Source organism: Lampetra planeri, chromosome 43 (genome assembly GCF_965212315.1).
Source record: "Lampetra planeri chromosome 43, kcLamPlan1.2.h2, whole genome shotgun sequence".
NCBI classification, from domain to species: domain Eukaryota; kingdom Metazoa; phylum Chordata; class Hyperoartia; order Petromyzontiformes; family Petromyzontidae; genus Lampetra; species Lampetra planeri.
In genome coordinates this window covers 2,949,713-3,021,801 of record NC_136149.1, presented here as the reverse complement: position 1 = coordinate 3,021,801, position 72,089 = coordinate 2,949,713, and the positions used below count along the sequence as shown (strand labels likewise).

The 72,089-nt window shown below is 48.9% G+C and overlaps 1 protein-coding gene across 5 annotated transcripts; it reads left to right on the top strand.

Moving 5' to 3' along the window:
• The first annotated feature begins 20,654 nt into the window (after positions 1-20,654).
• EMSY (EMSY transcriptional repressor, BRCA2 interacting) lies at positions 20,655-56,429 on the top strand. Of its 5 annotated transcripts, none has more exons than XM_078614052.1 (20): positions 20,656-20,972; positions 22,055-22,149; positions 23,507-23,681; positions 24,805-24,980; positions 26,178-26,456; positions 27,520-27,953; positions 28,369-28,618; positions 29,110-29,274; positions 30,525-30,665; positions 30,845-30,976; positions 31,769-31,926; positions 37,053-37,241; positions 40,615-40,789; positions 42,124-42,294; positions 44,469-44,599; positions 45,463-45,693; positions 48,247-48,366; positions 51,430-51,680; positions 52,701-52,803; positions 54,363-56,429. In XM_078614052.1, the coding sequence occupies exons 2-20, from the start codon at positions 22,080-22,082 to the stop codon at positions 54,735-54,737; spliced, it is 3,726 nt and encodes a 1,241-aa protein (XP_078470178.1). In that variant the 5' UTR covers positions 20,656-20,972; positions 22,055-22,079; the 3' UTR covers positions 54,738-56,429. The 5 variants fall into 5 exon arrangements, with proteins under 5 accessions (XP_078470181.1, XP_078470178.1, XP_078470179.1 ...); XM_078614053.1 differs by having other exon boundaries at positions 30,522-30,665; positions 30,848-30,976; XM_078614054.1 differs by having other exon boundaries at positions 30,522-30,665; positions 42,124-42,231.
• The last annotated feature ends 15,660 nt before the right edge of the window (positions 56,430-72,089 follow it).

Genomic DNA, 72,089 nt, shown 5'->3' with positions numbered 1-72,089 from the left:
CAGACAAAGACGCAGACACACACAGACACACAGACAAAGACAGACGCACACAAAGCTACAAACAGACAAAGACACAGACACACACAGATAGACGCACAGACACACAGAGCTACACACAGACAAGACGTAGACACACACAGACACACAGACAGACACAGACAGACAAAGACAGACGTACAGACACAGACAGAGCTAGACACACACAAATCCGCAGACAAATACATAAAGACACACACACAAACGCACATACACAGAGACGCACACACACACAGAGCCACACACGGACATAGACAACAAAACAAAAACACCCGCGCGGGTGCGAAACGAGAAACGCATCTTAATTAAAATCCAAAATAATAATTAGAAAAAGAAAACACAAATGTAAATGTGGTATAAATGTATATACATTTCGCTGGGAGGGGGGGGGGGGTGTGAGTGGTGGGGGGTTAGTGGGGGAGTTAGTGGAGGGGGGAGTGGGGAGGTTAGTGGGGGGGGGTGGTTAGTGGAGGGGGGTTAGTGTGGGGGGGTGTGAGTGGTGGGGGGTTAGTGGGGGGAGTTCGTGGGGGGGAGTGGGGAGGTTAGTGGGGAGGTGGTTAGTGGGGGGGGGGGGGGTGAGTGGGGGGGTGAGTGGGGGGGGGGTGTTAGTGGGGGCGGTGAGTGGGGGGGGGTTAGTGCGTGGGAGTGGGGTGGTGTTAGTGGGTGGTGATAATGGGGGGGGGGTTAGTGGGAGGGGGGTGAGTGGGGTGGTGTTAGTGGGTGGTGTTCGTGGGGGGGGGGGGTGAGTGGGGGGGGTGAGTGGGGGGGGGTTAGTGAGGGGGTTAGTGGGGGGGTGAGTGGGGGCGGGGGTTAGTGGGGGGGGGTGAGTGAGGTGGGTGTGTAAGGCGTTAATCATCTCCTCCGCGCCCTTGTACCACGAGGAGGGGGGGGGGGGTGGAGGGATCGCGTTTGATATTTCAGGGCGCTCTATGTAATAATATCGCGAATGAACAAAAAATGTAACCGATGATTGTGGCGGTGATTTGGACAAAGCGTGCGTTTAACGCGGGCGGGGTGACGGCCGCGCGACTGGAGATTGGCTTGGCAAATCTTCTCCGGCGTTTGAACATAATCCGTCTGAGTTTTTTTTATTTCCTTTGCCGAGCGCCGGGGAAAAAAAGAGAGACTGAGAAATACATGTCCCGCTGATCATAACACCGATTCCCTCGAGGCTAAAGGCTTCAAAACCACATGGCTCTCATATTCCCTTCGAAAATAAAAAAAAGACTCCTTTGATAACGACCGCTCCTCCTGATATTCTCGATATTGAATTCCCACGATTTATACCCCACCACGCGAGATTATGCGTGTTGCTGTTGCTGCTTAAGTCCTGGCAACAACAAACGAACCGCACGTCGTTTGGACGTGATCGTCAGCCAGGAAGTCAGCCAGCCAAACCTTTTTTTTCTAACGCTCTATAGAAATAAATATAAATAAATAATCAACCCTTGCCGTGTTCGTCATTAACGTTAGCTTATAAATTTCACTTGTTGTTCTTTTTTTACTCTGAACACATTCCTCAATAACACTGCGTGTGGCCTTAAAATTTAAAAATATATATAACAGGCGACGTTTCGGACAATGGTTCTGCTTCATTGCACACAAGTAATGGCCCCTTCATACGCTGTGAAGAAAGGTAATTGATCGTCTTGGTTCTTTCGGTAAAGTAACGTAGAAGGGAAATAATAAAATAATAAAAATGAAACATAATAAAATAATTCTCACGACGTTTCGGCCACAACACAAGCAGCCATCCTCAGGTGAAGAACAGGTCTGTCGGAAAAGCTGTCTTGTGTTGTGGCCGAAACGTCGTGAGAATTGTATTTTATTATGTTTTATTTTAATTATTTTATTTTTTCCCTTCTACGTGACTTTACCGAAAGATCCAATAAGATGAATCCCTGCAGTCACGAAAGCTTTAAATCGAAATTTAAAGGTAATTTATTTTTTATAACGCGTTGAGTGTTGACTGTTGTTGACTCTGCTTGTGCACTACTACCAAACGCGGCACCAACAACGTCACCACGACATAGGCAGACGTTCCAGGCAATGCCCCTATTTCAGGAGTTTACATTAGAACAAAAAAAACTCATCAGGACGCTTGCAACCCTGTACGCATACAAACCACCTGTTCATAGTTTGTGCAGTACACAAAGTTTACAATTACGAATAGCACCCCAAGTCATGTCGAATGTGCAAGTCGGTTTGACCATGCTTCACCACGCCAGTCAGTTTGCGTCGGTGGCGTGGCGGCAAGGGTCAGTGAAGAAGTCACTCGCCACTGATGTTATGTCAGGAGCCCAGGGAATTGAACTTATCTTAATTTGGAGCTTTCGTGACTGCAGGAATTATTCTTTGATTCTTTCGGTCAAGTCACGTATGAAGATAAAATAATAGTATGCTATTATTGAATTTATTATTTTATCTTTATACGTGACTTTACCGAAACAACCAAAGAGTAATTGAACTTATGTTTCCACGTTCATTGAGCAGTGCGCTACCACTCCCACAAAACGTTTAACAATTCTTAAATCATCATCATCATAATCAGCCGTGATATATCCACTGCTGGAAGACGCCCGGACAAAGGCATCGCCAATTTCTCACTGCCTCGCGATGCAATAATCGAACCAGCGCCTGCACACGAGCTGATATTATCGCTCCGTCTCCGTGATGGTGCCCTTCCCGGCGTGTCCCTTCAATTGGCTGCGACTCCCTCATTAGTCGTGACCAGCGGTCATCATCCTCCCGCACCTCGGATTAGCAAGGTTGGCTACGTACGGTGTGACAGAAGTTCAACATCCTGCAGAACCCCTGTTCACGACCACCCCTGTTAATGACTAATCGCTTAACGACGGGCTTCCATAGAGCCCAATGTGTAGTGTATAGTGTAGTGTATAGTAGTGTATAGTAGTGTATAGTGTAGTGTATAGTAGTGTATAGTGTAGTGTGTAGTGTATAGTAGTGTAGTGTATAGTGTAGTGTATAGTAGTGTGTAGTGTAGTGTGTAGTATATAGTAGTGTAGTGTATAGTGTAGTGTATAGTAGTTTAGTGTATTGTATAGTGTATAGTAGTGTAGTGTATAGTGTAGTGTATAGTAGTGTAGTGTATAGTGTAGTGTATAGTAGTGTAATGTATAGTGTAGTGTATAGTGTAGTGTATAATAGTGGAGTGTATACTCATGTACAGTAGTGTATAGTAGTGTAGTGTATAGTAGTGTATAGTAGTGCATAGTAGTGTCGTATATAGTAGTGTAGTGTATAGTAGTGTATTGTATAGTAGTGTAGTGTATGGTACTGTCTAGTGTAGTGTATAGTGTAGTGTATACGAGTGTATAGTAGTGTAAAGTAGTGTAGTGTATAGTGTAATGTATAGTAGTGCAGTGCCTCCATAGAGCCCAATGTGTTCACTTACCGACAATTCCCCTGTTAACTCCGGCAGTAAATATCAATGCATTGATTAACCATATTCATTTTAATATTGTGTTTAATAATGTTGTTAGTTTATTTTTGTATTATTATCCATTGCTTAAATATTATAAAGTAAATTTTGATTTAAAGCTTTCGTGACTGCAGGGATTCATCTTCTTGGTTCTTTCGGTAAAGACACGTAGAATGGAAAAAAAATGAAATAATATAACAAAATTATATAATATAATAATTATTTCATTATGTTTTTTTATATTTTTTATTGTATTACTTCCATTCTACGTGACTTTACCGAAAGAACCAAGAAGAACGAATTAGGCCTTAAACACATCTCAAATACTCGCTAAACGACCAAATCACTGAACGACCGTTTTCGTGTAAGCAATTAGCGTCGTTAGGAGGGTCTTCTCCTGGACACACATCGACTTCAACGATCGACGTGATGCCCCTAACTTCGACTGTGATCACGAAGAGCTCGGAGTTTCCACTCAGAGTGCCCCACGTGGATCAGAGGAGAGAATGGCTACAGACAGAACTGGATGAGTGGCTTTCACCGTCACGTGCGTGCCTGCTGGATGACATCACACGAGGTCAAGATGGCATCACGCCTCGCCATCGCGATCTGAAATTCAAGTCCTTATCGGGCGGATGAAAATGCGCAAGCTGTTGTGTTGGTTACCGTGTAGTTTTTCTTTTGCCTTTCTCGCTTTTCGCATTTTTTTTAAATCATCACTGCGCCATCGGTGTTACGCAATTAGATGAAGAATCCACACGGTTGTCTTGCTTTAGTGTGAGGAATTGGCCAGCGGAAGTGGATACCACAGAACAATTCTAGATTTGATGCTTTCGTGACTGCAAGGATTCATATTCTTAGGTTTTTCGGTAAAGTCACGTAGGTAAAAAATTAAAATTAATACAAGTAAAAATAAAATAAAAATCACGACGTTTCGGAGGCAACACAAGCTTCCGTCTTCCGTCTTCAGGTGGAACCTACGTGACTTTACCGAAAAAACCTAAGAATATGGACCACAGAACAACTTCGAAGATCATGTCACGTGACCTCTGTTACACTCAGTCTGGGGCGGAGGGGGGGCAGCACTTGTCAACCCACCCCTGCCACACAGAATAATGTCCTCCACATGACAGTCAAACCGATACTCTTAACTTTCAGAGCTCCGACATTAAAAGAGGAACCAAAAATGCTTCATTTTTATTGTGCAGTCATTGGTGACTGGGCTGAGGCTATGAAATCGCTACAACTGAGTGCTCCGCTAAATCTTAGAACACTGCCGACATGTGTTTCTGTTTCACAGCATTAAAAAAAAAAACGAAATGTACCTGCAAATATTTTACATGACGTTACTATTTAACAAACATCACTACAAACCACAACAAATGGAACATGAAATTTTGATTTAGAGCTTTCGTGACTGCAGGGATTCATATTATTGGTTCTTTCGGTAAAGTCACGTAGAAGGGAAGTAATAAAATAATGAAAATATTAAACAATAAAATTTTCACGACGTTTCGACTGCAACACAAGCAATCATCATCAGGTAATGAAATCCACAACAAGAACATTTTCAAATTTTCACGTAAACGGAACGTGGCCAATTCGTCACTAGTACAGCACACTGGTGTGTTGAAGAGCCAATGGACAGAAAGGATAAGATCATAGGGCTCGCATAATGCACATTAACAATGTACTTTGACTCATTAATCCTCCCCCCCTCCACTTTGCGCAAGAGCGCAGAAGCGTGGTCACCACATCTACGCCTCCACATAAGGAACGAAACGGGTGGACTTCTCCACAAATCTGGCTGTCGCCTGATGAAGCTAGTTGTAATTACTGGCGAAACGTCGTACTCAGATTGTTAATGTTGTGGCTTTGCTCTTGAAATGTGATGTTTCTCAGGGGAACTCTGTTACCATTTGCGCTTTAATGCCTTATTTGCGAGATGTTCTTTAATCATAATCCTCACTTTAGTTAAATATTAAAAAATATTATTTCGTAATATACTCTACATTGTGTGATTTACACTATGAGACCTCCTTTACCAGTGGCAAAATATAGTGATAGGTTTTTACCCTTTCAACTGGTTGTGTTGTGGTTATTGAAAACATGATGTCTTGTATAAAGGTGTCAGTTTTTCTACCAGTTGAAAGGGTAAAAACCTATCACTGTATTGTGTGATTTGTGGCCATTAGTCCCCCTTCACTATGTATTTATTTGTATTATTCTTGCGATACGTTCAGTACGTTATGTTTGCCAGGGAACCCGACGTTTTTGTTGATGAAACCCGATTCAAGAGCTGCTTTGTTCACGGAGTACTTCAAAATAAACTGAAACTAAGACTGAAAGTGACATCAGGATCGATATTGGAATGTGAGTCAGACAATAAGATGTGTTCTCACCAAAGACCCTCACAGTGAAACGAAAACACGTTTTCTGGACGGTGGATAATGTAGAAAATTGAGAATAATCTTTGGACGAAATGTATATTGACAAGCTGAGATTTAAGTGCTTGTGGGTGGAGTGGTGGCGCAACGGTTGGCGCTCTGTGCTATGAACCCATCGGCCAAAGTTTTATTCCCAGCCACGGTGACCATCAGTGACGTCTTAACCGGACGTAGACATCCATCTTCAGCATCCGGCACTGACCAGCGTGGTGAAGTATGGTCAAACAACCCGCACAACCACCATGCTATCATCCAACAAGCTGATTGATAAAGTGCTATTACTGCAATAATATAGACTAAACTATTATTAATTTTACCAGGTCAGGCACCACTGAGCTGTATAGCTCTTTTTCAGAAGCGACTTGGCCACAAATGATAGCTCAACGAAGTGGCTGATCACGTGGACATTTTCAGCAGTCAATACTCTCAACGAGTGATGTTGATTCTAAATGTGGAGGGAGAAACCGGAGGACCCGGAGAAAAACCCACGCGACCACGGGGAGAGAGAGACACGCAAACTCCAAATATACAGCAGCAGCAGGCGGCAGGGTCGGGATCGAACCCACGGCCTCCTGCGTACCAGGCGAGGGAGTTAACATCTCCTAGCCACCGTGATCATGATGAGAGAGAGACACGCAAACTCCAAATATACTGCAGGCGTCAGGGTCGAGATCGAACCCAAGACCTCCTGTAGACCAGGCGAGGTCATTAACATCTCCTAGCCACCGTGATCATGATGAGAGAGAGACACGCAAACTCCAAATATACAGCATGCGTCGTCAGGGTCGGGATCGAACCCACGACCTCCTGTGTACCAGGCGAGGTAGTTAACATCTCCTAGCCACCGTGATCATGATGAGAGAGAGACACGCAAACTCCAAATATACAGCATGCGTCGTCAGGGTCGGGATCGAACCCACGACCTCCTGTGTACCAGGCGAGGTAGTTAACATCTCCTAGCCACCGTGATGATGATGATGAGAGAGACACGCAAACCCCAAATATACAGCAGCAGGCGTCAGGGTCGGGATCGAACCCACGACCTCCTGTGTACCAGGCGAGGGAGTTAACATCTCCTAGCCACCGTGATCATGATGAGAGAGAGACACGCAAACTCCAAATATACAGCATGCGTCGTCAGGGTCGGGATCGAACCCACGACCTCCTGTGTACCAGGCGAGGTAGTTAACATCTCCTAGCCACCGTGATCATGATGAGAGAGAGACACGCAAACTCCAAATATACAGCATGCGTCGTCAGGGTCGGGATCGAACCCACGACCTCCTGTGTACCAGGCGAGGTAGTTAACATCTCCTAGCCACCGTGATGATGATGATGAGAGAGACACGCAAACCCCAAATATACAGCAGCAGGCGTCAGGGTCGGGATCGAACCCACGACCTCCTGTGTACCAGGCGAGGGAGTTAACATCTCCTAGCCACCGTGATGATGATGAGAGAGACACGCAAACCCCAAATATATAGCAGCAGGCGTCAGGGTCGGGATCGAACCCACGACCTCCTGTGTACCAGGCGAGGTAGTTAACATCTCCTAGCCACCGTGATCATGATGAGAGAGAAACACGCAAACTCCAAATATACAGCATGCGTCGTCAGGGTCGGGATCGAACCCACGACCTCCTGTGTACCAGGCGAGGTAGTTAACATCTCCTAGCCACCGTGATGATGATGAGAAAGAGAGAGACACGTAAACTCCAAATACAGAGCAGGCGTCAGGGTCGGGATGGAACCCACGACCTCCTGTGTACCAGGCGAGGTAGTCAACATCTCCTAGCCACCATGATGATGATGATGAAAGACACACAAACTCCAAATATACAGCAGCAGGCGTCAGGGTCGGGATCGAACCCACGACCTCCTGTGTACCAGGCGAGGTAGTTAACATCTCCTAGCCACCGTGATGATGATGAGAAAGAGAGAGACACGCAAACTCCAAATACAGAGCAGGCGTCAGGGTCGGGATCGAACCCACGACCTCCTGTGTACCAGGCGAGGGAGTTAACATCTCCTAGCCACCGTGATGATGATGAGAAAGAGAGAGACACGCAAACTCCAAATACAGAGCAGGCGTCAGGGTCGGGATCGAACCCACGACCTCCTGTGTACCAGGCGAGGTAGTTAACATCTCCTAGCCACCGTGATGATGATGAGAGAGAGACACGCAGACTCCAAATATACAGCATGCGTCGTCAGGGTCGGGATCGAACCCACGACCTCCTGTGTACCAGGCGAGGTAGTTAACATTTCCTAGCCACCGTGATCATGATGAGAGAGAGACACGCAAACTCCAAATATACAGCATGCGTCGTCAGGGTCGGGATCGAACCCACGACCTCCTGTGTACCAGGCGAGGTAGTTAACATCTCCTAGCCACCGTGATCATGATGAGAGAGAGACACGCAAACTTCAAATATACAGCATGCGTCGTCAGGGTCGGGATCGAACCCACGACCTCCTGTGTACCAGGCGAGGTAGTTAACATCTCCTAGCCACCGTGATCATGATGAGAGAGAGACACGCAAACTCCAAATATACAGCATGCGTCGTCAGGGTCGGGATCGAACCGACGACCTCCTGTGTACCAGGCGAGGTAGTTAACATCTCCTAGCCACCGTGATGATGATGAGAGAGAGAGACACCGCAAACCCCAAATATACAGCAGCAGGCGTCAGGGTTGGGATCGAACCCACGACCTCCTGTGTACCAGGCGAGGTAGTCAACATCTCCTAGCCACCGCCAAAGGGAATTAACTGCGAGCAATCGTTGAAGAGCTTAATGAAGACGGCTGCAAAGTTGGGCTCAAGATAAAGACGAGTACTGCAAAGGTCGCGTTCTTATATCCAACTCGCGGATTACGTGGAACAAAGATTGGCGCACGGCATGATCATTTTTACCCTAAGCCGGATTAGGGAATGTATTTCATGGAGTTTATCAGCACAGACAAACAAAGACGAACATACCCCGTGTCGCCGATAACATGCTGTTAAGGCAAGTGCTGTTAGCGAGCACCTATGAAGGCCGGCACGGCACACGAGGGGGTGGGTGGACAAAACCACGCCCGGCCGCCTTTGTCTCCCCGGTGGCGATGTTTACTACACACCGCACCAGATACTCATTTGAGGCTGAGTCGACCTAGGGGAGGCCCAGGACCGGTTCAGATAATCGTCACTGGGTGTTGGCCGTGAGCGGGAATCGAACCCGGGTCGCCGGGTTTGCAGCGCAGCGTGACGCTAACCGCTGCGCCACCGCTCCCCACGGACAAACACGCCCCCCCCATGTCACACGGCCTAAGATTAATCTCTGCAAGCGTGGCATGTTCTGCACAACTTGAAAAGTTGTTTTGCCGAGACGGATAGAGGCAATGCACCTCAAACACCAAAACAATCGCCAAGTTCAAACATCTGAATTCGGGGAGCGGTAGTGTAGCGGTAAGCGCGCTGCACCACGATCTGAACCGGGTGCCTGTACGTCCTCCCCGTAGGTCGACTCAGCCTCAAATGAGTAACCTCATGGCGCGGTGATGTCATCATCGCCACCGTATCTCTTCAGTGATACGTCACGAGGTGAGGGGGTCCTCAATGATAACTGCTGCTCGAAGCCACCCAGATGTCGTCAAGGAGCCGTAGACCATCATCACGCGAACTGCGGTCATCGCAGCAGCAGCAGCAGCAGCGGATGTTGGCTGCTGGGCCATCGAACAAAGGCGGTTGTCACCGCATCATCGCACGGCGCTTGCAGATTGCGCTTCTGCGGCCGTCTGGAACGCTCTTCCTTCCGACATTAGGAAAGCCACTGAAGCTATGGACTTTTAAATCATCATCATCGAGATTGACAAACATATTTATTTCAAACTGCTTTTTGTGTTCAGTTTGTTGTCCTTCCCTCCGCACATCAGATTACCATGCTTGCCTACGTACGGTGCGAAAGAGGTTCAACATACACACACGGCACGGTTGGCTACGTACGGTGTGAAAAAAGTTCAACACGCAACGCACCCAGCGGAGTCGGCGGTGTTTCAAGCACGCCGGCGAACAGCTGACGCCAACAAAGTCGAGCGAGTCACTTTCATTGGGAAAGTGGTGAAAGGGGAAGGGGGTGGTGCAGGCAGGCGGCTCGACAATGACAGCTCTCTGACACGGGATTCTTTTCAACACCTCCAGTGAACTCACCTCTACGTCTCTGCAGTCAAGTGGGGGAGGGAGGGGGAGGGGGGGCGGCAATTGCCGCTTTTTGTTGTGGCAACTTTGGGGAGGTTATGGAACGCACGCGAACTCCAAGCCCGACTTTGCTGACTGCCCCCGAGGCAGGCGTAGCAAAGACAAAGCTCCCCCGTGTAGCCCAGACGGACCGTTGGGGCAAGTTGCTGTCGCACCTATGAAGGCCGGCACGGCACACGAGGGGTAGTGACGTGTCGATCAAGACGCCCGACCGCCTTTGTCTCTCCCCACTAATGGCGATGTTTACACAGCGCTCCAGGTACACATTTGAGGCTGAGTCGACCTAGGGCAGGCCCAGGACCGGTTCAAATTAACGTCACACTGCTTTTGGCAGTGAACGGGAATCGAACTCGGTCCGCCGGGTTTGTAGCTAAGCTACACTTCTGCACTCCCCCCCACACACACACACAGGTACACACAGGTACACACGCACACCCACAAGGTATGGATAGAGTGGTATTTCTTTTTTATTAAATCCTTTATATTAAGTTCGCTTGCTTGCTTAGGACCGTGCAAATCTTTCGGTCGTTTTTTAACCCACTTCCCGTGATCCAATCGAGCTGACATTTTGCACACAGACTCGTTGTGCGTGACAATGCATTTTCGTGAAAAAATTTTCCAAAATTTTACACTGTTTAGGGAATTTTTTTATAAATATTTAATTACCAATTGTTTAATGCTGCCAGACAATTATCTGACCCATAGGTGGCAGCCATCTCAAGCCAGAGGACGAGAGGACTCTAGCCGCCCAGATGCCACGCATATAAAGGATTTATAGTGAAACACTTTGTTTTTACGGGATATTTTTTTATCTCTATGGGTATCTATGTCTCTATGTATTGGGCAATATGTTCAGGAGCTAAATTGGCAAAGTCGAGGTCTCCTGCTGGCCACAACAAGAGAGCTTCAGCAAAGAGAGAGAGAGAGAGAGAGTTCGTGTCGTGTCGCTGTTCCTCCTCCTCATCATCATCGCTTGAAGGAGCGCAAACCACCGTGGGTTTACTGCGTCGTCCAATTTTACGAATAATGCAACATTCAATGCGGTGATACACTCGCTATGTTGATCGTGGACGTCACGGTGGCGAGATGTTAACTACCTCGCCTGGTATACAGAAGGTCGTGGGTCCGATCTCCACCCTGACGCTTGTTGAATATTTGGAGCTTGCGTGTCTCTCTCTCTCACATTATTCATCGTGGTGGCTAGGAGATGTTGACTACCTCGCCTGCTATGCAGGAGGTCGTGGGTCCGATCCCCCACCCTGACGCCTGCTGAAAATTTGGAGTTTGCGTGTCTCTCTCTCTCTCCCAGTGGTCGCGTGGATTTTTCTCCGGTGTTTCCACCTCCACGTTTAGAATCAACATCACGCGTTTAAAGTAATTGCCTGCAATAAATGTCCACGCGATTATCCACTTCTTTGAGCTCTCGTTTGTGGCGGACAAGTCAGCAGGGGGCCTTACCTGGTGGAAAAAAAAACACCATAGCTGTTAGAGTTCATCTTATAATGTCACATTGGCAGATGGTGGCAGTCGAGAGGAATGGAACGCGTCCGAGGCGGAATCGATTGGCGGAGACGGAGCAGGGAAAATCATCTCGCTGCGCTGCAACTACGATAGACTCGGTCATCCGAACAAAATCACCGATCAAAGATTTCCCTCCCCCCCCCCATATATGATGTGGATCGCTCACCGATATTAATTGTATCGATCCCGCTCCAGTCCATCGGTCATCAAACATACCGTGGTTCACCGTCATTTGCGGGTTAATCGCCGCGTCCATTTATTGCCAATGGATCCACAGTTCGTGTTGCGACGTGACCCCCCCTCCCCCCCTTTCATTTGATTGGCTAATATCAGCGAGATCGCTGATTCCGTCACGGTTCGCTTTTATTGCTACCGCATCGCCCAGGTGGAAGTGTAACGTCCCAGGGCCGCAGTGGTTGACCGCGTGGTCCGACAGATCCTGATAATGCCACGTAAAATTTTCGATTTAAAGCTTTCGTGACTGCAGGGATTCATCTTCTTGGTTCTTTCGGTAAAGTCACGTAGAAGGGAAATAATAAAATAATAAAAATTCAACATAATAAAAATAAAACATAATAAAATACATTTTTATTTATATTTATAAAAATGTTTTTTATTATGTTTTATTTTTATTATTTTATTATTTCCCATCTACGTGACTTATTTTATTATGTTTTATTTTTATTATTTTATTATTTCCCTTCTACGTGACTTTACCGAAAGAACCAAGAAGATGAATGCCACGTTCACTGCAGCAATGCAATCGCCTTCTTGTCAGACCATTTCGCTGTTTGTTCAAGTACACGTGTTAAACTGAAGGATGGCGATTTGATGGTGGTGGCGGCCTTGAGGAAGGGGAGGCCGTCATCCAGCAGTGGAATCTAAAATCGCTTCAAATTTCTGTCCCCCCCTCCCCCCCCCCTCTATCTACGCCAAAAACGAGCGTCGTTGATTGCCCTGCAGAGAGCGTTGCAAGTGGCTGTCGATCACACTCGGCAGTTTGAAGCTTCGCGGGTAGGGGGTTTTGACGCCAAGTGATGGAAACAACATCAAACAAAACACAAGACGGAATTCAAGACGATGCTTTTTGGGCGTGAATTTTCACCCTCCAAATTTTGAAACACGCCTTCAGACTATTTGGATTATTCTGCTGCGATGTAAATGTACAAACGATAAGCCACTTTGTTGAGCTATCATTTGTGGCCGGGTCGCTTCTAAAAAAGAGCTACATAGCTCAGTGGGCCTTACCTAGTAAAATAAAACACATCACGCGTTTAGAGCATTTGGCTGCTATACATGTCCACGTGATAAGCCACTTATTTTAGCTATCATTTGTGGCCAGGTCGCTTCTGAAAAGAGATATATATATATTACCTGGTAAAAGAAAAAAAATTTCTAGCTAGTTTCTTAGTGAACGATGATGACCAAACTGAGTCCATCAGCTTTCCGCACTTGAGAAACTCGGTTGCACTACGGATTCTTGAAACCCGGATTCGAACCGAGGCCATCGGCAATGCAGGCTCAGTGTGTTTGACTCATGACCCACGTGCCCATGCACCCCAGAAAGATGACCAATGGGTAAAGAAATTACAGCGCTTGATTGTAATCACAATTTTAAAAAAATGTATTCATTCACTCGCCGCATAATACAGATCCCCAAGGATAGATGTATGGAGTCTCGGGAAAAGTGCTGTTAGCGAGCACCTATTAATGCCAGAACAACGCCCGGTCACCTTTGTCTCCCCAGTGCCAATGTTACACACCGCACCGGGTACTCATTTATGGTCGAGTCGACCTAGGGGAGGCGCCAAGGCCGGCTAAGATATTAGACACTGATGTTAGTCATGACTGGCAATCAAACCCACGTCGCCGGGTTCATAGCAAAGCGCGCTAACCACCACTTCACGTCTTCTTCTTTCCTGTGGCTGATGTAGATGCAGAGCAGCAACGACGACAATTTCACATTCGGGTGGCCAAGCTCAGATAACCGCATCAGCAGGAACAGCGGAGTGTGTCGCTGCATGTGACGATGTCTCCTTCGTATTTGTGGATCGGGCCTTGCGTCCTTGCACGTTGCACTGTCTGTTCTGGATGAACGCAGTCTCGCACACAACTGGACAGTTTTCATATTTTTCATAAATTTTCAACGAAAAAAAACTTCTCCAGTGTGCGACTTGTGCTCATTCAGAACACTTCCCATACTTCCTGCCCACGCATAAAAAACAGACAAAGACCCCCCGTGTAGCCTTCACAGACTGTTGAGGCAAGTGCTGTTAGCGAGCAACTATGAAGACCAGCACGGCACACGAGGGGGGTGGGTGGCCAACACCACGCCCAGCCGCCTTTGTCTCCCTAGTAGCGATGTTTACACACTGCACCAAGTACTAATATTAGGTTGAGTCGACCTACGGGAGCTACAGGATCGGTTCAAAAAATCGTCACTGGTGTTGGCCGTGAGCGGGAATTGATCCCGGGTCGCCAGGTTCGTAGCGCAGCGCGCTAACCGCTAGACCACCGCTCCCCCACACACACGCACGCACGCACATTCTCACACATTGTATCTATCCACACATACGCACGGTGTAAGTCTATCCATCTATCTATGGACGATGTGGGTTGATGGTGGCAGGTCCAAACTTAGCGGGTGCTGGGATGGGTTCCCCTTTGAAGTGCTGGGGTCTCTTTTCATGTCACTTCAAGGTGGGAATTCCTGTCGTGATAAAGTGTGACATGTTCTCCACTCCCAACCCCCAAACACCCCCGGGGCTGAGTCAGATTGTGCCCCTTTAACTCACCACTCTAGCCTGAGTGAGGATGAGTGTGTGCGCGTGTGCGTGTGTGTGTCTTTGCAGGTGGGGAGCGGTGGTGTAGCGGTTAGCGCGCTACACTGCGTTACGAACCTGGCGACCCGAGTTCGATTCCCGCTCACGGACAAAATCAGTGACGATTATTTGAACCGGGCCTGGGCCTCATCTCGGTCGATTCAGCCTCAAATGAGTACCTGGTACGGCCGGGCGTGGTGTTGGCCACCCAACCCCACTCGTGTGCCGTGCCGGCCTTTATAGGTGCTCGCTAACAGCACTTGCCCCTACAGTCTGTTAAGGCTACACGGGGGATCTTTGTGTTTCTCTTTGCAGGTTAGATCGGTCGGGCGTGGTGTTGGCCACTCACCCCCTCGTGTGCCGTGCCGGCCTTCGTGGGTGCTCGCTAACAGCACTTGCCACAACAGTCTGTTAAAGCTACACGGGGGGGTCTTTGTCTTTGTGCAGGTTAGATCTCCTGCCAGAGAGCCTTCGGCACCGCACGTGGCCTCAAAGTGCACTTGCCTGTCACGAGCGCTGCGGTGCCAACACCGCCAATTTATCTATCTGTCGCTAATGCAGGTCCGGGTGCACTTGGCCAAACCCTCATTGAATGAGGAAGAGCAGCACACACACCAATGCGCCTACTAAAGAAGGCAGTGCTTCTCTCTCTCTCTCTGTTCCAAAAACGCGAGACACCGCCGCACACGGCAAATGGAACAGAGGCTGCAAAGTGTGAGAAGTGTGACGCGCGGCGAGGCGCGTGCTTGGAATGGAACTCAGGAGAGCAATGGATCGGAGAATATACGAAGAACATACGAAGAACATACGAAGAACATACGCAAGTTGGAGACGTCACGTTGTTTTTTTTTGGCGGGGGGGGGGTATTAAGTAGGCTTGGACAGGACACGCCACGAGAGGGCATGCTGGCAGGTGGTGCGCATTGGCTAGCTGCGTCTTCCTTAGTAAGTTCGGGTTTGTTGACCTGCTCCCGCACCTCCAATGAGCACGGTTGGCTACGTACGGTGCGAAAGAAGCTCAACGCACGTACGTACATACATGAAGGATAAATTCTAGATTTGAAGCTTTCGTGACTGCAAGGATTCATATTCTTAGGTTTTGTCGGTAAAGTCACGTAGGTAAAAAATTAAAATTAATAAAAGTAAAATAAAAAATAAATAAAAAAATAACGACGTTTCGGAGACAACACAAGCTTCCATCTTCAGGTGGAACCGTCACAGCACGATGAGCTGTATCAAGTGACTTCACCGAAAAAATTTAAGAATATGAAGGGTAAAGGCTAATGAGGGAGGCGATCCCCAGCGGAGATGGGGCCGAATATTTATTTTCTTGGTTCTTTTGGTAAAGTCACGTAGATAGAATAGTTGAAGAGTTCAACGTGTGTGCCATGCATGCAAGCGCTAGATGTATGGCCGTGAGAGGTGGACCTTTATCCTGCAGTGGATATACCATGGCTGACGATGACGAACCGCACGCGAACACAGCAGTGTTTTCATTTCTCAGCCTCTACTGTTTATTAAACAAAATCCCGGGGCCGTAACCGAGGGGTGAGATTCTGCAGATCTGAGTGACTGCAAGCATCTCTCGCCCCAAGCAAGCACGTTCGGCATGACGCGTATCGAATCACTGCCTCGAGACGGTTTTTTTTCAGTTTCATTCATTAGGTATAGCCCTGTGAGCCATTCGGCTCTTGAATCGGATGCAACCGCAAGAAACAAAAAACAAAAACATGAACAAGAAAACATCTTAAAGTGACTATGTGACTATGTGCAAACAAAAAATCCAAGAAAAGACAGCAATAGATTGCAGAAAAAGCACCGTACACCAACGCTGTGTGCAAAAATCCCAGTGGGATGCAAGTCAAACAACAACAACAACCACAAGACAACTTAGATTAAGACTATCAGTCTCACTCCGTACTACAACAAACAAACATGGCCAAACAAAAAAAAACATTTTCGAAATCACCAAAATAAATCCATAAAAGCAATGTAACAGTGATCATAGGAACTGTGACCGAATTTTCACAATGTGAGCACTTGCTGTGGAAACTTGCAGAGCACCAGGCGCTTCAGCTCAGCCGTGCTGCACTTTCAAAGTGCCACTGGCTCTGCTTCCCAAAACCACAATCCAGGAGCTCACTGCACCATTTTCTGGCTTGTGATGAAGTCGACAATAATAATGACGTATGTATGTTTGACTTGTTTCGCACCGCACGTAGCCAACCGTGCTAATCGGAGGTGCGGTGGAAAGACAACAAACTAAACACAAAAAGCAGTTCTACAGAAATGAGTTTGTCAATCTAAGTGATGATTTAAAAGTGCATAGCTCCAGTGGCTTCCTAATATCGGAAGGAAGAGCGTTCCAGACGACCGCAGAATCGCATCTGAAAGTGCTGCGCGATGCAAGTGACCGTCTTTGTTCGATGGCGAGCAACGACCATCCATTTAAATTTCGATTTAAAGCTTTCGTGACTGCAGGGATTCATCGTCTTGGTTCTTTCGGTAAAGTCACGTAGAAGGGAAGTAATAAAATAATAAAAATAAAACATAATAAAATAATTCTCACGACGTTTCGGCCACAACGCAAGCAGCCGTCATCAGGTGAAGACCAGGTCTGTCGGGGAGACAGCGTCTTCACCTGAGGACGGCTGCTTGCGTTGTGGCCGAAACGTCGTGAGAATTATTTTATTATGTTTTATTTTTATTATTTTATTACTTCCCTTCTACGTGACTTTACCGAAAGAACCAAGAAGAAGACCATCCATTTGTCAATCCACTGCTGGATGATGGGCACAGCCGGGCGGAAGTGACGCACACGCACCTGTATTCCAGCAGTGTCGGTGGGCGTAGCGAGGGTTGGTGGGTCACCGCAACAGACGCCGTGAAACTCCCTTCCCGTGGGCTTCGAGGAGGGGCCACGAGAAGTCGCGACATGAATAATGTGGACTTCCACCTGTTCCCTTTGTGTGGGATAGAGTGTTGCACCCTCGCACTTGTGGGTTTTCGCCAGGTGCTCCGGTGTCTTTCCACATGTGAGAATACTCATTCATATGTCGATAACACCTTCATATGTTGAGGACCGCAGAGCTTTGGAGGGGGGAAATCTAGCGCAGGCTCACTGCCTCGCTGCCGTTCCCCACTCGTCTGCGGTTCCTCCTCGCCCCTCTGCGTCGTCATCTCCCGTGTACATCACACGGTGCACAAATAACAAGAGCGCTCAGACACATTCGTCATCAACAACGTGGCCTTAAAAAGGAACGAGTATATCGTTAGCCACGTTCCGGGCATTGGCCACGTTCTTCACAGCACACACAGAGGCCAGGGAGGTGGAGTGGCCTCTCAACGTGCTGCGGTAAAGGGGCATTGCCCGAAACGTCTTTTTCAGGCAGTGTGAGTGACGAATGTGTCGAGGTTGTTTCGGCATAGAGCAGTGGTTTCTTAACCTGGGGTGTTCGCTGTACTCCCTAGGGGTGCGAGATGACCTCCTGGGGGCGCGAGATGACCTTTCTGGGGGGGGTGCGAGACATTGCCAGATTTTATTAGAAGGTAAATCATCGAAACACAAATTAAACACGGGCACGTAAGTAAAACTACTTTATATTCGTGGTTCTTTCGGTAAAGTCACGTAGAAGGGAAATAATAAAATAATACAAATATAAAGCATTAAAAATTCTCACGACGTTTCGACTGCAACACAGGCAATCATCAAATGCTGTGGATTTCACACCTGATGATGATTGCTTGTGTTGCAGTCGAAACGTCGTGAGAATTTTATTGTTTGATATCTATATTATTTTATTATTTCCCTTCTACGTGACTTTACCGAAAGAACCAAGAATATGAATCCCTGCAGTCACGAAAGAAGCTTTAAATAAAAAAAATAAAACTACTTTGTTTCATCAAATCCCTACGTATTTATTAACATTATACATAAAAAAAAAATTACGATTGACAATCAAAGGGGTGCAAGGCTGCAAGTAAAGGTTAAAAACTATACTCTTTGGTTCTGTTGGTAAAGTCACGTAGGTATAAAATAAAATAAATCACGACGTTTCGGGCGCAACACAAGCGTCCGTCATCAGGTGGGAAAGCATGGTCTGCTGCTAAGGCAGACTGTTTTAAAAGGTTTGAAATGGGTGTAGCCCATTTCCTCTACAATAGTTCAATCAATAGTTCAATAGTCTACAATAGTTCAATCAACTATTGTAGAGGAATCAAAAGTGTACGTGGAACTCGCTCGCCATCTGCTGGCCACATGGAGGCTTTGCAAGTTTAGAATTTTTGGCAAGGAAAATTGCACAAGATCCTGTGCAGAGCCATCGTGACCCCACCAATCCCAGGGGGGGCCTTTTCGGGCGGTCAATTCCACAAAAGATTGCGCAGCGAAGTTGCATGATCTCTTCTAGGCCTCACACGTTTTGCCAACGCCTTGGCAACTTGTGTGTTTTGTGCATTTGTGGTTTAACACCGAGGAGGCTTTCGCGACCCATATCATTTCGTAATACAGTTTTTTTTTGGGGGGGGGGGGGGTGGGGTGAGATCGCGTAAATTTAGAAATGTGTCGTTAACCCTGCCACCATGCGACACGGCCAATTAGTAAGGTTTGTCACGTAAACAAAACGCGACAATTCGTTACTAGTACACCACCACCGGTGTGTTGGAGAGAAAATCCACAGCATTCACATTTGTCAATTATTGTTTGCTAAATGCAGACGTGCTAGAAAGGATTGTGCTGAACACTCCACTTGTCACTAAAACCTTATTACGTGTTTCTTCTCAGGATGTTAAACTCCACAAGAGAGCACGAACCTAAGAATTCACGCTCATGTGCCGTGCTCTGTAAAGCAAAATGCCAAGGTTTTGAATGTGCTGCACGTACGTTCCTATGTCAGGGACCGAGCCTACCCAGAGGACAACCACTGTTGCATTCTAGCAAAGTGGTCCTTGTTTTGTATGTACGTATGTTGAACTTCTTTCGCACCGTAAGTAGCTAACCGTGCTAATCGGAGGTGCAGGGGAAGGACAACATTCTAAACACAAAAAGCAGTACTAAAGAAATTAGTTTTCAAACTAGATGATTTAAAAGTGCATAGCTTCAGTGGCTTCCTAATATCGGAAGAGCGTTCCAGACGGCCGCAGAAGCGCAATGCTGTGATCGTTTTTGTTCGATGGCCCAGCCATTGTGGGTTCATTTGTGGCAAAGCAACTTCGTGTGTAACGAGTTTGACCTTTTCATGTAATCGTGTGGCAACCGGAGGCCAATAAAATCTAAGAAGAGGTGCGGGGAAAGGTCAACAAATTAAACTTAACAAATCAGTTCTAAAAAAATGAGTTTTCAATTTAGTTTGACGAGTGTGATGAACTTGCGTGTTGATCAAGAGACGAGGGGTTAAATTCCACAAGGCATGCAGACTGATTCACGAGGTCACATGTCCAAATAGGCTCGTGTGGCAAAAAGTTAACAGTGCATTGTATTCGTGTAGTCCTTTGTTACATTTTCGCGAGATGCATTGTGATCCTTGTCACGTGTGTGATTAAATTCCATACAGCACCACCTACGAACGTACAAGTCCTACAAAGCAATGGGTTATGTTATACTGTACTGTTATGGAGCTTCACGATTCCCTGTGGTCCTTGTATATTGTGGAATTACATCGCAAACGGCGTCACCAAATCAAAAGTACAGGTCCTACAAGGCACAGCGGTGTAAGGTTTCGAGATGCCATGTGGTCCTTGTACCTTGTGTGATTACATTCTACAAATGACCACAACTAAAAGGACAGGTCCTACAAAGCACAGCAGTGTATTCTTTCGAGATCCCTTGTGGCCCTTGTACCGTTTGTGATTAAATCCCACACGGCACCACCACCAAATCAAAAGTACAGGTCCTACAAAGCACAGCGCTGTAAAGTCCCCAGATTCCTTGTCGTCCTTGTACCTTGTGTGATTACATTCCACAAATTACCACAACTAAAATGACAGGTCCTCGTGGTCCTTGTACCTTGTGTGATTACATTCCACAAATCACCACAACTAATAGTACAGGTCCTCGTGTTCGTTGTACCTTGTGTGATTACATTCCACAATCACCCCATCTAATAGTACAGGTCCTACAAAGCACAACGCTGAATCCTCTCTTGCCCTAAGGGACTCCCTTTGACTCCATCCGGGTCCTGTTTGGAGGGTGCCACTAACGGCGGCCTTTGCCTCGTTCGCAGTGTTTGTTGTTTGTTGTTGTTGTCGTACACGCAATTAAGGAGCGTGTAAACCCGGGCTTGGATCAAGCTTCGCCTCCACTTCGTCTGCCTGTAGAGACCGCGGCGTCTCGGTTAAGAAGCTGACGCGCTCGGGATGTAACCGGGAACGTTGCACTGGAAAAGCCCGACTCCCGCCGCGGAGCCTCGGCCTGGCCTAGACCGCCTACCGAGTTTGGTGCGAGGAAGGCGGCGGGCCGCGCGGGCAGAGGTGAGCGGTTTGGCTTATCACCCACCACCTCGTGCCACCATGACCCGTGGTTTATCCTCGACCGTATCAGGGATATTGTTGTACTGTAGTGCTATGTGTGCGTGAAGGGGGTGGGGGAGACATACGTGGTGGAGAGACACGGGAGAGTTCTGTACAGAGAGACGCAGAGAAGGATTTAGACATCGAGAGAGAGACAAAGGTGTCTTTGGCGTGTGGACGGAGGGAGAAGAAGAGAGTTTGATGTAAACACGGGAAGTTGCACCCGAGAGAGATGGAGACGTGTGTGTTGACCAGGGTGGTGAAGCATAGTCAGACAGGCCGCCACCACTCGGCCATGGAGATACGGGGACATGCCCCGGGGAAGACGAGGGGCTCACGGTCGGAGATTGACAGATGCGGAGACGAGACAACCACATTACGACATCTACAGAAGCCAACATCGTCAGACAGAGACACAGAACCACAGTGGGACACACACAGAACCACAGTGGGACACACACAGAAGCCAACATCGGCAGACAGAGAGACAGAACCACAGTGGGACACACACAGAACCACAGTGGGACATCTACAGAAGCAAACATCGGCAGACAGAGACACAGAAACACAGTGGGACATCTACAGAAACCAACATCGTCAGACAGAGACACAGAACCACAGTGGGACATCTACAGAAGCCAACATCGGCAGACAGAGACACAGAACCACAGTGGGACATCCACAGAAGCCAACATCGCCAGACACAGAGACACAGAACCACAGTGGGACATCTACAGAAGCCAACATCGGCAGACAGAGACACAGAACCACAGTGGGGCATCCACAGAAGCCAACATCGCCAGACACAGAGACACAGAACCACAGTGGGACATCTACAGAAGCAAACATCGTCAGACACAGAGACACAGAACCACAGTGGGACACACACACACACACAGCACCAGTGGAACATGTAAACACTTGCCGTATAAATGGAATGACAGCTGGGAATGAATGTTGTCTGTTAACCAAACGCAACCGATTTGCCCTGTTTTGACCTTACACGCAACGTGCACTCCGATTGCGTTGTGTGTGCGGGTTAGGTTCGTGCAGCACTGTGATGCCAAGATGCCGACGGTATGGCCCACCTTGCTCGACCTGGCCCGCGAGGAGTGCCTGGGCATACTTCGCAAGCTGGGTGAGCGGGGCTGGTGGGAATTGGTGGGAAGTCACTTTGGGAGATGCCGGGAACGATGGGGAGATGTTACGGTTGGAGATATTTTTTTTGTAGATTTACAGTGGAAAAATTTCGATTTAAAGCTTTCGGTAAAGTCACGTAGAAGGGAAATAATAAAATAATAAAAATAAACCAATTAAATACAATTCTCACGACGTTTCGGCCACAACGCAAGTAGCCGTCCTCAGGTGAAGAACAGGTCTGTCGGAAAGACAGCGTCTGAATGAACACCACCAAGCTTGGCAGCGTATATTTAAGCTGGGTTAGAGGGGGAAGAGCGCCTTGACGAAGGAATTTGCATATCAACAGAGGAATTTAGCATATTTATGGAAAATGCAGATATGGACAGTGGAAACACAAGCCTTCAAATTTTGACTTAAGAACAATCTGCACCCACATTCAGTGGCGTAAGTTTAAACTGGCAGCTGTGCAGAGGGTGGATGCGGCAATTGGTTCAGGTGCCAAAGCCAAACGTTGACTGCTCTAATTAAATTAAAATAAAACGTGGAATGTAAATGCGAATGGCGTTTTTGTTCTTTTACTCTGTTGAAAACATTGTGGTTGTCAAAGGGGCCCCATCTAAACTAAACTTTTTAAAATTTTACCCAGGCATTCTTCTCACTCCTACCTATAGGATTTTCCTCTGGGTCCTCCGGTTTTTCTCTCCACATTTAGAATTAACATGCGCTTAGAGTATTTGGCTGCTATACCTTTCCATATGATAAGCCACCTCATTGGGCTATAATTTGTGACCAGGTCACTTCTGAACAAAACAAAGCTATATAGCTAAGTGGGCCTTACGTGGCAAAATAAAATTAGTTTAAACACGTTCCTTCGGAGTGGGCAGGTAGGAACTTGGTTGGACAGCGCATTCGTGCACGACAGACAGACAAATAATCCCTGGTGGGCAGTGTGGAACCTGTTGTTCCTACCTGTATGTATAAAAGATAACTTGACTTTAGGTAGCCAGGCAGACAGCCCCCTTAACTATCGCCCCCCCCCTCCCTTAGGCCCCTCCCCTGACCCCCCTTCCCTTAGGCTCCTCCGCTGACCCCCCCCCCCTCAGGCCCCTCTCCTGACTCCCCCCTTCCTTAGGCCCCTCCCCTGACCCTCCTCCCTTAGGCACCTCCCCTCTCCGTACCCGGCAGTAGGTCTCCACCAATCAAAGAGCTGTTTATGTTATATATTTATTTATGCACGACAGACAGTCAGACAGACAGACAATAAATCCCTGGTGGGCAGTGTGGAACATTGTTCCTACCTGTAAAAGTAGCCCTCACCGCGCCGCTGTCTGCGTCGTCGTGGTTTTTGTGCCCAGAGCTGGAGGCGTACGCGGCGGCTGTGAGCGCCTTGCGCGCTCAGGGCGACCTCACCGTAGAGAAGCGCGATCTGCTCAGCGAGCTCGGAAAGGTGTTCAGCATTTCCACGGAACGGCACCGCGCGGAGGTGCGCAGGGCTTACAACGATGAAAGGCTTTCCACCATCGCTTTCCAGTGAGTACGCTCGCAAGATGGGTAACTATGCCCCATTGTTAGTTGCCTTGCCACGACTTGGTGTGCTCGGGACTTCACGAAAGTAATTTATTGAGGAGGCCAAGTGGCTCCGTTTGTTTTTCCTATTGTGGTAAAGATGGGAATTGCAGTGACCTAAAAAGTAGTTCTGTGAAGTCTTCTTCTTCAACCAATTCTCGAACACGTGGTGTTACACCGCTCGCCGTGACAGTCCATAAAAATAATTCCTCTGTCGCGTGTCATGACGCTGATAGCAGCACAGTTGGATTATAATTGGGCAAAACATTATTTTCTGTCTTTTATTTTTCACCTTTGCCATAGACCAGAGCTGCATGTCTTCCCTTCGTTACAGTTAATGTGGATTTCGTATAGAGGAGGTTACGTGGTTGGCAGCAAAGGGCAGTGCAGCCAACTCCATTGTGGTAATTCTAGATTTGAAGCTTTCGTGACTGCAAGGATTCATATTCTTAGGTTTTGTTTTTTTTCGGTAAAGTCACGTAGGTAAAAAATTAAAATTAATTAAAGTAAAATAAAATAAAAATAACGACGTTTCGATTGCAACACAAGCAATCATCATCAGGTATAAATGAAATATTGTGGTAAATGCCTATCTACACTGTCTACTTTTTACGAGCCAAGCTGAACAGCTTGGCGAAGTACGGTCAAACACCCCCCACAACCCACATGGCATGGGGAGGCTCTTATCCAGCCGTGGCTTGACAGAGAGGCTGTACATGTTACATAGAGGGGCACTGACTTGCCCTACCCCTTTCAGATGCGCCCTCTGCGGCCATGTGGAATGCTCTTCTGATATTAGCAAGCCACTATAGCCTTGCACTTTTAAATCTAGATTGAAAACTCGTTTCTTTAGAACTGCTTTTTGCGTTTAGTTTGTTGTCCTTCTCCCTGCACCTCCCATTAGCGCGGTTGGCTACGTACGGTGCGAAATAAGTTCAACATACTGTACATACAAACAACTCTCATGACCCACATGGCATGGAGAGGCCCTCATATGGCCGTGGCTTGACAGAGAGGCCCTACATGTTACATAGAAGAGGACTGACTTGCCCCTTCCTCCTCTCCATCGCTCCACCCTCCACCGCAGCGTGTCGGGGCCCAACAGTGGCACGGAGTGGTCCATAGAGGGGCGCCGGCTCGTCCCGCTGCTGCCCCGGCTGCTGCCCCAGACGGTGCTGACGCGCTCGGCCAACTCGGCTGCCCTCGCCATGTCCGCCCACAACGCCACGCTTCCGTCGCCGGGACTCACGGGCAACAAGGAAGGTGAGGGTGCCTGTTCCAGATTTTTGAGTTTTGAATTCCAGATACTGGATGCCCAATTCGGGATTCTGCATTCCAGATTTTGGAAACGGGGTTTTATATGCCGAATGCCGGGTACCAGATTATATATCCAGATTCTAGTTTCCGGATTCTGGATACTGGCAGGCTCGGTGAATCTTAATCAGCTCCACTCGTTAAGTTGATGGGTAAATAGACACTGACTGTATGCTAAAGTGTTCCAGATAGGCTGAGTACTGGGCATTTCACTCATACAATTCAAACCTAGTGCATAATAATACTCATTGGGGTGTAGCATTGAGAACATTTCCCTGCCAACGTTTACGTCAGCGGTTAATGATATCTCATACCATTCCTTGGCGACTCCACTTTACCAGCCCGCACGAGCTAGCATAGTGAAGTATGGTCAGACCGACACAGCGTGGGGAAGGTTTATTGAGAAGGTCTGCAACTATATTGCTTTTATTATTACACGCAGAAATTTGCAGCGCAGCAAATTGCTACATGGTTAGATCCCCGGGGCCCGTGGGTGGCCATTTGGTAATGTGCACCGCTAAACTTCGGAGTATGAAGTTTTTTTTGGACTAAATTCATACAATACTTAATGAATAAAATGATTTTGAAAGTTTCTCGTTTGGAAACTCTCTCGGGTCTGTGAGACCAAGGGTTTCGTGCAGTCGTACCACATTGCTGTACAAGAGTTCAAAGTGCCGTTTGCAGTTCAAATGTTTAATATGTACCCCGTAAGTTAGCATTCGCGATTGTACAGTAATTATCAAAATTACTCGTGGCTTCAAGGTAATGTCACATGCTGCGAGGTCGGTATATGTCTTTTTGGGTTGTTTGATGTTGAGCTTGTATGCACAAGTGACAATGATTATCAATTACGCACGCCTACCTACATGCAACCCTTACGCCGGGCACCAGCAGCGGCCAAAAAAACGTTCATCAATCCACGGAGAACACGCGCTGGCTGCTGCTACATTCGGTGCCTGAAGAAGCTCCTCGGCTCGTGGCGCGAAACGTCGGACATCGTGTCGAATTAAACATGCGGCACGACCCGAAAACACATCGGGGGGGTCTAGCGAACGCCGTGCGTGACCACGGCGGCACTCGCCTTCTCTAACCGATGCGGATGTATTCACTCGAAACCAATAAAGCGGTGGACGTTTGTCATTGCAGTGGTGGTGAGCTACAGCTATGCCAGCCCGTCCCCAATCTCCCCGACCGTGTGCACCTCACCACTGGGTGGCGCCAGCAGCAGCAGCAGCAGCAACAACAGCAACAACAACAACAGCAGCGGTGGTGGCGGCGGCAGCGTTGGGGCGGGTGGAAACGTTGGGGCGGGCATTGGGGCGGCAGCAGCAGCAGCAGCAGTGGTACCCACCAAGTCTCCGCGTCCGGCCAGTCCGGCATCGAGTGTTGTCGTGCTGCCCAGTGGGAACACCGTCTACGTGAAAAGTACGATCGCCGCAATACTATTTTTGTCACGATCCGACGTGACGTAATTCTGCACGGTGTAGATTATAAAACGCGTTTTTTTTCTGTATTTTAAAGCAAAAAGCTGGGCTTTAAGAAGCTTTCTGCGTACAATTATGACTTGCATCTGTATCGTTAACGATCTATTGTCGGGTGTCACACTTTGGACACGTATGTATGTTGAAATACTTTCGCACCGTACGTAGCCAACCTTGCTAATCAGAGGTGCGGGGGAAGGACAACACATTAATCACAAAACAGCATCTAGAGAACACATTGGTCCTCCTGGAAGGCGTGGTTTATTCAAGTTGTTGAGATCTTTTCCGGAAGATGGTTCTCGATAGCAAAATATATTACCACCCAAAAGAAGGCCAGTACCAGCTGATCACATAGCTGATCAGATAGCGTTAATATTCATCTTCAGGAGATGACTTTCCGTACTCGTACATTATCTTCAAAGAGAGAATCTGTGATTCTCACAGGATTGTCCAATCCAGGAGAGCCTGGATTGACAGTCTTAGCAAGGCTGTCCTGGGTATAATCATGATTTTATATACAGCGTCATGCTAATTGCATCCCACAGCGCTGTACATTAATTATATACGAGGGCCCAAATCCTATTTACAGCCACACTACCAAGCAAATGAAAATCCTCCGAAAATAAAAATGAATAAATAAATGGCACCAAAACAAAAAAGGGCACGCACATCACAACAGAGAAAAAATTAGAGCCCATTGAGTCGCCACATCCAGACCACAATCTCAACATCTCAAATGTCCAAAATGTGGTTTCCTATTTATCAGCATACGCCCGGATGAATGAAATGGCCTTCAGTTCGGAATTGAATAATGTGCAATGGAGCAATTTGGCGAATATCGACATTTCGTTCATTTTGTGTTTAGTTTGTTGTCCTTCCAGTGCACCTCCGATGAGCACGGTTGGCTACGTACGGTGCAAAAGCAGCTCAACTTGCGTACATACACGGGACACACTTAGTCCTGGTAACAAGACATCACCCATTCCACCGGCTGCGCCCTTTTTCAGGCGTCAGCTGCTCCGAGGACGACGAAAAACCCCGCAAGAGGCGTCGCACCGACTCGTCGAGCTCCCCGTCGCTCGCTCTGAGCGATGGCACCCTCCGGCTCGCCACGTCGCCCTCGCCCCAGCCGCCGCCGGCGCCGCTGCCGCCTCCGCAACCACCGCCGCCGTCTCCCGCCACCGCTACCGCCACGCTCACCAGCCCCACCGCCGTGTCCGCGGGCCACCCAGCCTTGTCAGGGCCGAAGGTCGGCGTCTCCGTTACGGCCGGGTCGCTGTTTTCTGGTGGCAGCGGTGGCGGCGGTGGTCAAACGCAGCAGCAACAACAGCAGCAGCACATGTTGAAGCAGCAGCAGCAGCAGCACACGCACCACATGTCGCCCGTGAAGATTACGTTCACGCGGCCCGTCACGCCCACCACGGCGAGCTCCACGCAGAAGGTGCGCGACGTCACCGTTTGCTCATGGTGTCTCGGGGAAGAACGCGGTGTGTGCGTGCGTGTGTCTGTGCCGTTGTCTGGAGGGCCTTTGAGGCGGATGCCTGTGATCTGGCTTTGTGGAGCCAATGGTTGGTGGATTGCGTTTAGATTTGTGGAACTGACAAATGCGCTCTTAGGTCCGCTAGGCGGGCATTAGATGGCAGTACATGGAACGGCCGTACATGCACCCAGTATATAACGTTTTTATTTTGTTTTCACAAATTTTTCTCTAGACGCTCCGGCAACAAAACAAGTTTAACCTTTTAAACTCTCACCAATTTCTCCCGGTGCCACCAACCAACTTCCCTCTCTCCTCCGCTAAGCCCCCTCCGCTCTTTCTCTCCCTCGTGTCTCTCCCGTCGCCACGTCGACTCTAGGTGATAATCGTGAGCACCACCGCGGGCCCCACCTTTCTGCCGGGCATCCTGTCCAAGCCTCACGGCCTCGTGCAGCCGGGCGGTGGCGCCGCCGCTCCCCAGCACCGCGCGCCGCCCGTGCTCATCGCATCCAGCTCGGGCGGACACGGCGGCCAGCCTCTGCTGCTGGGGGCACCCATCGCCGTGGCAACCGGGTCCTCGGCCGCCACCGTTTCCGTGGCGACGAGCTCGCACGCCGCCCTGCACCAAGGTGACCAAGGTGACGGGGGCTTGAGCGGTTGGCGCCGCCGAGCTACGAGCCCCCGGCCAGCCGAGTTCGATTCCTGCTCACGGCCAACACCGGTGACGATTATCTGAACCGGTCATGGATCCTCCCTTAGGTCGACTCAGCCTTAAGTGAGCACCTGGTGCGATACGTAAACATCGCCGCTAAAGGGAGGCACAGGCGGCCGGGCGTGGTGCTGGCCACCTACCCCCTCATGTGTCGTGCCGGCCTTCATAGGTGTTCGGTAACAGCACTTGCCCCAACAGTCTATTAAGGCTATACGGGGGATATTTGGTGGAGCAATGGTGTAGTGGTTGGCACAGCTGCACTAATATTGGGAGGGGGATGGGGGGAAAACAAGTAATGTAATTCTAGGTGCGACATCATTCCGCGCGTTTGAACAGCTTGGAATGAAACGTCGAAACGTCGGGAGCCGAAGTTGAATGTGACGGACGCGCGGGTTGCGGCCGTGGCAGGTCTGAGCGTGGTGGCGGGCGGCAAGGTGGGGCCACCCACCAAGGCGCCCGTCATGGGCCCCGCGCGAGCCGTGGCAACCAACCTGCCACAGCAGATGGGCACGGGCAGCGGAGGCGGACAGAGTGCCGCTCAAAAACCCACCATCCAGATCAAGCAGGAGTCGGGTATCGTCCGCCTTCACTCACTCGTTCTGCTCGCACTTTCATTCACTCATGCACTGGCACTTTCGGAAATTCATTGTATCACTAATGTTTATATTTCCTCTCAATATCACTCAAATCACTGACACTTTCAGTCATTCACCTCATTTGTTTATGTGTAGTGGTGGTGTTGACGCGCGCCGACAGTGATAGATCACGGGGCGGCGCGGGGTGCGTGGTTGTGCGCGCTGACACAAGGTGGGAAATAGGATCGTGGGCAGCGCGCAGTGATTGGTCAACTGGGGTGGGTGCTCTCAGCGACGTCCGCATGAAAGACTATAAAGGGGGACGCGCGGGAGCACTCGGGGAGTTGATAACCAGTTGAAGATCGAAGACGGAGTTGAAGAGGTAGGGCCCTGAGACCCCTAGTCCCGCTGTCCTTGTAAGGGCCGGGACCCTGTGTGGCTCGGAGGCGAGACTGTGGGACCCGTGGTCTGACGTCCATGTGGGACGAGGCTGTGGGACCCAGAGTCGAGACAGACACCCCAGCCGGGTGGGTTCCAAGAAGCTACGGGGCGTAAGAGCCCGTGTGGGTGTAGCCAGGGGAACCCCGTGGGTTAGGCTGCAGTTAGCCACCCGTGTAATATAAGTTGGTGTTAATAAAGAGTGTGCTACCCGTAAAGTCGTCTCCCGCCAAGTTACTACATTACATATGCACGCTCTCATTATTCCTTTAGTCTACTCATTCGTTCAACATTTCATTCGTTATGCAGCGATTCACTACCTCGTTCGTAATTGCATTCGCTCCTTCTTTGACTCATTAATTAATATTCTTGCGCTTGAATTCACCTGCTGCTTCATTCAAACACGAATTCTCTCGTCTCTTCACGTGTTCATTATTGCCTATTGTCACTCGTGATTGGGTTGTGCGTATTTTTATTGTCATGCTTTTCCTGAGTACAACAACATGCGACGACAAGCAGAGTGAAGGTTTATCGAACGACCCACACGGCCGACGCGCCACGGGGGCCTTCATCCAGCAGTGGATTGATTGACTAAGGGCGGCTCTAAATTAATATTTTCACTTGCGCTTTCGGTATTGTCACACAAGACAAAATGCGCATCAATTCGGAGCTCTCCACACTGTGTCCACCGGTGAAGCCCCTGGAAGGTGCCGTGAAAGAACTACTTCTCAAGTCTCTTTGCTTGTTTGTCGTCGCCCACACCGTCAGCGTTTAACGCGAGTGCACGCATGCACTCCCACACTCAAGCAGGCGTGAAGATCATCACGCAGCAGCTGCCGCAGAGCAAAATCCTACCGAAGCCGGCCGGCGTGGCAACCACCGCGGCGCCTATCATGGTGGTGAGCAACCCGGCTGCCGTAGTGACCACCCGCCTCGTCACCGCGCCAACGGGTACGCACCCCCCCTCCACCCCCATCACGCTGCCCCGGCCTCGCGCTACTCACGCGCGTCTCGAGACGGTTCAATTCTCCCGTGGAAAGAAAGCGCACGTTGGAAAGCGTTGTGGAATTTACAAGCGAAAGGCGACGTCCGTCCGCGCGTCCGTCCGTTCGTGCGTCCGTCTCGTGCAGCAGTCAGCTCCCGTGTGGCGTCGCCGGGTCCCACCTACCTGAAAACGACCAGCGGCAACATCATCACGGTGGTGCCCAAGTCGCTGGCGTCATCGCTGGGCGGAAAACTTCTGAGTTCCACCGTCATGTCCGGTGAGATTCGCACAACCTGAGATGCGAGGCGATGCTTCGCCCGTCGGATGCACATGCAGATGCGCGCCCTCCTCGGTTGCGTGTCCTCCCGCTGTGTGAGTGGAAAAACGAACGAAGCGAAAAGCGATTTCCCCCCAGAAATAATGACACACCAAAACTTGGTGAGATACGATGCACGCACACCGCGCACGGTAAGGTGGCAGGACGAATAAGTTCAGGGTATGCCGACGTGTGACTGTATCACTCCGCGTACTGTATCGTACGGCTCGGCCTCGCAGTTGGAGAAAGCAGTTCGTAGTCGGTACCGCTCGGGATCTGCGTTATAACGGTGCGCGCTCCGCATTGTGTGAGAACCACGTGAAAGCGAGAACGCGTTGTGTGGACAGCGACGAGTCAAACGGGGACTTAACCTTCGATTTAAAGCTTTCGTGACTGCAGGGATTCATCTTCTTGGTTCTTTCGGTAAAGTCACGTAGAATGGAAATAATAAAATAAAAATAAAACATAATAAAATAATTCTCACGACGTTTCGGCCACAACGCAAGCAGCCGTCCTCAGGTGAAGAAGAGAGTCTGACTCTGTCTTCTCGACAGACCTGTTCTTCACCTGAGGACGGCTGCTTGCGTTGTGGCCGAAACGTTGTGAGAATGATTTTATTATGTTTTATTTTTATTATATTATTATTTCCATTTTACATGACTTTACCGAAAGAACCATGAAGAGGGGACTTAACCGTACACGTTTGGCGTTGGCCGTCTTGTTTATTATTTTCGTCGTCGTTCAACAATGCAGGCACAACAACGAAGATCACGACCATTCCGGTGTCGATGGCCTCCAAGTCGAACGTGATCGTGGTGCAGAAAGCTCCCGGCAAGGGAGCCTCCATCCAGGGTCTCGCGGGGAAGAGCGTCGTCACAACGCTGCTGGGAGCGGCCGGCATGGGAGGAGCGGTGAGTCTCCGCTCGCGTGTGATGCCCAACTCCCTCCCACCCCCTCTCTCAGTTTCATTTTCATTTCATTTACTTGGTGTAGCCCTGTGAGCCATTCGGCTCTTGAATTGGGTGCAACATGAACAAGAAACATCTTAAAGCGACTATGCGCAAATAGAAAAATCTAGGTAAAAACAGCAATCTTCCAGAAAAAGCACCGTATATCAATGCTGTGTGCAAAAATCCCAGTGGGATGTAAGTCAAACAATAACAACCATAAGACAATTTACATTAAAGTTAGCAGGCTAACTCTGTACTACAACAAACAAATATGGCTAAACCAAAACGTTTTCGAAATCACCAAAATAAAGCTATAAAAGCAATGTAACGGTGATCATAGGAACTGTGATTGAAATTTGACAATAAACAATATACATAACATGTACTACCAAACTTTTCAGCCATAAATTTCGATTTAAAGCTTTCGTGACTGCAGGGATTCATCTTCTTGGTTTTTTCGGTAAAGTCACGTAGAAGGGAAGTAATAAAATAATAAAAATAAAACATAATAAAATAATTATCACGACGTTTCGGCCACAACGCAAGCAGCCGTCCTTATGCAGCCATAGCTGGTTGCATGAGTCACTCCGTAACATCTCTCTCCATACATCGTAGCATACACAACAAGCCGGGCAAGGCAGCCCCAGTTCAATAACGGAGCCTCCAGCATGGACATTAAGAAGCGCACGCAACTTTTATCGTTCATTCATTCACCGCGCATAGTCAGCGAAGGACCCTTGCCGCGCCAAACGTGTGAACTCTTGCGGCAGCATTCGCTTAAACTGCTCTTGGCTGCCATCCATACACCGGCGTTTCAAGTGATTTGTTTGATACACGGATCACGGGGTGGGGGGGGAAGGGGTTGGCGCCATTCCTTTGAAGGTCGCGGTCCATTTCAAAGCGTGCAATTTGCTTGAGTTTGCGCAATGTTATGAATACATTCGTAACTCTTACGGGGCAATGCGTCGGCCCTGTGGTAGAGAACGGCCCATCGAAGCGGTTATTTTAAAGCCGCCTCTTGAGATCGAGAGGTTTTTGGTTCACGCACTAGGGGGCAGCACCTCGTCACCCACCCTGCTGCTGGCTTTCAAAATTCATACTTGACATTCTCAGAGCCGGGAATTGACCACATTTTAAGTGCAAAATCATATTTAATGTGATGGGTATCAATATATATATTTTCATTTAAAGCTTTTGTGACTGCAGGGATTCATCTTCTTGGTTCTTTCGGTAAAGTCACGTAGAAGGGAAGTAATAAAATAATAAAAATAAAACATAATAAAATAATTCTCACGACGTTTCGGCCACAACGCAAGCAGCCGTCCTCAGGTGAAGAATGAAACACCACCAAGCTTTGACAAAATTCTTTTGTCAAGGCGCTCTTCTTCTCCCCCTCCAAACCAACTTAAATATACGCTCCAAGCTTGGTGGTGTTTCATTCTTCACCTGAGGACGGCTGCTTGCGTTGTGGCCGAAACGTCGTGAGAATTATTTTATTATGTTTTATTTTTTTATTTTATTACTTCCCTTCTACGTGACTTTACCAAAAGAACCAAGAAGATATATATATATATTTTGTTTGTGTGCAGTCATTGGTGAACGGGCTGAGCCTGTCAACTTGCTGCACTCGAGGGAAAACCGGTTGTCTAATCGCAGCAGAACTGTTACCCGGATTCGAACCCAGGAGCTCAGCTGTGCCAGCTCAGCACGCTGGATGCTCTTGAGCCACTCGGCCAACATCAGCATTCATTTGTTTTATTAAAACGTACAGCAGTAAGTCTATGGAAGGGGAGTGATGGCTGGGGGCCCGCACCTCCGATTAGCACGGTTGGCCACGTACGGTGTGAAAGAAGTTCAACGCACGTAGAGACGGAGTGGCAGCCAAGGAACATTTCCGTGTTAACGTCCGCCACGGAGATGGAGTGGTGAAAATCATCTGGCGCGTGGTGGCAAGATGAATTATTGCATTGCACGACCATGGTTGGAAAGAGATCATAATCGGAATATTTAATTATACTGCAGGAATCCGAAGAGCTATAAAGCTCTCTTTAACAGATGTCTAGTGGTTCACATATGTCCAATAAATCTTGGTTGATGATGATGAAAATGATGATAGCAATAACAACACCTCACTCTGAAATCAGTTAAACTCATTTCCTTTCAGGCAGATTCAGAGAAGCGTCAGAATTCATGGCAACATTTTCCCTGTTGTGATTTACATTGAGTAGCACTCCTCTGCATTTACGGCTCCTAGTCCGAGCCGGTGGTGGAAATTCCACATTCCAGGCAGGTACCGCTTTGTAATTGTCAATGTCCCACATTGGATCGGAGATCAGGGCCATCAGTGGAGAGGATCAATGCTGGCAGATGCAACACTTTCGCTTGTGACTGACTTTGAGGATGTGATGAGTCACACGGTGAAAAGAAAACCAGTGTGGTAAGCTTTAGTAAGCCGGTGACGCATCATCAGTGTAAACATACAGCCCTCTTGTCAGACCACTGCCGGATGAGAATATCCGCGTGCCATGCGGCTTGCGGCGGTTCACTCTGGCTTGGTGAAGCCGGGATGCATAGAGGTGGGAGCATAGGGAGTTCCATACAATATTGGAGTTTGATACACTGTCCTCTGCTGCTCACGATGTTATCCCCACAGCCAATAACAACTTGCCGTGCATAATGGTTTCCTGTACCAGACTTCCCCTTCAGCTCGCCCTTACCGGCATGGGGAAGTACGGTCAAACAACCCCATGACTGATACTCCGTGGGGGGTGGGGGGGGGGAGGGAGGGCCGTCATCTAAGAGTGGATTGACAATGGACTATAAACAAATTATTATTATTCCTGTGATTTCCACTCCGTCACAGATGTTCCTACCCACTCATTCATTTCCTGTTTTGCAGGAGAAGCCTCCTCTTGCCGTCAAGCGCCTTGAGTCGACGTTTAATTTCGCGTGATCGCGCAGTTGAACGGGTCGTGAACGCTCGCTCGTTGTGTTTTTCCGCACGGCAGCGGTTGGGTTAATGGGAAACATCGGCGGCAGGAGCGTGGCTTGCCACGTTCACTGCCGTCCGGAGGCTCCACATGGTACCAGTTAGTGGGCTCGGCGCCGTGGCTGTTTTTCATTTTGACGGGTTTTCTCCGCCTCTCCGTCTGAGCCCTAACTTCCGTTGCGAAGGCCCCACTTTGCGTTGCGGAGTAACGTCGTGACGCAGCCCGTAGACACCCCACTTTTTCACAGTGCTCACGTGCCGTCCCGTCCGTCTGTACGCCGTGTTCGGCCTGTGATTACTCGGCACGCTGGCTGATCACATCAGTGGACTGTGATCTAATGTAACATCATGGCCGGAAGAATTGCGAAACATTGTTCGCGGTTACATTTCACGTAATTTCCACCTTCCCCTGTATACGCGCACAGCCCTGTTGTGTCAATCCACTGCTGGATGAGGTTCTCTTCCCATGTCTTGGAGGTCGTGTGGGTTATTTCACCGTGCTTCACCGTGGAGTGGGGGGTGGGGGGGGCAGTAAAAAAAGTTATTTCTCAATTGAGCATCGCCTCTTCACAACACTGAGCCAGTGGTTAAAATTCCTCATTCCTATGGTGGGGGCGAGTTTATCCATACGCACAAGTACAACATTATAATGTCTGCAACGTAGCCTCAACCTGCTGTATGCATGGCTATTACTCATCTAACCACCATCCAAGCTCTAACCCTACTTATCTCCTGATGAGATCGGGTGTATTCCGGGTGATACGGTAATTTGGCGCAACTGAAAATCAAACTTAATGGTGCTGCTACTTTGGCCCTCGCGTATTTCCAAGCGTACGCCAAAACATTTACCCTGCTGTCTGGCGCAAGCGTTGTGATGGGCGATGGCTGCGTCGTGCCCTTTACGAGGGAAATCTGGGTGTCCCGAGGGTCGTAAAAAGAAAACATTTGGATGGCCAGGCAGCTTAAGCGGTCAGAGCATCAAGCCGGCAAGTTTGTGAGCTCTTGGGGTGAATCCAACTTTCAGCCGCCAGTGATTAAACACTCACCTAAAGTGTAGCGTGTTGATGGGGCACTACGCTGGTGAGATGTTATCTCCCTCGCTTGGTAGGCAGCAGGTCGTGGGTTTGATCCCGACTTTGGCGTTTGCTGTATATTTGGAGTTTGCCTGTTCTCCTCGTGGTCGTGTGGATTTTTCTCCGAGTCTTCTGGTTTTTCGCTCCACATTTAGAAACGACGTGCATTTAGAGTATTTGGCTGCTATGAATTTCCACGCGATAAGCCACTTCGTTGAGCCATCATTTGTGTCCAGGTCGCTTCTGAAAAAGAGCTACGCAGCTCGGTGTGGGGCCTTACCTGGTAGAATTAAAATTGTTCAGTTACCAGTGACGGTGCACAACAAACCCGTGACGTCACACGTGGGTCTATCGCTCTTTAAGTTTGGATCAATTCAAGGGGGTTACGCGAAGGGATCTCCGTAGTAGTTGTACGGTCATGTGTCTCGGTTGACGTGGCCCATTCTCGAGCGCACGGGGTGATGCGCCGCTCTCTGAATGGATAGTTCATCGCACGACACGACGCCGATGGAGCAATTGCGAAGAGTGAAATTGTGAAAGCGACAATTGATAAATATGTCGTGAACCTCAAGAGCGTCTCACTTGTTCAAAAACAGGGAGGAACGTGCTTGACGATGACGATAACGATGATGGTCGTGGTTATGAGGCTAACGATGATGGTGATCACGTTAATCATGGTTATTTATGGCGATGACGCCAGCAATAATGATGTTGATACTGTTGATGATGATGATGATAGTGATGTTGGTAATGATTTTGACGATTGACATGGTGCCAGGAATAATGATGATGGTGCTGCTGGTGGTGATGATGATGAGAATAATGATTAATGATAAGTGCTTTCTATGAATTATTATTAACTAGAGATGTTAAAAAAAAATACTGCGCGGCTCTCTGAAGCTCTTTGTTGGGGTCTGCTGCATCTTATATAAACGTAAATAATAATGATCACAACAGTGACGGTAACGCTGATAACGTTCTTGTCGGTGGTCGCGACGGTGACAACGATTGGTGACGGTGGGCAGGGCGAGAAAGGGCTCCAAGGAACGTCGTCGGGGCCGAAGCCCACCATCCTGACGACGGCACGGTCCGGTATCGGCGGCGGCGGCGGCACCATCTCGAAGATGATCGTGACGCAGAACAAGCCGGGAGGTGTGCCTCCCATCCCCGCCGCCAAAATCCTGCCGCCCAAAAACCCTTACACGCAGCCCCAGGTGAGCCGAGTCGTGTGCCTGTGGCTACCCAAGGCCAGCTCACAGGGCCGTCTATAGGGGGTGGGGGAGAGCGGCAGAGGTCGCAACCGGGTACCCGATACCCGTACCCTACCCGATACCCGGCTACCCGTACCTGGGTACGGGTACCCGTTTGCGACCCTGGTGCGGCCGGGTACGGGTACAGGTAAGGAATCAAAACCCGTTTGCGACCTCTGGAGAGCGGTGCGGGGCCTGGGGCAAATCACACCGCGTGTGCCCCCTCCCATTTGCGGCCTGGTCGCTTCTGAAAAAGAGCTACACAGCTCAGTGGGCCTTACCTGGTCAAATAAAAAAAATTTAATCGTTTAAACTGCAAGTATTACATCTGTGACATCGACGCGTGTTCCCCCCCCCCACGCCCCAAAGCGCATTAACCCCTGATTGACCGTGCGACCCTAGGAGACGGCTCTGCCAGTTCACACCTCCGGTCTCCCTCCCCCCATCCCCCCGCCTTGTATTTCGCGTCGCGACCTCAGACGACAGACAGTTACCTCTGCCGGGCACGAGTCCGCCGCTCGCGACGACGAGACGGACGATTTGAAATCGATTGCCGGTGTCGCTTTGAGAGCAGCCGGCTGAGCCCAGGCTTGTTCATGAGCATCCTCTGAATTTGTTTTTTTTTCCCCAAGCCTGTGCCAAGCGCGGGGGTGTGCGCTTGCGGGCTTTGCGTCGGCACGGCGGATAGCGCCTGTGCTTCAAGCAACACGCGTGTAGGTGCGCCAAAAAGCAACCACAGTCTCTGTACTTACGCAAACGCCATCGGCATATCCTGAGCAAATCTCACTGACAGCAGCAGTGGATGCAGTGATAGACAACGGTGGACTGGTTTCGTCCTTGTTATGCCTCATCAGCACAGTTTAGTCACCGCAGTGAGCAGTGAAGGATGATTGTCTTTGATGCTACACAGCAAATACGTTACAGTGGGGATTTTCATATCGAGACTCTTTACAATGGGCGTGTTTATTACGTAGAGAGAGGCAGGCAGGCATAGGGAGAGGAAAAGAGGAAGGTCATGAGTCTTGGACTTGAACAGGGAGTCGACAGCATGGATGGCTGGGCGAGGGATTTCCACGCTTTATGGGGGCAGCAGAGGAGAATGAGCGACCTCCCACTAAGCGTCGGTTGAGTATGGGCTTCGATAGAAACATGTGGTGGCTGGGGCAGAGAATGCATAGAGGGGAATGTACTATATTTATAAGAATAGATTTATTTAACCAGGTAAGGCCCACTGAGCTATATAGCTCTTTTTCAAAGCGACTGGCTGCAAATGATTGCTCAACATAGTGTCTTATCAGCGTGGAAATTTATAGCTGCCAAATACTCCAAACGCACGATGTTTCTAAATGTGGAGGGAAAAACTGGAGGACCCGGATAAAAAAATCCACGAGACCACGGGGAAAAGAAAGAGACACGCAAACTCCAAATATCCAGCAGGCGTCAGTCAGGATCGAACCCACGACCTCCTGTGTACCAGCCGAGGTAGTTAACATCTCCTAGCCACCGGTGCCCTATATAAACCTCGTCCATTGGTGACGTTTTTCTATCCACTTGCTCGGTATGTCTGAGGTTAATAAGCAGCGGTGTTCCCGGTAATATTTGTAGACCGTTACGGCAAATGCGGCATCGCTTAAATACTTTACAGTTCGGGGCAGTGGTGTTTTTAATCCAGCGCTCCTGGCAGAAAGTGCTCCGAGTCTTTTAACATAAACACTAACAAAGCGTGACTTACAACCATTACCTTATAAAGCCCCCCAGAGTTAGCACAGGCTCGCGTCTGTGATGTTTGACGCTGTGTTGAAGTTACGATCGCTCAGCTCGGCTCGTCGCCAAAATGGGAATGTTCGGGCCTCTGTCAAGAGTTCACGTTGGGTTCGATTTGGCTCGGAACCCTAACTCTTTGCATTCCACATCCAGACCGTCTGCAAACAAACTGTAAATCACTCCCGGCCCACGTGCTCCCTTTGTAGCGATGTTGTGATCATTAGTCAAAAGATCCAGGTGTCATCGTTGCCAAAGCCATCGCGAGTGATTAACAGCGTAATGATTTACAGCTCTCTCAATCCACTGCTGGATGCAGGCCTCCCCCGCGCCCGTTCATCTGTGCGCGTTGGCAGTCACTGGCATTGCTTCATTTCACTTGTACTTTGTTGTTGTTTTCAATTGGAAAACCCGTTTCAACAAACGGTGGCTGATTTTACAGCCCTTAAACTTGTACACGCACGCGCCGCTAGGATTGGAACAAGGCATCGGTTCTGGGCTACGCTTAGGCATCGTGGTGGGTCGCGGGTGAATTTTACGATGGGTCTGTGGGTCCCGAAAGTCACTCTGCGTTCTGCCAGAGCGAGCGGGCCATCTTGTTGTTGTGCAATGCCTCACGCTCATTCCAAAAAGAAATAGGAAATGAAGCGCTGACACAGGAAGTTGCCGCTTCCGCAGATTTTTTTTGAGCAAACTGAACATTTTTCCCAACGGCCCACGTGACTACCGCTCGGCTGAATTCGTTTTTCTCACTCAGTCCACGGCCGGGTCAACCCATCGACGTTCACACGACACCAGCTGCGCGCCGGTGGCAATTTATTTGGCCAGCCCAAATGTAGCTCGGGGTCTACAGTTGATGTTTAGCACCCCACTGATGATAATAGTTTTTTTACCCTTTTATCTGGCATCAAAATTGACACCTTTTTTTACAAGGAGTCATGTTTGCATAGACCACAATACCTGCAGTCGTAATGCAAACAAAAAACATAACTGATAATGTATGCATTGCCCTTGAAGTTGATTGGTCCACACCCGAGACAGCTTTCCTTAGAGCCTAGTCTCACATGGTGTTGGACCAGATGACGCCAAAAGGTGTCAGTTTTGTTGCCAGATAAAAGGGTAAAAAACCAATTATCATATTTTTCTTCTGGCAAATGAGGTTCCAATGGTGTAAATGTTCACCCCACTGATGTTGTGAAACGTAGCGACTTTAACGCCGTAATGCGGGACTATTCAGCCGGTAGTCCGGCAGCCAGATATGGCCTTGGGGAGAGGCCCACTGAGATGGCATATGTATGTACGATTAAATTATTTCACACCGTACGTAGTCAACCGTGCTAATCGCAGGTGCGGGCGGAGGGGCTCGCACTTGTATTGAGGATGATTCGTTCATTGTTGATGATATCGCTGCTGCTGGTGGTGATGATGATGGTGATGATGGTGATGATGGTGATGATGGTGATGATGGTGATGATGGTAATGATGGTGATGATGGTAATGATGTGGTGATGATAGTGATGATGGTAATGATGGTGATGATGATGGTAATGATGGTGATGATTTCCCGTGCTTTCAGGTGCTGATTAAGCCAAAGCCCATTGCCACGACGATGTCGATGGTGGGCGTTTCCGTAGCGACGGCCACGCATGATGCAGACAGTACAGGCGCCGGAGATGCAGCAGCAGATGAGGACAGGGGGGAGGAGATGGATTCTTCCGTTGCCATGGAAACGGGCACTACCATCTTGCAAGGTGAGCGGCGGTGGTTGCGCCCACTTCTTCGCGTTGTGCAATAACCTGACGTGACGTTTGTTTATTAGGTAACCACCGCGCTCGTTTTCACCGCGTGCATTGCGCAGCTCTTGAAATTTTGAGGTTTATTGTTTTTACACTATGAGATCTCCTTTACCAGTGGCAAAATATAGTAATAGGTTTTTACCCTCTTAACTGGTTCAAAATCTGACACCTTTATACAAGGCATCATGTTTGCAATAACCTCAACACAAGCAGTCAAAATGCAAACAAAAAGAAACAACTCTGATGATGATAATGATATGCACTGTCATGGAGTACGCCTTTTGGCGTCATCTGGTCCAACACCAATGGAGACTAGGCTCTAAAGAAAGCTGTCTCGGGTGTGGACCAATCAACTTCAATGACAGTGCATATCATTATCATCATCAGAGTTGTTTCTTTTTGTTTGCATTTTGACTTCTTGTGTTGAGGTTATTGCAAACATGATGCCTTGTATTAAGGTGTCAGATTTTGTACCAGTTAATAGGGTAAAAACCTATTACTATGTTTATTGTTTTGTTTACCGAATTCAAACAAAAATAGCTCCTCTTCTGAGTTTTGGTTTGGTCTGTTTCACCCACCATTTGGACCCAGTTCTCTTCGACATGAGAGTGCGGCTGGTTGTATGATGAGAAAGACATCGTAACAAATACCCCGTGGAGGAGGCTCCCTCTCGTGCAGGCTCACCTGCCAGCAGTGGCGTAGGCGAGCAATTGCGGGGCTGCGTCTTTATCTGTAACACACGACACGGCCATCGTTAACTCCCAGAGTTATTTCGCAGCTGCAAACAAATTAGTGCATTTGGTACTTGCGACCAGTCTTGCGCAACAAAGGCGCAACAGTTTATGTTTCGTTGGCTTTACAGAACATTTCCTGACTTTAGTCTTAGGCAGAACTGGCGGAGAGTCGGTGGCAAAATCGTGGACAGGGACCCGGCAGCGCAGATGGCTCGGAAACCGCAAGAGTGTGCCAGTGGGTGGGTGGGTGAGTGGGTGAGCGGGTGGATGAGTGAGTGGGTGAGTAATTCAGTGAGTGAGTGGGCGCTGAGTAGTTCAGTATATGGGTGAGTGAGTGGGTGGGTGAGTGGATGGGTGAGTGGATGAGTGAGTAGGCGAGCAATTCAATGAGTGAGTGGGCGCTGAGTAGTTGAGAATATGGGTGAGTGAGTGGGTGGGTGAGTGAGTAGATGGACCAGACACCGCAAATCTGGGGGGAGGGGGGGGGCCCGTATCTCGACGCTCGACGCCCCTGCTGCTCGTGTGCCACGCCGCCGACCATTCGTCTCGTCAAAGAGTGCGTGCCAGGCTGGAAGGACGCCATGGACGTGAGCGAGGCTTCGGCAGCCTCCCACTCGGCAACCTCCACCATCCGGGCCTTCATGGAGATGCAGAAGCCTGGAGGCGTGTACCCGCCCCTTCCTCCTCACTGCCTGCTGGGAACACTGGGCAGCAAAGCGTCCCGCAGTGTGTTTCCGCGCCGCGCTGCCTTGCGGGGTCCTCGTGCGAACGCGTGGGGTTTGGGGTTCGTTGTGGGTGCCCGCGTGTACTTTTGGAGGGCGAGGGGTTTGGCTGAAACGGGGCACGTTCAAAGAGGGCACTTGCCAAACCCTCCTCCCCTGCTGGGCTGTGATGTGGCCACGTGGTGGCGGTACAGCAAGTGGGTTCACTCATTAAAAACAATTTAACACGTGGGCTTTCGCGACCAATATTGTCTATAATAGAGGTGTTTTTGGGTTAGATCGCGTAAGTATAAATGTGTCGTTAAACCCGCCACCACCCGACACGGCCAATTAGTAAGATTTGTCACGTAAACAGAACGTGCCAATTCGTTACTTGTCCAGCACACCGGTGTGGTGGGGAGTAAATTATTGGCGAAATATCGTACCCGAATTTTAAATGTTGTGGGTTTACTCTCCAACACACCGGTGTGCAGTACTAGTGACACATTGGCACGTTCTGTTTACGTGACAAACCTTACTAATTGGCAATGTCGGGTGGTGGCGAGTTTAACTACACATTTATATTTTACGCGATCTAACCCATAAACCTCTATTGTGGACATTAAAAATGGTCCAGAAGTCACAATGCCCAGCAATCACTGGAAGTGGGAGTCTTGATGCTGAGTGAGATTTTCTTGAGTAAATATATTCAATAATTTTTATCACAAATGTAAGATGATGGTTTAAATGTAGGTCATGGTCAATATAACTACAACTTTATTGTGATCACTACCCATATTATAATAGGTCATGTGCACTTTGTAATAGAGTATATATATATAACAAGTGAATGATCTGGTCAATGACAATTTCCTCTGCTCAAAACGATGGCTGGCTCGGTTTTTGAACTGTACATTTCGAATTGTAGGAAAATGTGATTAACGATGATGATGACGGTAAAGTGTGGGTTTCTATGTTGAACTTCTTTCGCACACTGTAGCCAACCGTGCTGCTATTTTCTTTTACCACAAACAACGCAATTCCTGTCCTCTAAAAGATATATATATAAATCACTGACTAGTTTACAGTCGTTCAATAACAAACAAAATTCAAGGGTAATCAAAGAGTTGCTGTGTTTTTTGTTTTAAAGCGTACGGGGGAGTGGTGGCGCAGTGCTTACACTACGAATCTCACAACCTGGGTTTGACTCCAGGCAATGGCTAACATCAGCGTGAAAGCGATATACGAACCGGTACTGGGCTAATCCTTTTTTCACCATTCTGGCCTGACCAGCATGGTGAAGTATGGTCAAAAAAACCCACCTTATGCATGTTGAACTTCTTTCGCACCGTACGTAGCCAACCGTGATAATCGGGAGGTGCAGGGAAGGACAAAAATCTAAACGCAAAGGAGCAGTTTTGTGTTTCGTTTATTGTCCTTCCCCGACAGCGTCAACCTTCATTCACCAGTGTATTTAGTGACTAATGGCTGTAATTACCATTATTAGTGTTAATAGCGACTGTTATAATTGTGTCTGTGGCCATAACGGTCGACTCGCAATCTGAAAGTTGCGAGTTCAGTTCTCAATCAACTCAGCCCATCATCACAGCTGGGTGGATAAAAACGAGTACCCACTATTTTGCGACAAGTAAACTCCAGTCATCTTGTACAGAGGCTTGTTAGCCGCCATGAGAATGTGAAATTTCCACGATTGGCTAAGGGATGCCGATGTATGCAGGTGCCGTGCCATTGCTCATTTGAGAAGCGGGACAATGAGTAGATTAAGTCGACCAAGAATGACGATCGACTACTTCGTTTGTGGCCGATTACTCGGGACCCCTTTTTAAAAAAATGGCCACCCCCCGCACTCATGCTTCCCGAAGGCTGGAAACCCCCAAACAATCCACGAACAGCGCGGTGCGGCAGACGATTCCGATGACGTCAAGTAGCCCCCCCCCCCCGGCCAGTCAGCCGCGACCTTCTTTTGCAAGGTGTCAGTTTTGTTGCCAGATAGAAGGGTAAAAAAACAATTATCGTTGAGGCTTTGTTTTTCCCAACTTTTGAACATTTAGTGCGATTCGTCGAGTTGCCGACCCGACGGTCGATTTACGGAAATAATTTGATTTGGGCCGAGCTCTAAACTTTTAATCGCTGATTCTCCTTCGCCCTGACCGGTCCCCCCCCCCCCCCTCTACGCAGGTCGGGACAAACCTCGCATGCCAACCATCGACCTGAGCCACATGGTGATTCCCGTCGCCAGGGGAACGGATGTTGTCGTCACGACAACCACGGGCGACCGGACAAACCGCACGGTCACGGCCAGCATCAAGGTACGTGTTGACGATTGGATAACCGCGCAGCGCTCTTTCAGGGCGCCACGGTTGCGAGATGCTAACTACCTCACCTGCTATACAGGAGGGCATGGGTTCGATCCCGACCCTGATGCCTGTATATTTGGAGTTTGCATGTTCTCCCTGTAGTTGTGTGGATTTTTCTCCAGGTTCTCTGGTTTTTCCCTCCACATTTAGAATCAACACGCATTTAGAGTATTTCCTCATCTTGAAGATATGCCACTTCATTGAGCTATCATTTGTGGCCAGGTTGCTTCTGAAAAAGAGCAGTATAGCTTAGTGGGCCTTACCTGGTAAAATGAAAATAGTTTCAGTTTTATCTTAGTCGTAAGTCAACGGCAGTCGGCCTACGAACCTACTGGCTCCCAACTGCGGGAATGTGGAATTTTAAAAGCTGTTTACAGGCCACCGGTAGTTTCGAGTTGCTGCCTTATGTGCATTTGAAGCACGGACATTCGCAAGATGGAATAAAAGCCGAAAAATGTGCAAAGCAGAGAGGCGTGGTTGGAATTACACGGAGAGACGGGACGAGGAAGGCGTAGATTAGAAACATGCTGCCACGAGACACGATATTGACTGTCACAAAAGTAGATTGGCCTGGGCGGGACACGGCGGCACTAGAAGGTGGTCGAGACTGGCGACGTAGTGGCAGCCAAGGGAGGGAGCACGCACGGGGTGGATGTTCACGGCGTAAATGGACCGTGAGAGATCGTGCGATGGTTTTCGCGACGCATTAATGCAGCCCAGCAGTGGATGTATCGTGGCCGGTTACGACAATGGTAATATTCATGGACTTTGACGGTAATTGTGTTTTTTTTCTTTGCTCGCCACAATGTTCTCAGACACAAGAGGGGGTGACCATGGTGGGCACAAGGGCCCCGAGCGATCACGACTACCCGGGAGGCGAGGACGGAATCCTGGACCCGCAGACGGGCCTGTTTTACCGGGCTCCTCTCTCCCGCCTGCCCGTCGCCGCCACAAGACAGCCCACCGTCATCGCCTCCACCTCCACCATCACCACCACCACCTCCATCGGCACCAGTAGCACCATCAGCAGCACCATCACTGTGCAGGTCAGCGTTACAAAATAGACACCGCAGAGGCGCAAAGTGAAAAGCAAAATGAAAAGTGGAAAGGCCGTAACTAGCCCTATCTGTAACCGCACCAGCCAACCAGACGATGGCCCTGTCCCAGCCCTTAAACACATTCCTGCGGAGGGAGCTGGTAGGAACGTTGGGTTGCTCGGTCAATGGCCAGGGTCAACGGCGGCGTGGTGTATTCCGCAAATATGGCCGACTGTGAGGGCGGGCACAAGCCGGCGTGAGTAGGTTAAACGTTGAGTTTTATAAGGGCACCACGGGGTGACCAGCCGCTCCCTACCCAGCCCCACCCCACCACCCACCCGGCCCCACCACTCCCCACTCAGCCCCTCCCCTCCCCACCCAGCCCCTCCCCACCCTCCCCTCTCCATCCAGCCCCACCCCTCCCATTTTTGGATGCACGACGGACAGACGGACACAATAATCCCCTGTGGGCTGGTGTAACCAGGAGGTTCCTACCAGTATCATACGAACCAAACACTCTACCTACCTCACTCCTTCTCACTCCTGCCTAAATCTATAAGTCAACACCTCCTGCTGCTCAACTTGGAAACTCATCACTCCTTCAGCTCGCCACTCTTGCATCAGCGACGCTGCCGCTAATTTAGGATAAAAACGTTGTCCTTGACCTTTCATCGCTTAACGTTCACGAAACCAAAAATATCAGCCCCCCCCCCTCCCACTTGCATCATCAGCATGAGCAGCGTCATCACAAGCAGCATTATTTGTATTGGTACCATCGGAGCCAGCTAGAGCATCCTGAGTGGCTGCAGAGTCACAGATATGGGTGTAATGATTCCATACCTTTCAACCCATACGGTCCAGGGAAATTGAGTTTTCAGGTCCGTACGTCGTACAGCCGTTTCAATACGGGCAAAATAATAATTGTATATTTGTTTGTGTTTCTCCCTTGTGATGGGACTTTGTAGGATGAACGTTGAGATTTATGAGGGCACGGGGTGACCAATAAGGTCTGAATTGGTCTGTAATAAGGTAGGGCACTGATAAGGGGTTGACAGGTATGCGATTAATCTAGGATTGAAGCTTTCGTGACCGCAGGAATCATGACTTGTGATGACGTTGACTTAGGTACAAGCCATCAGCAGGATATTCAAAACCACTCGCAGTATCATCGTCGTCATCATCATCAGCAGAAACAGCAGTATGATATGGCATTCCCTTCAGCAGCACCGCCATCAGTAGCAACAACAGAATCAGAATATAGTCGATTATCGATTATCCGGCAGCTTCCAACATCCGGCGGTCCCAGGCTGATCCGGCAAAACTGCTCCAAATGCTGTAACCATTATGGCGATCGGCACCGTGTGAATGACACAAAAAAATAGCTACGCTTGATTATAGCATTAAATATAGGCAGTACATTATACACCACATACAACAACTTAAACAATGAAAATACTGCACATATATACGTTTTCATGACTATTAACTTCAGGAATAAAAACATGAAATATACACGGTGTGATCCGGTGAAAAGTGCCATGTGTAATTCGGAGTTTGCTGGAGCGCCGGTCTAAAGGTTGCATCGGTCCGGCGATCGTCCAAGACAAGTTGTTGAAACAAGAGCGTAGATGTAGGAGTACGGATCATCACCCCATGATATACAGAGTCTTCGAGATTGGAGTGGTTGCAAGTGCGGTACGGTCAATACAGTAACTTTTTACAGTGGGATATTTATTTTTGTCTATTTGGATGTTTATGCCAATTTCACTAAAGTAAACAAATTTAAAACGCTAAAAAAACATTCAAAAGTAAACAATTTAAAATAATTACAGTGATTAGCCGGCATTTTAGAAAAAACGGCACCCCGTCTCCCCCCCCCCCCCCCCCCCCGAATCCGCTGGATATTCTGTGATCTACTGTAATCGGAATCATAATATTTATTTACACTGGTGGAATCCGATGAGCTATGAAGCTCTTTTACAGATGTCCAGTAAACATCCAGTTGACAGTTTAACACATCGGCTTTCGTGACCAATATCACCCATAATAGTTTTTTTTTGGGTTAGATAGCGTAAATATATAAAGTGTCGTTAAACCCGCAACCACGTAAACTAGTACAGCACACTGGTGTGTTGGAGAGCAAAGCCACAACATTTACAATCTTGAGTACGACGTTTCGCCAGTAATTACAACCAGCTTCATCCGGCAACAAGTCAGATTTGTGGAGAAATCCTCCCGTTTCGTTCCTTCACATCTCACCGTGGGCACACCAAATCCGTTCACCTCCGCCACCCCAGCACCACCGAGGGTTAAACGCAAAAAAAGAAACGATTTCCTGCATCCCTTTTGTGGTCGTTTTATTTAAACAGGCGATGAAAAAAAAGTGCCAAATTGATGTCAGACCTTCTTAAAAGGTTGGGGAAACCACACGAACCACAACTGAGAACGAGAGCATTTTTCCTGCTTTCATTCGAGTCAACGACTCTCTCTCTCGCTCCCTCCCTCCCTTTCTTCTTTAATGCGCCTGTCTCTCCTCTTTTTTTTGCGTGTGTCTTCGCGCAGCCTTTGATCACCAAGGGGGGCGCGGTCCCCAAGATAAGTTTTGCGCCGTCCGTGAACCGAACTGAGGTGCACACCCTCTCGTGCCGGCCTGCTCTGCCGAGTCAAGGACAGAAACCTCTGGTGAGATGATGCCACACCTGCACTCACGAGTGTGCGTGCGTAAGGGTGGTGTTGGCAACCCATCCCCTTCGTGTGCCGTGCCGGCCTTCGTAGGTGGTCGCTAACAGCACTTGCCCCCAACGGTCTGTTAAGGCTAACACGGGGGATCTTTGTCTTTTGTGTATGTGGGGAGCGGTAGGGTAGCGGTTAGCGCCCTGTGTGCTACGAACCCACCGACCAGAGTTCGATACCCACTCGCAGCCAACACCAGTGATGATGATCTGAACCGGTCCTGAGCCTCCTCTAGGTTGTCTCAGCCACAAATGAGGACCTCGTGCAATGTGTAAACAGCACTTGCCCCAACAGTCTGATGAGGCTGTACAGGGGATCATTGTGTGAGTACATACAGAGGAGCGGTGGCGCAGTGGTTAGCGCTCCGCACTACAAACCCAACCGACCCGAGTTCGATTCCCGCTCATGGCCATTACCAGTGACGATTATCTGAACCTATTCTTTGCCTTCCCCGCTGGGAATACAAAAGCAGTCGGGCTTGTGGCCTACTGCCTACGTCCCTCGCTCGTGTACAGTTCCGGCCTTCATAGGGGCTCGCGAACAGCACTTGCCCCAAATGTCTGTGAAGGCTATATGGAGCTGGGGGGTGGGGGTGACATTTGTCTTGTCTTTGTGGGGTGTTAGAGACAGTGGATATCGTGATGAGCTGGCATACCCCTGGCCACGGCTAACATCGGTTAGCGAGTGATGTATGAACCAGAGGTCGCAACCGGGTACCCCATACCCTACCCGATACCCGGCTACCCGTACCCGGCCGGGTATGGGTACGGGTACCCGCTTGCGACCCTGGTGCGGCCAGGTACGGGTAGGCCGTGAGTCACTGGTGAGTCACCGTTTGTCACTCATTTCCCAACGTCTTGTTTCTTCTCACAATTCAAGTTCCTAGAATCAACCCACCCTCGCCTGCAACATGGCTTCATCCCAGAGGTCGCAATCAGGTACCCGTACCCTACCCGTACCCGGCCGGGTATGGGTAGGGTACGGGTACGGCCGGGTACGGGTACCCGTTTGCGACCCTGGTGCGGCCGGGTACGGGTAAGGAATCAAAACCCGTTTGCGACCTCTAGTATGAACAGATTCTGTACCACACTGACTGCTGTGATGAGGTGTAGTCAAGCATCCCCCTCACAACCAAAAGGCATGGTGGGGGGGGGGGCATTGTCCAGCATGGCAGTCACAAAGGGCTGCAGCTAAAAATAACTTACCATCAGCAGAGTTGGCCAACACTGTGCGAGACAATCTAGTGCATCGCTGACGTGGTGACTGCTGCTTTTGTAGACGTGATGACATTTCCTGCCGCACCGCCCAGGATGTTCTCGGTTAACAGTAATCAGCGTAAATTTCGATTTAAAGCTTTTGTGACTGCAGGGATTCATCTTCTTGGTTCTTTCGGTAAAGTCACGTAGAATGGAAATAATAAAATAATAAAATTTAAACATAATTAAATAATTCTCACTGAAAGGCCGTAGGATTTCAGACAAAAAACGAGCCAGTTTGTAGGTGGGGGAGTTGATAGTAGAGACAATGGGACGAAGAGGTGTATCTTCTTTATGTATCTTTGGCAAGCCATATAATCTTGGTGGCCTGGCTGCAGAAGGCTTCAACGAGAACTGTTTGGTTTGATAGTAGAGACAATGGGACGAAGAGGTGTATCTTCTTTATGTATCTTTGGCAAGAAGATACACCTCTTCGTCCCATTGTCTCTACTATCAACTCCCCCACCTACAAACTGGCTCGTTTTTTGTCTGAAATCCTGCGGCCTTTCAGTGAGAATATTTTATTATGTTTGAATTTTATTATTTTATTATTTACATTCTACGTGACTTTACCGAAAGAACCAAGAAGAGTAATCAGCGTAATATTGATTAATATTTTTAATTCATATTAACATTTTTGTTTCTCAATTCCCTGCTGGATGAATGCCTCCTCGAGTTGCGTTGGTCGTGGGGGGATTGTTTTCAGCCGTACTTCACCACGCTCGTCAGTGTGGGTTAGTGCAGGGGGGTGGGGGGGGGTGGTAGGTAGGTAGGGGCGGGCGGGTTCCAGGACCTGTTCGGCTAGGATTCATTCCCGATGTTAGTCGTGTCCGGCATCGAACTCGGGCCGTCGAGAGCGCAGTGTGCCACGCGTGCGCGCAATTGTACGCGAGAAAGCCGTTTAAGTATTATCGACCGCCGGCTCATTGCGTGCTGCGTGCTGTGCACGTGTCGGCAAGGTCGCAGGGCTCCTCGTGATTTGACGGCTGTGTCACGTTCCGTCGTTGGGGGGGGGGGTCGACGTCGAGGGTGCACTGCAACTGATGCCTTCATTTCACTCGGCCAAGCTCGCCCCACGAGACCCGACACTTCGAAACGGCACCGCAAACAACAATAACTCTCCGTCACCGCCCTGACACCTTTAGCCGCACTCTTCTTGGCAACGGAGGTGAATGGCGCCGCGGTGGCGAGACGTTAACTCCCTCGCCCGGTCTACAGGAGGGTGTGGGTTCGATCCCGACCCTGATGCCTGTATGTTTGGAGTTTGCGTGTTCTCCCCGTGGTCGTGTCAATTTTTCTCCGTGCCCTTTGGTTTTTCCCTCCACATTTAGAATGAACGTGCGCTTCAAAGTATTTGGCTGATTTCAACTTCCACGTGATGAGCCACTTTGTTGAGCTACCATTTGTGGCCAGGTTGCTTCTGAAAAAGAGCTACATAGCTCAGTGGGCTTCACCTGGTCAAATTGTGTTGTTATTAGTTTGTGAACGTTTTGAACCTGGCAGCAGTGCCCCGTTTCTAAGTCTAGCACCGCTCGGTCACTAGCGTCGCTCACTGCGGAGAGATCTCTTCGCACTCCGGTCGGCACGGGACGTCGGTTTTCCACTGTGGTGTGCGTTGATGGATAGCGCCGCGGTGCATGTCAACGTGCGATTGCCCGCCAGAGTTTTTGTTTTGTTTTTTGGAAAGTCCCATTCGGCCCGAGGACAGGAAAAAAGGTTCCCCGCTCGCTGCTCACGGAAATGTTTACGGCTGCAGGCGGGGGCTCGCGCGACAGACATCCTGCGGATGTCGATGCTGGAAGCTCGCCTGGACGTGAGCGAAGCGGCCAGGGAGGCCGCGAGGGCGGCGGCGGTGGCGGCGGCGGCAGCAGCGGGCAAGGGGGGGGCAGGCCACGGGCAAGGTCAGGGAGCGGTAACAGCCGTCGTCGGCAGCGGGGGCGCGGCGGGAGACGAGAAGAAAATAATAACCGGGCGAATTATCGACCTGCAAAAGTCTGGCGTCCTCAGGTGAGGTTGCGTGCGTGCGTGCCTCCCTCCACGGTGGGAAGGCGTGTGCGTGAACACGCGCGGTTATGTTGTTAATCGTTTAGTAGTGGCGTGCGCGGCAAGTTTTTCATCTTTGGGCAAAATTTGGACCGTTGACGCCGGCACGCAACGGCCCACTCGCGCGCACGCGTCACAGCGATTCTTCATCGTCCGTTGGTATTTGCGAATAGTTCGTGGGTCATACTCTTAGGTTTTTTCGGTGAAGTCACGTAGGTAAAAAATAAAAAAATAAAATAATAGAAATTATAATAGAAATAAAAATTATAAATCACGACGTTTCGGACGCAACACAAGTCTCCGTCATCAGGTGGGAGCGTCACAGCTAGATTTACTGTATACAGTGAGGCGAGTTCGTGGGTCAATTTAATAAAAATTGCCAAATTTTGACCATTGACGCTGGCCCGCAGTAGCCAGATGACGTCACGGGATCTTGTAACGTCCTTTGTGGAGCAGGACGGCACACGGGGTGGTATTTTCGATGAATGTGCCCGCAGTGTTAATCAGGGCGGCCGCTGAAATTAGAATCGTTAAACTCTGCAGCAAGCGGAGAAACGCGCTACCACCATGGCTGTGTGAGAGAGCGTATGCTCGTTCAGTTAGATTTTATTTATTTAATTTTATTCAGCAGGAAGGGCTTAATGAGCTGTTAGACTCTTCTTCATGGGCATCCTGCGACGGTACGGATGTTATCTGGTGCAGATGTTATACAGGACAGATCTTAGTTATAATCAAGTAACAATGAGTTTCAGCATTTGCTGCATTGGCCATCCACAGCTTTAGGAGGCCTTCATCCAGCAGTGGATTGACAAAAGGCTGTAGAGTTATATTTTCATCATTGTTTAGCTATATACTCCAGTGGCAACAGTTTATAAACAATATTTTTAAAGACAACTAAATGTAAAAAAAAACACTGCAGTAATCGTAGGAATACAAAAACCGCCGCTAACCTCCCGGTTATTCCCGTACATCACCCAAATAAAGCGGGGAGCAAGGCATGCTGGGAGTGCGACTGGTGCCGACCACGGCGCGGGCATCCGGGAAAACGGGCGACATTGCCATCACCGTAGGCGACATCATCCCTCAGGTGAGCGCCACTCCACTCTATCAGCACACCCCCCCACGCCCTCTACACCAGGGCCGCTCCAAAACCCCTTTGCTCGTCGCATCGCCCCTTTCGGGGGGACCGGTGGCTCAGCGGTCGAGTGATTGGCGGTCGATATGAACCGTCGTCACCTCTGGGGTCGATGGAACGAGTCCGTAAGCGGTTGTCCCTTTGGATGGACTCGCATCCACCCTAGGAATGTGCCATTTCCACCACCACGATTACTATTTACTTATACAACTAGTTTTGTTTATCTTACCAGGTAAGGCCCACTGAGCTAAATAGCTCTTTTTCAGTAGCGACCTGGCCGTAAATTATAGCTCAATGAAGTGGCTTATCACGTGGAAATTTATAGCAGCCAAATACTCTGAAGCACACGTTGATTCTAAATGTGGAGGGATAAATTGGAGGACCCAGAGAAAAATCCACGTGACCACGGAGAGAACATGCAAATGTACAGGCGTCAGGGTCGGGATTGAACCCATGACCTCCTGTATACCAGGCAAGGTAGTTAGTTCACATCTCGCCACCAGCCTCGTGGCGGACTAGAGTTTGAGAAATGCTACTCCTAAACAGTGCAAATGATAAAGAGTAAACGTGTCAAATTGGTGACGTACGAATGACCATATCTACATTTTAATTAACGTAAACAGCGCCATCAGTTAATGCAAAATGCTGCTTGCGTCAAGCATACTTGGTGATGTAAAGTTAGCTTGCTATACAGCAAGTCCATAAATGTATCTTCCATTATTAAACAATTATAATTAGCCAGGCGGTGGTGGCTATGCGCACCTGTAATCCAGCACTGTGGACGAGTGTGGACTAGCATCGTCTATCCCACATCTATAAACACCAATTAATTGGCTGAAAGCATCTTAATGTATATAGAGAACCGCAGAGCTTGGGAAATTGTTGGTAGTCCCAGCTCACTGCCTGGCTGCATTACATCTTGTCGTGAGGTGTAATTTGCATGAACGGCACTATATAAAACCAAACATTGTCACAACATAATATGACTAGCCTATTGCCCGTCCATGGACGGGTGTATTGCAGTAAATCTTGCAAGCGAAAAGCAGACCGTGACATGATCAATTCGTGTGCAATTTGTAAGGGCGCGATGACACAGACCTATTTCATTTTAAGGTTATAATCCCTTGTTCATCATGACGTCCTTTTTACTTTGATGTCTCAACAGCGTTACGGAGATCGCGTGACGTGAGGGTTCTGCCTTTGTAGTGAGGGTTGTGAGTTGACGCTGAGGAGAGGGGAGGAGGCGCCTCGCCCCCCCCCCCCCCCATGTGGAGTGACGTCACCCGCTAATTATTATGAATGGGGGGGTGTCCATTTGGAGGATGTCACCTGCTCATGAATATTATTGAGCGGGGCTGGTCGATGTGGAGTGACGTCACGAGCGTTAATGGCAGACATTCCTGGGTGATTTTAGTCGGTTTGATTGTAACGAGCAATTCTGAAAAGCAGTCCGCAAAAACTTTCGGCTGACAACAAAAAACGTTCCGCGCGTGCTTCGTCTGCGTCGGCAGCGACTGGCCGGCTTCCCGATCGTCTGCGGGGGGACTATGCTGATGAGCACCAGTGGCGGTCGAAGCAGCCCGAGCGTCAGCAACTCCAGCGTCGCCGGCGGTGTCGCTGGCGGTGGAGGTATCACCGGCGGTGCTGGTGGTGGAGGTGTCGCCGGTGTCGCTGGCGGTGGAGGCATCGGTGTCGCTGGCGGCGGCGGCGGCAACGAGGGCGGGGCGAGGGCGCCAGCGGGTTCGAGCGGCGCCAGCGTCGTGGTGGAGCCCAGCGGGCTGCTCAACGTGACGGCCTTCACCAGCCAGCGCGTGCGCGAGGACCCCTTTGGGCGGCCGAGGGAGTCGACCGACTCGGCATCGGATGACGACGTCGACGAAACGTGATGTTTGCGTCGCGTCGAGCGCACGGGGAGCGTGGTACGTGTGAGTTACGTGTGAGTGTGAGCGCGTTACGTGTGCGTTACTTGTCAGTGCGTGCGCGTTACGTGTGAGTGCGTGCGCGTTACACTTGCGTTATGTGTGAGTGCGTGCGCGTTACGTGTGCGGTACGCGTGAATACGTACGCGTAGATGCATATGCGTGGATGCGTACGCGTGGATGCGTACGCGTGGATGCGTACGCGTGGATGCGTACACGTGGATGCGTACACGTGGATGCGTACGCGTTACGTGTGAGTGCGTGTGTCGAGCACCACCGAGTGTGTTACGTCAAGTGCGTGCGTGTTACGTGTGTGCGTTGAGCACCGGGCGTGTTCCGTGCGAGCGCTTGCGTTGAGAGCGGGCGTGTTACATGCGAGTGCGTGTGCGTTTGAGTGCGTGTGCGTTTAAGCGCGAGCGCGCATTTATTGTATTTTTATTACTAACCGACCGCCAATGTTATTAAATGTACTTTTTTACGTTTTCAGTTATTTTATTAAATGCCTTCGAGTTGGTTTGGCAACGCGCACAACGTGCGCACCAACGGTAGGAAATCACAACTCTTGTTTGTACCCAGCCTGCACGCATCTTGCTCTTGTGCGACGGGATTTGCTCATCACTTACGTAAAGTGTTTGCAATCGAATCTCCGAGTTGATGGGTTTTTTTTTCACGTCATATTATATTTTATTAAAGAGCGTTAAACAGTGGTCATTGCTCATCATTCACTCACGGTAGCCCTTTCATGTTCTGACAAAAGGGATTTTGCCGTGTTAGGCTATGGGGAAATGCGTAATGAACGAAGGTCAAGACGCCTTCACTGCCACTGCCGTTGACTCCAGCGCACCTCCCGCCGTCCTGCCAGATCCCGCAGCAGTTGAAGGGTCGACATCCAAAATTCCAAGGTGCGATGAAACGCTCAAACCGAAGCAAAGCAGATCTATAAAGTTGCGGCAAAATTTTAAAGGCGGCCATCTCATTGAAAGCGAAACTGTCCGTTGGTAATCGCGTTGTTCTCATTGCGTTCCGATGTGGGCAGTAATAAAACGAGGTGTGGTTATATTTGCAGCAGCATTTAAATCCAATCCATATGGTCAAGACGCTGTACAGAAACCAGTTCTAAGAGTGTAGACAAAGTGTCAGAGTGACGGAAACTAGACTGGCTGGCTGGTAGTGTGTAGGGGAGTACATTTTCAAAAAATGAATCAACTCACGGTACCGACTAATAAAATCCCTGTGAACTCGTGGTGCGGTCGCTGCATTGATTCTAAACGGGACACGTTTGTCAGCTTCTGGTGAACGTCAGAGGAAAAATAACAATTCGTGCAGTTGACTTTCCCCCCGCCGCCCCGACCAACGTCTTAGTGACGCTGCGAGAGATCGCATTGCAAAGGTTTCTGGGGGGAAAGTGTTCGTGACGAGCTGCGTAAATATTCTGGTAAGCCAACGGAATGAATTGGCCTTCCTTGTTCCTCTGCCACTTTCCTATACAACTCTGTTGTCTTGAGTTTCGTCGCACTTCCCGTACTTTACAGATAGTACGATGAAGGCTTTGATGATCCTCTTTAAAGCTTTTCAATAGAACCCACAGAGGCATTCGGCACGTGAAGCTCATCCTTGTCTGTGTCATGATGACGTAGCATTAAACTTTTTCTGGCTATACTCAGATTTAAGTGTGAATTTGTGAGTTGCCTTGCAATGGTGGCTGCTTTGTCAATGCACTGCTGGATAGAGGACCTACTCATCAGGGTTGCCATCACCTCTCCAGGTTTGACCTGGACAGATGGGCTGGACAGTCCAAGAATTGGAAACGTAAACTCAACATTTCGATTTAAAGCTTTCGTGACTGCAGGGATTCATCTTCTTGGTTCTTTCGGTAAAGTCACGTAGAAGGGAAATAATAAAATTAAAAAAATAAAACATAATAAAATACAATTCTCACGACGTTTCGGCCACAACGCAAGCAGCCGTCCTCAGGTGTCTTTCCGACAGACCTGTTCTTCACCTGAGGACGGCTGCTTGCGTTGTGGCCGAAACGTCGTGAGAATTGTATTTTATTATTATTAATTTTTATTATTTTATTATTATTTCCCTTCTACGTGACTTTACCGAAAGAACCAAGAAGATAGTTTTCTCGGGTTAAATATTTCTGTTGCAGGTCCCTGCGGTGGCGACAATGTTAACTGCCTCGTCTGGTATACAGCAGGTCGTGGATTCAACCCCAACCCTGACGCCTGCTGCTGCTGTATGTTTGAAGTGAGCATGTTCTGTCTCCCTGTGGTCGCGTGGATTTTTCTCCGGGTCCTCCGGTATTTCCCCTCCACATTGAGAAACGTGCGTTCAGAGGATTTGACTGCTATCAATGTTTACGTGATAAGCCACTTCGTTGAGCTATCATTTGTAACAGCCAGGTCGCTTCTGCAAAAGAGCGATATAGCTCAGTGGGCCTTACCTGGTATAATTAAAAACAATAGTTTAGTTTTATCGTTTAGAGTTACACTTTTTTGCAAGCCATTTTAAATCAAGACGATCCTAGTGAAGGGACTTCAGTAACCTTCTGTGACCTCATCTTTTTGGGTCGTTCTCTAACCTGGGTGCGAATGCCGATGTGATGACGAACAATTTTGAAGTCCATCGTCGCCGCACGGGCGGGAACTTTCCTCTCTCTCTCGCGATGGGCTTCTCGCTAGTTTTACTGTAAGTGCCGCTGATGTGGTTTTCGGAATCGTTTAAAGTGGAGCTCTTCTGGGAAACGAAGGCGCTTTTTGATTCAATAAAACACAAACTCTGGCTGTTGTGGGAACGCCGTGGCCAATCGTCGGGGAAATCTAAAAAAGGGACCCTTCTGGTTGTTTTTTCCGCTGCACTCCCCATCTTTTGGAACGAAAAGAAAAGTTTGCTAAACAAAATTCCCCGGGGCATCCATTCGAAAGACCCCGGCAACTGTGCGAAAGATTTTCCGCAACCCTGCGGCCTATTTCACTGGAAGCGTTTTCACTTGCGGTGTCGAATTGTCCATAATGACCGCATTTAATTAAGAAAAATTACCGGTGTTTTTCCCCGGCGGTGACCTCCGATGAGCACGGTTGGCTACGTACGGTGCAAAAGAATTTCGATTTAAAGCTTTCGTGACTGCAGGGATTCACCTTCTTGGTTCTTTCGGTAAAGTCACGTAGAAGGGAAATAATAAAATAATAAAAATTAAACATAATAAAATACAATTCTCACGACGTTTTGGCCACAACAAGAGGACGTCTGCTTGCGTTGTGGCCGAAACGTCGTGAGAATTATTTTTTTATTTTATTATTTCCCTTCGTGACTTTACCGAAAAAACCAAGAAGGTGCGAAAGAAGTTTACCACGCGTACGTTCATGACTTAGGGATTTGCTGCGGTGACGTGCACGGAGATTATCCGTTCCGAAATTATGTCGGCGAAAGGAACGTGGCGAGTTGGTGCTGTAGGGTGGCTGGGTGGTAAAACTCGTGCCTCTCACCAAGAAACCCTAAGTTTGATTCCTGACTCGGGTGCCTTTCTGCGTTACAGTACTTTGAACGTTCTCGTCCCAGTTCTGTATGGCTTTCCTCCGGGCTGTCCCGTTTCCTGCCATAAAAAAAAACACTGTGACTGGTATTGGCCAAACGTCCCACTTGCCGAAAACAATGCCTGCAATTACTCAATTGCGAGTACACACTGCAACATCGCCCCCCTACTACAAAAAACTTGGCAGGACCTTGCTCAAAAACTTTATGCTTTTCTGGGTAAACCAAGTGCAATAGTAATTAACTAAAACGTTTCGGTAACACATTTTAGTGGCAAGTGGGCACTGGGTTTTCACACGCTTAATTATTGACAATGTATATTTATCAATTTGGTGGTGTCTCTGTTTTTTTATTATAAATAATCATGCATGTGTTTTCTAAATAGTCCAGATTGATGGGACAATTGGCTAGGAGGGGTGACGTCCGATGGTCAAGAGTGGCGGTCGAGGAACGGAACGCGTCCGATGGGACGTCCAAACCGAGGCGATGCCGGGCGGATTGTTACAAGAGAGTTGGAAGTGGCTTGTGGAGGCCTTTACCTTGCAGTGGATGAACCATGGCCGATGATTACATATTTCAATTCTAGATTTGAAGCTTTCGTGACTGCAAGGATTCATATTCTTTGTTTTTTTCGGTCCTACATATTTCAACCCAGGTGGTTATTTATAACCGCGAGGGCGTGACACATTTATTTTGGCCCAAGCAAATCCGATCAAACAATGGGCGAGGAATTGAGATGCTGGTGACTTATTTCCCCCACCGAAGCTTCACGTCAGTAGAGGGACCCAGGCAAGGCCAATGAGTCAGATTCCTTCCGTAACCTGCTGTCGCAGGTGCTGGCTAAAGTATTGCCCCCTCGGGATAGAGTCGGCCTGTTTAGGTGACACTAATGCCCGAGTGAGTCATGGCGCAGGCACCTGGGCTGGAGTGATTGGAAGGCACGGGGCAGATCAGCTCAATAACAACGGCAGAATGCTGCTCAACTTCTGCGTGGCTCCGTGAACTTGTCATCGCCAACGCGCTGTTCCGGCACCGGCGCAACCACGACAACGTCAAGGATGCACGCCCGGTCGAAGCAAGAACGGCTGCTGGACTACACAGCGACAAACCCCTGCCCCGGTCCCGACAGGCGTTCACAACCGTACCACGGAATCTCAGCCTAAAATGGGCTTTACCCGGTAGAAATGAATCAAAAGTTTTTTGTTAGTGATGTGCTCACCTTTCCTATACATCGCACTCATATCGTAGTTGTTTTTATTGTTTGTCGTAGTAACGTTCTGACCCAGCTCCCTACTGGACATCTGTAAAAAATAACAACTCTATAGCTCATCGGATTCCCATCAGTACGAATACAAAATTATGATTCTGTAAGAGCCCGCAAAATGTATAAGGGCATCGTCACACTGCGCGCAGTACCGCGTGGGTTGCAATGCCTCCTCCTCCGAGGAGGAGGAGGAGGACGAAGGATCAAGCACAGCCGTTGCGTAAATGATGCATCGTGGCTCGTGAGTTAACCCCGCAGCTTCGTCCCTCCTCTGCACCCAGCACCCCCCGCTCTCTCCTCCAACATTGTTTTTCCCCCACAAACATGGCACAGAAACTCCAGACACGGTTGTGATGGGAACCTGCTGTTATTTGAAAGCAAATTGCGGTTGTGGGTCAGCGCAATAAAAAGGCCAGTGCAAATGTTATATAAAATACACGCAGAAGCTATGAGACACAGGCAAATTGTATGGAAAATATGTTTAACGTGTTTCGCACCGTACGTAGCTAAGCTGGGTGGGGGGGAGACAACACAAAATTGGTGTCTAGACAACGTGGCCTGCCAAGTCTCCCCTCTTTGGCCAGGTCTGCGATTGAGTTCATTGATGATGATTATTACAAATGTGACTGGCTTTGGCTCGGCGTTGCAAGTTAGAATACGGCTCATTCATGGCAAAGGCCGTGCGAGGATTAACGCTTCAATGTTGGGGAAGAAAAGATAAGAAACCCCGTGACTTTTCGATGTACGTACGTTGAACTTCTTTCGCACCGTACGTAGCCAGCCGTGCAAATCGGAGGTGCAAGGGAAGGACAACAAACTATGTATGGGTCTCTGTGCGAGTCTTTGTATGTGTGTGTGTACGTTGAACTTCTTTTGCACCGTACGTAGCCAGCCGTGCTAATCGGAGGAGCTGGGGGGGACAACAATCTCACACCCCCACAAAGGGAATTTTGCACCCCTATAAAGGGAATTTCGCACCCCCAGAAAGGGAATCTCGCACTCCCAGAAAGGGAATTTCGCACCCCCCCCAGAAATGGAATTTTGCAGCCCCAGAAATGGAATTTTGCACCCCCAGAAAGGGAATTTCGCACCCCTAGAAAGGGCATCTCACACTCCCCCAGATAGGGAATTTCGCACCCCCAGAAAGGGAATTTCGCACCCCTAGAAAGGGCATCTCACACTCCCCCAGAAAGGGAATTTTGCACCCCCAGAAAGGGAATTTCGCACCCCCAGAAAGGGCATCTCACACCCCCCCCAGAAAGGGAATTTGCACCCCCAGAAAGGGCATCTCACCCCCCCAAGAAAGGACATCGTCCACGCCCAGGCTAAGTCGTAGAAGAAGCAGAAGAAGCACTTGCTCTAGAAGCAGCGTCAAGAGAAGGAGCTCCTCTTCAGACTTTGCCTCGGCGTCTAACCCCCCCCCCCCCCCTCTGTTTTGCACGTCGGCTTTCGCGACCAATTATGAATACAGTAATCCCCGCTCTGCCCGACATTGAAATGCACACGTGTCGAATTACGACACGGCGAACGTAATTGTATAGAGACAGCCGAGCAGGGGACGTCCAGGTGTAACACCAATATTCCTCTATGCATACAAATAATTTAAATGATTCGCGGAAGAATCGCGTCACGTCGGTTTGAAGCGGGTGATTGCTTCGGTGGGATTTAGTTTGTGTTCTCACGAACAGGAACTGAAAGTCGGTGGGTCCTCCACCCTCCCCTCCCCCCTGTGATCAACGTGGACCAGGGTTATGAGTTCACTTTTCTCCAACGTAGCACTCGGCTCGTTTCGTCTCTCTCTCTGACGTTTTGTAAAGCTCAACGGAGTCGTCGTTATTGCGTTACATCGGGGCCGGCCATAAATGACGTCACGCACCGAGAGGGGGGTCAGACATTTGTGACGATGTGTGACGAGGAAGGGGGGTTTGAGAAATGTGACGTCACATCAAAATGCGCAACTTTAAATAAATATATCAGAGTGCAGCGCCACATTAAATACGCACTACAATGACAATAGTTTAAAGCGGTTTGAAGCATGTTTTATATTTGGGGGGGGGGGGGGGCAGAGCTTTGTGACGTCATAATTGAGAGGGAGGGTCTGACTTTTTGTGATGCCATGTGACGATAGGGGGGGGGGTCAAAAATCGTCCAAAATCACGTGACGTCATTTATGGACGGCCCCATAGTTGCTTGCGTTGTGCTAGAGAGAGCTTGGGGGGCAGAGGAGGGTAGGGGGTGGTCTTGTCTACGGCTAAACTCGTGGCGTAGTTCACGAAGGTCATTTTACTTGCACGAGTGACCCCCTACGATACACTGCGTCTCGCAAACGCCGGCACGACTCAACATCTTCTTATGGTTGTTATTGTTTGACTTGCATCCCGCTGGGATTTTTGCACACAGCGTTGAAATAAGGTGTCTTTTTCTGGAAGACTTTGCTGTTTTTTCCTGGATTTTTCTGTTGCGTGTAGTCACTTTAAGATGTTCATTGTTCATGTTTTTGTACTGGTAGGAACCTCCTGGTTACACCAGCCCACATGGGATTATTGTGTCCGTCCGTCGTGGAGGGTGGGGCTGGGTGGGGGAGGGTGGGGCTGGGTGGGGTGCAGTAGAAAACCCCTCTTTAACGACGCTTATTGGTTCCACGAAACCGCGCGTTAAGCGATTTCGACGTTAAGCGAGTATAGGGAATACACGTCAAAGGCTTAATTCGTTCCGATAGCATCGAAAGTGACCCCTTTTCACCAAAAAAAGTACGTTATAAAATGTTTATAATGGATATTAATACATAAATATACTAACATAAACACAATATTAAAAAAACGTGGTTAATCATTGCATTAATATTTACTGTACCTACAATTGCCCTTCGTTAAGCGAACTCATTGGGCTCTATGGAGGCACTACACTACTATACTCTACACTACACTATACACTATTATACACTACATTACTATACACTACACTATACACTACTATACACTACACTATACACTACTATACTCTACAGTACTGTACACTACCACACACTATACAGTACTGTACACTACTATACTCTACAGTATTGTACACCACTACACTACACAGTACTATACACTACACAGTACTGTACACTATACAGTACTGTACACAACTACTATACAGTACTGTACACCACCACTATACAGTACACACTACTGTACACTGTACAGCACTGTACACCACTACTATAAACTACACAGTACTTTACACTACACAGTACTGTACACCACTACTGTACAGTACTGTACACGGAGCGATGGTGGACACTAAAAAGGCCCACACAGATGGATTCAATAATCCACTGACGTTGCTGCTGCCATCACCTGGCTACCACGTGGCCCAAAGCTGCTAGCACAGCTGACTCCTGGGGCTAAACATTGTTCAGTGAATCAGCTGGTGAGGTCACCAAGGTGCAGTTCAGGGAGTTCCCCTCCGACCCCCATGTTTACACGCACTGTGCCGTCTATTGACAACTTGTGATTGGGTGTAGGTTTAACTTATTTAGCACCGTACGTAGCCTACCGAGGGGCGGATCGATGAATTGGGGCTGGTTCGCTTCGATAATACGGTGATTTTTTTTTTTTCTGGAATTTTTCTGTTGCGTGTAATCGCTTTAAGATGTTTCTTTTTCGTGTTTTTGTTTTGTTGCGGTGGCACGGGGTTATACCTAATCAATGAAACTGAAAGAAACCAGAAAACTGAAAATGTGTTGCCTCGTGTCATTCCCCCCCCCCCCCCCCGTCAATTTACTTCTCTACGTGATATTACTGGTAGGAACCTCCTGGTTACACCAGCCCACAGGGGATTATTGTGTCCGTCCATCCGTCGTGCAGGGAGGGGCTGGGTGGGGAGGGAGGGGCTGGGTGGGGAGGGGATGGTGGGGCTGGGAGGGGTGGGGCTGGGTGGGGGGTGGGAAGGGTGTTGCTGGGTAGGGAGGGGCTGGTCCACCCCGTGGTGCCCTTATAAAACTAAACGTTTAACCTACTCACGCCGGCTTGTGCCCGCCCTCACAGTCGGGCATATTTGCGGAATACACCACGCCGCCGTTGACCCTGGCCATTGACCGAGCAACCCAACGTTCCTACCAGCTCCCTCCGCAGGAATGTGTTTAACTCGGGAACTCTCTGCATTGGATAACTCCTCAACTCGCTTGAAGCAAGCGGTGACTTTTAAATCGCCGTCTTTTCCGGCTGATGATCGAGTCATTAACTAGCCTCGGTTATCAAACTCGGAATATGTATCGATACCCGGAGGAATCCGATGAGTTATGCGAAGCTCTTCATCGCAGGATGTGTTCGAGTAGGCGATGATAGCACGTGTGAAGGCAACACGAAATGTTGTTGCTGCTGTTACTGCAACATTTCTTTTACTGGACGGCTTAATTCGTTTTCTTCGAACTGGCCAAACGCCTCGAAAGAGGTGGGAATTACCCACACTTCACCCCACCACCACACCTAGTCTGTCATTTCGACTAAACTGATTTGAATGTACTGAATTTGTTTTCCCCAGTACATGTATACACACTTAAGCGGTGTGCTTTCGCTAAGTTGTTTCCCCACCTGAAGAAGGACGCTTGTGTTGCGCCCGAAACGTCGTGATTCAATTTATTTTATTTTTTTACCTAGGTGATTTTACCGAAAAAAACAGAGTATGAATCCTTGCAGTCACGAAAACTTCTAATCTAGAATATACACACACACAGTTGATCGGTAACCCTGTAGCGTGACAAGAAAAACGTATCTACGCTTGATTTCAGTGTTGAATATTACGTACAATACATTATATACTACATACAACTGAATTAAACATACTGCACGTATATATACACACATTGGTCACGGCTAATAACTGCATTAATACATACAGAACATATACACCGGGGAAGAGTGAATGGTATTCGCCGGTCTAAAGTCTGCATCTGTCTGGTGATCGTCAAACACATGGTTGTTCAAACAAGAGCGTTAGTAGAGTTAGTACATCACCCCATGATACAGAGTCTTCTAGATTGGAATGGTGGTCAGTACGGGGCAGTAAATACAGTCTCTTTTGTACATGTATGTATGTTTTGTTGTCTATTTGCATGTTTGTTTATGACAATTTCACATCGTAAACATTTAAAAACACAGAACAACACCTGAAAACAATGCCGTGCAAGAATGTGCAAAAACAAGCAATTTTAAATCATGATTTAGTGATTATCCGGCGTTTAAAAAAATCTGGTGCATCATCCCTCCCCCCCCCGAATAATTGCTGATCGATATATTTATGTATTGATATTGACCGTACACTGCTGGGCGGACAGGAGACGAATCGATTTAGTAAGCTCACCGATCGTTGCGGTGATGCTGACTCTTTCATCATGGACACACCGTGGGCAACGCGGTTGAAAGTGGACACACATAACCTCCAATATAAATATATCTACATTCATTTGTTGCTGTCTTGGCCGGGTGCGTCCATCGTGGAGATGGAGTTGTGAAATCTAGCGACCTGCTAGAGCACTGGCACTTCACCTGGGGTGCGAGATGTGGCCAGATTTATTTTTAGAAGGTAAATAATCGAAACACACAAATTAAGCACGGACATCCAAGTCCACCTACTTTGTTTCATCAATTGCCGATGTGATAACAAGGTTGCGCTAAAGATGAAGAACCACTGCGCGAGACCATCACAAGTCCGCTGTGCTTAACCCACTTAATTAAAACTTTCACGATAGCGTCCCAGTTTCTCAGTAAAGGGTCGCGGCGGTGAAAGGTCGACGAGGCGAGAACAAACACACACCACGGGGGAATTACAAAAAAAAAACCAGATCACCATCATGACAATGACACGGCCAAAATGTTATTTGAGCGTCCCTGAAGACTCTTCATGGAACAACTCTTGTGCCTTCCAAAAAAGTACTGCTCATCTGAGCACGTGTATGGTAACCACCATTGGCTGAAAACATAATTTTTAAACTGAGTGAAAGTGTCAGTGCATTTGGGGGAACCCCCCCTAATCTCGCAGCGTGTAACTGTAGCAGTCTATGTATCATCACGCTCACAAATATACCAAAACAAAGCAAAAAATACACAAATTACCCTCAATAACCACGTTTACACCCTACAAATATTGTAACGTTTTTATTTTTCCCTGGCCACACACCACACACCACAAAAAAACCCAACTCAATGTGAGTAAACTTAAGCCCTCGGTGCTAAACCAAACGTTCCACTGTATCACAATGTTATTGTTCATGTTATTTAAAAAAATTTACCCGTAAAAACAACGTTTTTCACTATAAATCCTTTATGTGCGTGGCATCGGTTTTATTTTATTATTCATTTCTGCTTTTCTTGAGTAAGAGTTTCATTTTTATCACATTGGTATTTTAAATTAAATATGAATTTTTTTTTCCTGAAAAGTGGAAAATTTTGGAAAAAACATTTTCACGAAAATAAATTGTCACGCACAACGAGTCCGTGTGCAAAATGTCAGCTCGATTGGATCACGGGAAGTGGGTTAAAAAACGACCGAAAGGTGTGCACGGTCGTAAGCGCGCAAGCAAGTGAACTTAATATAAAGGATTTTTAAAAAAAATGACACTTTACATGACTCTGTAGAAATATTCAGTTTCCTTGTAGTAAACCTAGGAATTTATTCTGCTGCTCGCAATGGTGTAGTGTACACATTTCCTCGCATGCTGTCTATTATGAGACAGAGATGCATCGTAATTATGATGACAGTAATACGCTGAGAGACATGCAAAAGATGAACGTGTGGATTCGTGAAGGCACGCAGGTCAGTCGGTGGCTTCACTCAAACCGTAAACAAAAGTAGGCAATTCTAGATTTGAAGCTTTCGTGACTGCAGGGATTCATACTCTGGTTTTTTTCGGTAAAGTCACGTGGGGGGGGGGGGGGGAAATTGAGAAATGTGACGTCACATCAAAATGCGCAACTTTAAATAAATATAGACAACACGTTCTACTTAATTAAATAGACTTTTTAATAAATACATCTTTTATCCTACAACATCAGAGTGCAGCGCCACATTAAATACGCACTACAATGACAATAGTTTAAAGCGATTTGAAGCATGTTTTATTTTGGGGGGGGGGGGTGGGCAGAGCGTTGTGACGTCATATTTGAGGGGGGGGGTCTGACTTTTTGTGACGCCGTGTGACGAAGGGGGGGGGGGGGTCAAAAATCGTCCAAAATCGCGTGACGTCATTTATGGACGGCCCCTTTGCAGGACGAGTGCGGTGGAGTGGATGGTGACATCTCGCGTTTGCGCGACGGACGGCTGCCGATTTAAAAAGGTCCCTTTAAATCCAACAGTGGAATGGGCACAATGGGGATCATTGTGAACCCCTGTAAACTCGCTCTCAGGCCTCGGCGACGTCACATCTCACGGTGTTTATGCGAAAAATAATCATTCACAAGCTTCCCTTTCCATTTCCCCACAATGTTTCACGTTTTTACTCGGCGATGCGCGTGCCCATGTCTCTATGCGGTGGAGGCGGTGGTGCAGTGGTTGGTCCACTGTGGCGAACATGTGGGCCTCCTCTAGGTCGACTCAGCCTTACGTTAGTAACCTAATGCAAGTGTGGGTTAAACGTCAGAACCTGGGAGATAAAGATCCTCCGTGTAGCCTTCACAGACTGTTGGGGCAAGTGCTGTTAGCGAGCACCTATGAAGACCGGTACGGCACCAACCCAGTTGTGGCCTCCAAACGGCGTCATTTTCATTCCACCCTCCTCTTCTCGTCCTTTCTCTCGGGGTGACTTACCTGGCTAACAAGCGCCATGACCTCGCCAACTTCGCCTGTGCTCAGGCGAAGATGGCGGTGTACAGAACGATAACAAAAGATGCTGCAAGGTGACACTGACGGCTGCTCTGTGCTTCCAGTGTTCAGGGGCCTGCTCAAGGCGCGGCTCCGGCTAGAGCACGCCATGTACCACACACATGTCGGTGATGTGCAGCGCGTCTTCTTCGAACGCTGGGGAGCCGGAAAAGCCCCTCTCTGTACCAGCGTGGACGGCACCCTCGTGTTCACCTTCTGAAGCGCTCGCTCGTCACCGTGGCGTGCGCGATGACACCACAACCACGTGGCTTTTCTTTCGTGTTGTGCGCGGTGCTTTTAGCGCCACAGCGCGTGGATTTGTAGCGTTTATTTTCATTTGTTTGCTGGTGACTGTATATTTCATATCGAAATCGCCTCCAGTGCTGTTGCTGCTGGCGGCAATAAAAGTTGTTTCAAAGTCAAAGGTCTCTCTGTCTCCAGCTCCGCAGCGGGCTACGTCTCTCGTCGTCACGACAGCGTCCTGCCCATTTCCTCTCGGCCGAGTGTAAATCATCGTCCGAGCGCCGGTGAGACATCGACTGCGTGTTCCCACGTGCGCCGCTGCTCGTCTAGCGTCGAGAATATGCATCGTGTGTTTGTTACTTCTGAGCTCGGCTGCGACCACAAGACTCCCACTGGGTACCCCACTCATCCGAGGTCGAGGTCGCCAAATGAGTTGCGTTTCCCCCTCACTGCCTGGGAGATGAAGTCCAGATGTGCGTGTGGGTGGGTGTACATATGTGGTGTGGCGGTTAGCGCGATTATCTGAACCGGTTCTGGGCCTCCACTAGGTCGACTCAGCCTCAAATGAGTAGCTGGTGCAGTGTGTCAACATCGCCACTCGGGAGACAAAGGTGCCAGGCTGTGTGTGCTGGCTTCCGGCCTTAATAGGCACCCACTAACAGCACTTGCCCCCATCAGTCTATACGGGGAATCATCTTCTTGGTTCTTTCGGTAAAGTCACGTAGAAGGGAAGTAATACAATAATAAAAATAAAACATAATAAAACAAAATAAAACAATTTTATTTTTATTTTTATTATTTTATTACTTCCCTTCTACGTGACTTTACCGAAAGAACCAAGAAGATGAATCCCTGCAGTCACGAAAGCTTTAAATCGAAATTTATACGGGGAATATTTGTCTCTGTTACGTGTGTGTTGTGAACTGATAGGGTCTGGAGGGGAGGGGGGCCTTCATCCAGCGGTGGAACGAGAATGTGCTCTAAACTACACTGCGTATATGTAAATAGAGCAATAGGGAAATTCCCATCTCATCTTTTTCGTTGGCGGCTATGAACCAGTGGTGAAATATGCACATTCCCTTGGGACGTGCATATGCCAAGACTGGGCGTTATTCACTCAACAATTATAGCCACGTTCTGTTTATAACTGCGTGAGAAAACAGAGACATTCTTCAGTGATATTAGTGTGGGGGTCTTTTTTTCTCTCCCCGCAAGGAAAACTGTTGACGATATCCATAGTTATGTTGAAAGTAAAGAACGTGTATAATTTCGTTTGCAATTTGTGGGTAAATATTTACATTCGGAGTTTAAGTTGAGACTGCTACACCGCTTCATTCCGTCTAATGGGCCGTGTCAAAGACTGAGCAAGTGGTTGGTGGACTCTGAGCCAATGGTGGAAATTCCACATTCCCATGGGCGGTGCCAGCCGATGCATAAGACAACCACTGCAGACTTTCCACAGCGTGGTACCACTCATAATAAAATGTATTCACTTTAATAAAATGTTTCATCCCTATTGTGCTATCGGCTCAGATCTCTCGTGTTATTTGATGGCCCACGGAATATGTGTCTCTATGCGAGTCTATGGGTCTCTATGCGAGTCTATGGGTCCCTGTGTGGGCCTATGGGTCTCTGTGTGAGCCTATGGGTCTCTGTGTGAGTCTATGGGTATCTGTGTGAGTCTATGTGTCTCTATGCGAGTCTATGGATCTCTGTGTGAGTCTGTGGGTCTCTATGTGAGTCTATGGATTTCTGTGTGAGTCTACGGGTTTCTATGCGAGTCTATGGGTCTCTGTGAGTCTATGGGTCTCTATGCGAGTCTATGGGTCTCTGTATGAGTCTATGTGTCTCTATGCGAGTCTATGGGTCTCTGTGTGAGTCTGTGGGTCTCTATGCGAGTCTATGTGTCTCTATGCGAGTCTATCGGTCTCTGTGTGAGTCTATGGGTCCCTGTGTGAGCCTATGGGTCTCTGTGTGAGTCTATGGGTCCCTGTGTGAGTCTATGGGTCCCTGTGTGAGCCTATGGGTCTCTGTGTGAGTCTATGGGTCTCTGTGCGAGTCTATGGGTCTCTGTGTGAGTCTATGGGTCTCAGTGGCGCCAGCTCAGCGTGTCTGACTTCAGAGTCACGTGGCCGCCACTAAACGATCTTCACTTCAAAAGGAAAGTCCTGGACATCAAAGACGGAGGACGAGTGTGGGGAGTGAGTCGAGAGGTGACACCGTCGCTTGAAAAATAACTGCGGTCATTGATACAACATAAAAGCAAATTCCACCAATGCCTCCCGTACGTGTTGTGTGTATGCAGGATTTCGTGGCTTCTCTCCCGACCATGACGCCTGCTGTATATTTGGAGTTTGCGTGTCTCTCTCCCCGTGGTCGCGTGGATTTTGTTTTTCTCCGGGTTCTCCAGGTTTTTCCTCCACATTTAGAAACACGCGTTGAGACTATTTAGATTATTTTGGCTGCGATAAATGGTCCACATGATAAGCCACTTCATTGAGCTATCATTTGCCCCAACACTCTGGCGCGGCTATACGGAGGCTCTTTGCCTTTGTATACACAGAACGCTCGCTCGGCCGGCTGCCCGACCGGTAGCAATTGCATCGTCACCCTCCGACGTAGACAGCAAACTCCCCGTGGCTCCTCCGAGGCTCTGTCGGTCGTGTGATTCACTCGGAGTCCCGAATGAAGCCCACCCCCCACCCGTGACTCACCAACCCCACCGTTCACTTTGGGGTGATCCATCCATCATCACTTTCGGGGCCTCTATGACTATCGCTCCTCGAGCGTGCCACTGCGGTTGACGCGCAGTGAAAGTGGCCTGTGAACGCACGTGCGCGTGCGTGTGTGTCTGTGTGTGTAGGGGGAGCGGTGGCGCGATGGTTAGCGCACTGCCGCGCTACGAATTCTGTGCGACGCGAGTTCCATGCCCGCTCACGGCCAACACCGCTGACGATGATCTGAATCTGGTCCTGGGCCTCAAATGAGCACCTGGTGCGGTGTGCAAACGTCGCCACTGGGGAGACAAAGGCGGCCGGGCGTGGTTCTGGTCACCCCATGCCCTCGTGTGCCGTGCCGGCCTTTATAGGTGCTCGCTAACAGCACTTGCCCCAACAATTTGTAAAGCCTATACGAGGAATTCTTGTCTCTTGTCTGTTTAATGTCGCCACCAGGGAGACAAAGACGGCCGGGCGTGGTGTAGGCCACCCACCCCCTCGTGTGCCTTCATAGGTGCTGCTCGTCAAACAGCAACTTGTCCCAACAGTCCGTCTATTAAGGCGACGACCCAGATGTGCTGACTCACTCGGCTGCCAGGAGATCTCGCTCAGCTCTGTGCGTCACTCCGCATTGGGGTGCAACTGACCTTGAAGAGAGAGTTCACCTGCAAGGAAGCGACACCAACGGGGAAGAGGGGAAATGCGTCCGCGAACAGCATCACGCATCACTTTATACTTGTAGGAACCTCCTGGTTACACCAGCTCACAAGGGATTATTGTGTAACGTCGTGCAGGGAGGGGCTGGGTGGGGCGGGAGGGGCTGTGTGGGGAGGGGAGAGTGGGGAGGGAGGGGCTGTGTGGGGAGGGGAGAGTGGGGAGGGGCTGGGTGGGGAGGGTGGGGAGGGGCTAGGTGGGGAGGGGAGAGTGGCGAGGGGCTGGGTGGGGAGGGTGGGGCTGGGTGGCTCCGGGAGGGTGGGGAGGGGCTGGGTGGGAAGGGTGGGGAGGGGCTGGGTAGGGAGGGGAGGGTGGGGAGGGGCTGGGTGGGGAGGGTGGGGCTGGGTGAGGGGTGGGAGGGGTGGGGCTGGGTGGGGAGGGGCTGGTCACCCCGTGGTGCCCTTATAAAACTCAACGTTTAACCTACTCACGCCGGCTTGTGCCCGCCCTTACAGTCGGGCATATTTGTGGAATACACCACGCCGCCGTTGACCCTGGCCATTGACCGAGCAACCCAACGTTCCTACCAGCTCCCTCCGCAGGAATGTGTTTTTTTAAATGCAAATAAAGGCGCAGCCCTGCAATCGCATACTCTCGCCACCGCCGGCGAATGTGCACACCGCCGGGTGGATGCAGGTGGAGGGGGAATCGAACCTGGTGACCTGTGGATTGCAAGTCGGGCGTGCTGACCATTACAAAATGGAAGAAAAAAAAAACTAAATAAACAGGAAGAGGAAATACGTTCTTTAAAACGCCATGACTTTTATTTATTTAACAAAATAAAAACACGTTTAGTTTTATTTATTTAACAAAAGAAAAACACGTTTAGTTTTATTTATTTAACAAAAGAAAAACACGTTTAGTTTTATTTATTTCATCGTATTTCCTTTCCTTACATTTTATTTACACTTTTATTTGCTTGGACTTCGACCGCAGAGATGAACTCAGCTCGCGTGCTAGGCCCAGGTGGATTGTGGCATTAAAGCACCCGCGAGAGATGGC

Coding starts and splice junctions, on each gene's coding strand:
- EMSY (XM_078614049.1), top strand. CDS start 22,080: ATGCCGACGGTATGGCCCACCTTGCTCGACCTGGCCCGCGAGGAGTGC. Junction 30,977..31,768: donor GAGTTCCACCGTCATGTCCG/GTGAGATTCGCA, acceptor TCAACAATGCAG/GCACAACAACGAAGATCACG. Junction 45,694..48,246: donor GCAGCACCATCACTGTGCAG/GTCAGCGTTACA, acceptor GTCTTCGCGCAG/CCTTTGATCACCAAGGGGGG.